The 72,089-nt window shown below is 38.7% G+C and overlaps 1 protein-coding gene across 1 annotated transcript; it reads left to right on the top strand.

Moving 5' to 3' along the window:
* The first annotated feature begins 46,166 nt into the window (after positions 1–46,166).
* Positions 46,167–49,271, top strand: LOC111885985 (cucumber peeling cupredoxin). The gene is made up of 2 exons (XM_023882231.3): positions 46,167–46,506; positions 48,558–49,271. The coding sequence occupies exons 1-2, from the start codon at positions 46,311–46,313 to the stop codon at positions 49,064–49,066; spliced, it is 705 nt and encodes a 234-aa protein (XP_023737999.1). The 5' UTR covers positions 46,167–46,310; the 3' UTR covers positions 49,067–49,271.
* The last annotated feature ends 22,818 nt before the right edge of the window (positions 49,272–72,089 follow it).

Here is a 72,089-nt window from a genome sequence, read left to right as displayed (position 1 = left end):
GTGCCTTGTTTAGGATCGTTCCATGTGAACGGCATCCCAGTTCTGGTATTGTTTGACTCGGGCGCTACCCGAATGTTTGTGTCTCTTACACTTAGCAAGAGATTTTCCGAGTCTTCGGGCATGTTGGGTTGCCCTCTAGAGGTAGAGATTGCAGACGACCGTTCGGTGCGGGCATCGAAGGTATTTCGAGATTGTGTGCTGAGGTTATTTGAGGAGCGCTACTTAGTAGACTTGGTTCCCATTCCATTGCGTGGGAACAAGGTGATTATAGGCATGGATTGGCTCAGCCCTAATGGGGCAGTGATCGACTGCGCGCATCAGTTGGTGCGGGTCAAGACCCTAACTGGGGGAGATTTGGTGATTCAGGGCGAAAGGCCACAGTGAGGACCGGCTTTATGTTCAGCAGTGAGACCTAGACGTTACCTCCAGTAGGGTTGCGCAGGTTATGTCGCGTATGTTATGGATACCCGAGAGACAGGTAGGGCGACGGTGGACGATGTACCTGTGGTGCGAGAGTTTGTGGACGTATTCCCTGAGGAGTTGCCTGGGATACCTCTGGAGGGACAGGTGGAGTTCAGGATCGACCTAGTCTCTGGTGTGGCTCCGATAGCCAAGGCACCATACTGGTTGGCTCCTCTTGAGATGCAGGAGTTGTCTACACAGCTGCAGGAGCTATTAGACAAGGGTTTCATTAGACCGAGCATTTCACCCTGGGGAGCCCCGATTCTGTTTGTGAGGAAGAAGGACGGGTAGCATCGGATGTGCATAGATCATCGGGAGCTGAACAAGGTAACAGTGAAGAACGGCTACCCACTCCCGAGTATTGATGACCTCATTGACCAGCTTCAGGGAGCATCTTGGTTCTCCAAGATTGACTTACGTTCGGGGTATCATCAGGTGAGGGTCAGAGAAGACGATGTGCAGAAAACTGCGTTTCGGACGCGCTATGGCCACTATAAGTTTGTGGTGATGCCATTCGGGCTCACCAATGCTCCTGTCACGTTCATGGACCTCATGAACCGCGTATGTAGACCGATGTTAGACCGGTCTGTGATAGTGTTTATCGACGATATCTTGGTTTACTCCAAGACACGAGAGCAGCATGAGGAGCATCTGCGGGAGGTTTTGGAGACTTTGAGGAGGGAGAACTTGTATGCTAAGTTCTCCAAGTGTGAGTTCTGGTTGCGCGAGGTGCAGTTTCTTGGGCACCTTGTCAACTAGAACGGGATTTCGGTAGATCCAGCCAAAGTGGAAGCCGTGATGAGTTGCGAGATTCCGAGGTCTCCATCTGAGATTTGGAGCTTTCTAGGATTGGCAGGCTACTCTCGGATATTCATTCATGACTTCTCCAAGATAGCAGTTCCGCTCACCCGACTGACTAAGAAGTCGGTGGTGTATCGCTGGGGGCCTGAGCAATAGTCCGCATTCGAGGCATTAAGACAGAGATTGTGCGAGGTACCAATTTTAGCCCTGCCAGAAGGCATGGAGGATTTTGTTGTGTACTGCGATGCATTCATCGTAGGTTTGGGTGCGGTATTGATGCAGAGGGGGCATGTTATCCCCTATGCGTCGAGGCAACTGAAGCCTCATAAGGCGAACTACCCGACACATGATTTGGAGCTAGGGGCAGTTGTTTTTTCCCTCAAGATTTTGCGTCATTACCTCTATGGGGTTCGTTGTACGATTTACACGAACCACAAGAGTTTGAGTTATCTCATGGACCAGCCAAATCTGAATATGAGACAACATCGGTGGCTTGATGTGGTAAAGGATTATGACTATGAGATCCTTTACCATCCGAGGAAAGCCAATGTTGTGGCCGATGCGCTTAGCCGCAAGGCAGCACCGATTAGGGATATCTGTATGAGAATGACAGTGGTGACTCCGCTTCTGGAGCGGATCCGGGAGGCTCAGCAAGAGGCTATGAAGGAGGAACATCGGAAGAGTGAGCGGATTGTTGGGCAAGTTTCCTCTTTCGACTTTGATAACCAAGGGTTATTCACTCTTCACCGAAGGGTGTGGGTCCCTTATCATGGAGGCGTGCGCCAGGTCCTGATGGAGGAGGCGCACAAATCCCGATTCTCCATTCATCCTGGGGCGACGAAAATGTATAGGGATCTTCGTCTGGACTATTGGTGGCCCTGCATGAAGCAGGATGTGGCATGGTACGTGAAGCGGTGCTTGACCTGCAGGAAGGTCAAGGCCGAGCATCAGAGACCACACGGCAAGATGCAGCCGTTGGATATTCCACTGTGGAAATGGGAAGACATCACGATGGATTTTATCACCAAGCTTCCCAGGTCCGCGCGGGGAGTGGATTCGATCTGGGTCATTGTCGATCGATTGACCAAGAGCGCCCACTTTATCCCGATTCAGGAGAGCATCTCGGCCGAGAAATTGGCCGATATCTATATCAGGGAGGTGGCGGCGCGGCACGGAGTGCCAGTTTCGGTGATTTCAGACAGAGATGTCCGGTTTACTTCCAGGTTTTGGAAGAAGTTTCATGACGAGCTGGGTACTCGTCTGCATTTTAGCACCGCTTTTCACACACAGACGGATGGCCAGAGCGAGCGGACCATCCAGACTCTGGAGGATATGCTGCGGGGGTGTGTTTTAGATTTCGGAGGTAGTTGGGATACCTACCTCCCGTTGGCGGAGTTCTCGTATAATAATAGCTATCATGCGAGTATCGACCGTCCTCCCTTCGAGATGTTGTATGGGAGAAGGTGCAGGACCCCGATATGCAGGGGCGAGGTTGGCCAGAGGGTCATGGGGAGCACCGAAGTGGTGATCAAGACGACCGAGAAGATTCAACAAGTTTGGAGCAGGCTTCAGACTGCACAGAGTCGACAGAAAAGTTATGTCGACAAGCGTCGTTCAGACTTGGAGTTCCAAGTAGGGGATATGGTTCTTCTGAAGGTATCGCCATGGAAAGGCGTCATCCGATTCAGAAAACGAGGCAAGTTGGGCCCAAGGTACATCGGGCCATTCAGGGTTGTAGCCCCAGTGGGCAAGGTGGCATATAGGTTGGATCTGTCATCCGAACTCAACCAGATCCACAACACTTTCCACGTGTCTCAGTTGCGTAAGTGTTTGGTGGACGACTCGGCAGTGGTGCCTTTGGAGGATATTCAGGTCGATGACAGCCTGAATTACATCGAGCGGCTTGTGGCAATCCTCGACAGGAAGTCGAAGGATCTGACGAACAAGAGGGTGGTACTCGTAAAGGTGAAATGGCAGCACTGGAAAGGATCGGAGTGGACTTGGGAGCTGGTGGAAGAGCTGATGGAGCACTACCCCGAGCTATTTCAGGATCGAGCAGCAGACTTCAAGGACGAAGTCTAATATAAGCGGGGGAGATTCGTAGCACCTGGTTCCCGGTACGTATTTCTTGTAAATAATAATTCTAAATTCATGCATTTTGCCTTGGACTCGGCGAGTTGAAGGACCGACTCGCCGAGTAGGAGCGGGATGAGACGCGAAGTCTGAGCCTTGGACTCGGCGAGTCGGTTTCCCGACTCGGCGAGTAGGCCCTGTTGGGCGAAAACCCTAACCCGGGTGTTTGCACCCTATTTAAGCACACTAACTCGGCCTCCCTTGTCCCTAACACTTCCAGAGAGCTGTAGTGAGAAACCCTAGCCCCATATTGTTCTTGTGAGTGATTTCTACTTGGTGAAGGATGTTTGGAGCTTAGAGGAAGAAGGAGGAGGTTGAAGAGTGCAAGGAAGGAAGTAGATCTGAAATCTACACTGTAAGAAGCTTCCATTCAGGTAGAAAATTTCATACCTTGATCACTAGTTCATTAGATACCATTTTTGTCCCAAATTGGTGGTTTTCAAGCCCTAAAACACCAAACTCCATGTGTTTGTGCTTAATGATCCGAAAGGACTTCAGATCTAGACCTTGGGGACGTATTAGAAGCATAAAGTTTTTGTGGATGAAGTGATTGAGGTCCCCATTGAGTGTATGACCTCATAAAGAGCTTGGATTTGCCTTTTAGAGCTTATAGGGCCATGCATGCACGTAAAGTATGCAACTTTACGTGATAAGCATGCCCTAGGAACATAGATCTATGGTTTTGAAGCGTTGCATGTCTCAGATTTGGTCTATATGGGAAATGGGTCAAGGGACTCGGCGAGTCCCAAAGAGGAACTCGGCGAGTTCTTTGAAGACGGCCTTAGACTCGGCGAGTTGGATGAACAACTCGGCGAGTCCTATGAAGATTACCTGGAACTCGTTGAGTCATATGAACAGTTACTGAGTTGTGAGGGGTTTAAGTTTAGAAGGTCCAACCCTTCGTCACTGCTCGTGGAATTAGCAACTTAGCGCGTAGCAATAGTCCCAGAAACCCAAATCCTCATAAAGAATGCCCTGGTGAGGATTTGGAATCGAGTAGGAGATCTGCTCATGGGACTCAACGAGTTGCTCTTCAAACTCAGCGAGTCGGATGAGTTTCCTTGTGGCTTTGAATGGAAGAAGAACTCGTCGAGTTGTCGGCCCAACTCAACGAGTAGAGTCGCGGATGGGGACGGGTAGAGAGTGAGGGACTCGGCGAGTTGATGGCCCAACTCGGCGAGTCGGGTCAACTGGAAGTTGACTTTGACTTTGACTTGACTTGGTTGAGGGTAAAATCGTCATTTTACCCTAAGTATAGAGATCCGTTTCTAACTGAGTGTTTGTGGGGTTTGTAGTTGGAGGATTTCTGGGGCAGCAGCGGACGGAGGTTTCCCGCACTGATTATCAGCAGCTACTTGTTTGAGGTGAGTTACCTTCCAGTAGGGGTGGGTCTAAGGCCACAATGTCGGCCCACCAATGAGGAGTATTCAGAAGATAATTGTCTTTGTGATAATTTATCTTGGTCTGGTATGCGTTTGGTTATGAGTTATATATGTATGGTATGTTACGTGATAGGGGTAGTTTCTCTGATAGTGGTCATTAAGACCAAGGGGTAGGTCAGTACCCTGATATGCCTGACTGTGTGCTTATATCTTGCTATTGTATGCTAGTGGTAGGGGTGGAATAGTCCCCAGTTACTGGTTGAAAGATACTGATGACGATTACCCACTGAAAGATACCGATGACGATTACTGGTTGAAAGATACCGATGACGAATACCGGTTGAAAGATACCGATGATGATTACCGGTTGAAAGATACTGATGGTATTGTATGGTATGTGGTATGATGGGGGAACTCACTAAGCTTTGTGCTTAAGTTTTCAGTTTTTGGTTTCAGGTACCTCTTCATCTAAGGGGAAGGAGTCGTCGGCATAGCATGGCATCACACACACACATTTGATTTTCTGCACAATGTTTTCTGGGATTGTACTCTGATATGTTATTTGCTTATGTCGTGGTTTGAAACATGATACTTGATTTTATGGGATGACGTGTTGATTCAATATTTTCTAGTGAATGTTTTATGAACAACTTAATTAAAAATGAAATTTTTGGACTTGAATTTTGGGACGTTTCAACAACTCTTCAAATAGTATTCTTTGGTGAAACCGGGATCACTTCACACACCGGACTTCTCGCGGGCAGAGCTTCGGCTTGGAAACTCTTTTCTTCTCGGGATCTTCGAGGCTTCGGCACTTGATTCGGGTCTCGTGATGATACCGGGGCTTCGGGGGTACTACTTTGCATGAAAATCGAGGTAATATGGGTGAGAGAATGGTGAATTAGCAACCTTGGCCGGCTGCCCCTTCAAATCTATTTATAGGGCTAATTTCTCATTTTCCACGTCGTGGGCACTTTTTCCACGTCGTGGGCTTGGTCGTCACTGCATGAGTCATCGCAAGTTGGGTCTGGCAGACTCCAGGAGGTGTCAGAAAACATGCCACGTCGTGGGCACTGTTTCCACGTCGTGGCCACTGACACAACTTTGGGGTTCGTGCCCCGAACTTCAGAAAGTCATAACATTCGCATACGAACTCCGTTTTCGACGTTCTTTATATGGACGCGTAGGTAAAAACAGGATCTACAACTATCATTTAGACTCCGTTGGCTAATTTTGAATTTATTTTTAATATATTATAAATATATTACTTTTATATTATTTTTAGTAGTTACAAAACACATATACAGTTTGACTCATTAAAACCTATATAGTTCATCCATTCCACCAACATCTCAAATAAACAACAATATATAAACACATAGTACGTATTTCATAGCAAATACTTAATACTTATGTGTTAGAAGAAAGTAACTATACACTCACTAATAACATGGATATAATACGCTCAACCAATACTTGTATTAAAATCATGTTTATGAAAGGGACTATACACTCACTTGATCAGAAGATGTTCAGACAGCACTACGGCTCTTCAAATAGTATTCTTCTGGGAAACCGGGATTACTTCACACACCGAACTTCTCCCCGGCAGAGCTTCGGCTCGGAAACTCTTTTCTTCTCGGTATCTTCGAGGCTTCGGGACTTGCTTCGGGTCTCGGGATGATACCGGGGCTTCGGGGGTATTTCTTTGCATGAAAATCGAGGTAATATGGGTGAGAGAATGGTGAATTAGAAACCTTGGCCGGCTGCCCCTTCAAATCTATTTATATGGCTAATTTCTCATTTTCCATATCGTGGGCACTTTTTCCATGTCGTGGGCTTGGTCGTCACCGCATGCATCATCGCAAGTTAGGTCTAGCGGACTGCAGGAGGTGTCAGAAAACATGCCACATCGTGGGCACTGTTTCCACGTCGTGGCCACTGACACAGCTTTAAGGTTCGCGCCCGAACTTCAGAAAGTCATAACTTTTGCATACGAACTCCGTTTTCGACGTTCTTTATATCGTCGCTTAGGTAAAAACAAGATCTACAACCTTCATTTGGACTCTGTCGGCTATTTTTGACTTTATGTTTAATATATTATAAATATATTACTTTTATATTATTTGTCACACCCCCAAACCAAGGATGGCGGAAACGTCCGGGGGTGGAGGACTTCATGTACAGTATCACAACAACGTGTATAATAGTGCTCAAAGTAAATACAACCATCATAAATATAATTGAAAAAGTTACACCAAAGTATATATTTACATGTTCCAAAATCAATTACATTATGATGACAAAAATAAATTGTTGACGGTTTAACGTCCCATCCTCAAAGCGCTGAAGTTTTCCTGTTTCACTGATTTCCTGAGAATACAAGTAGTTTTGAAAAAGTGTCAACAATTAAGTTGGTGAGTTCATAAGAGTTTTGTTTGAAGTAGAAACCGTTTTCCTTGTAAAATCGATAGAGTTTGATTTCCAGAAAATTCAATATTTTCTTAGTTAAGTGTGAACAGAATATTCCTATATGATGCGTTAATGAACCCTAGAATGACCCGTAGATTTCCCCTATAATCGTCCAACGTATATAAGTTATCTAAGATTTAAGTTAGATAAAACGTTGAATATAGTGGGTCTGCCCTAGGTCCACAACCCAACGAGGAACAGGAGATGAGGTGGGCACCACCAATTCTAAGCCAATCAAGACTAATTTCTTATATGACTCAAGCATATACGCTCAACGATTATAGTTGAAGTCTAACAATTCTAGATGAAATATAGTTTTAAAATCATAATAACTATTTTATGTGAACCTGGTACTTTGTATCTGTACCCCTTTTTGTAATAAAAACCCGGTACTTTGTATCTGTACCCCTTTTTGTATAAAAACCCGGTACTTTGTATCTGTACCCCTTTTTGTATAAAAACCCGGTACTTTGTATCTGTACCCCCTTTTTGTATAAAAACCCGGTACTTTGGAATGTACCCCATTTATATAAAAATCCGGTACTTTGGAATGTACCCCATTTATATGATAACTCGGTACTTTGGAATGTACCCCATTCATGTGAAAACCTTTTGTAATGTAAATGATCATAAACTATACCTATTATAGTTTATCAAAATGTTTGAAATGTATATGCAACCTAACTATACGTATTATAGTTTAGTATGTTTATTTGTGGTGTATAAGAACCCCTTCTATGTAAGTCAAATGTATAGTACAATATAGCAATGTTTATCTTGCTTTGTTGTGTACTAACGGTTATGATGGAGGATTCTTATAAATTCAGTAAGTAATTTCCTATAATATAAATATATCATTACAAGAAATACATGTAATATATGAAGTCATCAAAGATTTAACACTTTGCTCAACATGTTACAAAGTGTTTTGAAAGTTATAAGTTGTTAACTAAATTTAACCTTTCTGCACTGTTTTAGAAAAATCATAGAAAAATCATACGAAGTTCAAAACTAGATCTGTAAATTTTGAGAGTTCCTAAATTGTTTCTAGTTTACTCATAATTTTTATCATGATTTTTGGAAGCCTTTAACTTGTATTAAAATGCTCATATTCACAGACTGGTCCGGACTTGTGTTTGAAAAGACAAGTTGTTTTGTAAAAATCACCATAAATTGTAGAAAAATCTTGTGGAGATGTGCAAGTAGTCATTTTAAAGCTAAGAAGTGGAACTACTTTCACGTAAAACAGTTTTGAAAACTAAAATGTTTAAGTTGTCCAAAAACAGTCCGTGAATGGAGTTGAACTTTTCTGATGAAGGCTGTTAGAAAAGTTTAGTTATGTTCTTGGTGTTTTAACTTGTATTCCCCCCCTAAAAACTTGAGAAAACATGAAAATGTAGGGGTATGAACTCACCTTAAGTAGTTTCAGTAGATGAGTGTTGAACAAGAGAAGTGTCCAACTCAAGAACACTTGAAGAATCACTTGAAGATTCGAAGATCTAACAAGAATGTGATGATGTTTGTGTAAGGAATCATTGATTTGAGAATGAGGAAAAGTGTAATAATCATGGAGATGATGAATTATACTTACCAAGAGTGTGAGAAAGCTTTATAATCAGCCTTGAATCTCGAATTTGATAGAGAAAGTTTGAGAGAAAACTGGAGTTGGATCCTTGGTGAAATGAGAGCAAATGAGAGAAGTGAGGAGAGAGAATGGGTTGTTCTAGCTCTAAGAACGTGGGGAAAGATGATAATTGAGTGGAAAGGACATTGAAGTGACCTAGGAAAGTTGGGGAGGTGTGGTTGGTCATAGAGTGGGTGTGGGGGTGGTTGCTTGTGTCATAAGGTAAAGCAAAGTCAACACTCCACCTTAATTATTCACCCACTAGATTTTATTATTTAAATAATGATTTTCATGAAAATATGATTAAATTATGAATATTTAGGCCTCATTATGTTAAAATATGATTTTGGGTGAAAATCCCGCGCTAAAATCTCGAAAAACGAGCTTAAAATGTTAAAAATATTGAAAATGGGTGAAAAACGTCAAAAATCCGAAGTCTGGCCGGAGGTTCGGCCTCTGATGCTTGAAACCGAGACTAGTGGAGAAGACCGAGAGGAGGAGAGAAGAGACCGAGAGTGCGAGGAGAAGAACAGAAGGCGAGGCTCGGTTGGAAGAGGGGAACCCAGAGCGAGGTTTCGTCCCGAGACTTCGCCCCTTCCAGATTCGGTCCGAGAGGCTTCCAGGTCTCGGTTTCGGTTCCTCTTGGTTTCGGCTTCCAGGTTTCGGTCTCTAAGAGGTTTCAGCCTCTAAGAGGAGTTTCGGCTCCTCAAGGCTGTTTTTCGCGTTTTTACCCCGTTTCAAGCCGTTTTTGACCCAGTTAAGGGTCGGAATGACCCAAATGACTTCAAAAAGTTACAGAAACTTTTGAGAGAGATTTGGGAGAGATTTCACATTCTTGGAGAGATTTCTCATACAAAGAGAGATTTGGGAGAGATTTCACATACTTAGAGAGATTTCTCATACAAAGAGAGATTTGGGAGATTTCACATACTTGGAAAGATTTGGGAGAGATTTGACATTCTTAGAGAGATTTCTCATATAAAGAGAGATTTGGGAGAGATTTTGCATACTTGGAGAGATTTCTCATTCAAAGAGATATTTGGGAGAGATTTTAAATAGAGAGAGATAGAATAAAAGAGATTTGGAGAGGTTTCGTTTGTGGCCTTTTTGAGTGTCCGGCTTCGCAACGCAAGGTCCGTAAACCCCGTTAAGCCATGTTTAAGGGTCTTACATACTCCCGATGAGTATGAAACATTTGTTTATCGGTTTGGTTCATTACTTAACATCGTTTTAGGTTAATGAAATCTACATATACCAAATTTTCAATTGATGATTTCTCCTTAGAATAACGAGTTGTACGGAAATAACATAGCGTAAACCCTAGTACACAAGGGTTAATTGGGTTGACCGGTTTGACTTGTTGACTTTGACTTGACTCGAAATTGACGATTGTCACATCATCCCCCCGTTAGAGGGAATTTCGTCCCGAAATTTGCACTTTGAATGGGGATCCATGAATTCGGAGGAAAGATGGGGGAAACTTTTCGCAATACAAGAAATTGATTATGGTGAGGAATAACCCGCCTGATGTCACATGTCGGCCTTGGAATTTCTTATTGTTTATGCTCTCAGTTTAATCCATGGCATTACTACTATGCATGCTTTAATCGATGCTAGATTTAACATATAAAGAAGTTTAGAATTTAAACGTCGATGTTAGAAACACGTACTGATATTTGCGGGTTCCGGGGTGGTCTCTCCTTCGGTGATCACAAGCACCCTTCCACCACCACTGGCATCTCTTGTTCTTGAGCAGTCCCTTTTAAAGTGTCCCATTTCACCACACCTGTAACAGGCGGGGCTTACTCCAAAGCCAGGGACCTGGTTGATGGGTCGTGCTGGTGCCTTACTGAAACGAACAGTATGCCCCTCTCTGTCGTAGTTTTTGCAATGCATCTTTCGGCAAGCCCCAGTGTGATGGAAGTTACACTTGTTGCATTTCAGAAGGGTTCCAGCGTATTGTTTCATGGGAGTTGGCGTGGTGAGGGTTGTGGCAGCATGAACAGCAAAAATTGGCATGGTTGTCGTAGTGTCATGGCTGGCACGATGGTCGATGAGTTGTTGTGCCAACTCCTTGGCGCTATCGAAGGTAGTTGGTCTTGAGGCCAATACACTATCATGAATCTGGGATGATAGCCCCCAAAGGTATCGTTCTACCTTTTTCTCCTCTGGGGTGACCATTGCAGGACAGAGGAGTGATAGGTCATTGAATCGGGCGGTATAAGCTTCGAGATCCGTCCCCGACATTTTGAGGTTCCAAAGTTCTTCTTCCAGTTTTTGCACTTCGCCTCTTGGGCAATATTCTTTCAGCATTAAAGCTTTTAAATCCTCCTAGCTTATAGAGTTAGCCACTATAGGAGTAAGCAACTTAACTCTGCCGTTCCACCAAGTAAGAGCTTTTCTTGTCAAGGTGAATGGCGCATACTTGACCTTGCTCGCTTCGGGACAAGCATAGATTTCGAAGACTGCTTCGGTCCTTTCGAACCATTGCATCAGCGCGATGACGCCCCCGCTTCCGTCGAAAGGATCGGGTTTGCCATTCGTGAAGTCTTTGTAAGAACACTCCTTAGTACGCCCCGTGTTGTCCCCCTGATTCGAGTTAGTATTCCCGGATCCGGAACCGCCGGAACCATTTGTACCCATTTGCGACATTGCTGCCGCCACGGCTGTTGTTACTGCAGTCTGAAACATCACAGGATCAAACTCCGGAGGTGGTGGCAGAGGGGGCGGTGCTATGCTGCCGGAAGGTCTTGGTCTTTTCCTTGGTGGCATGGTTCTATCATAAAATTTGCAAGAGAATGGTCAGATGGTAAGTTCCTACTAGCAAAGACAAGTCAGTTGTTATTGAATTAGATTTTTCTGCATTGTGCTCCGATTTAAGAATGCCTTATATGTAATTCATAAAGGAAGTCCATATGAATGAATTTCATGAGTTTAGTAGGTTTTGTATCCAAGTGAAACCTTGAAATTTGATCCAACCTTTGAAAGAGAATTGGGAATGATCCCGGAGCTAAGTTACTCTTAGTCCAACAACTTGACTAGAGTGGGTTTCAGATAGACTCATATGGTAGCATGATGGAAGTATTTGGACAAGGGATGACACAGAATTTAGCTGACTGACAATGTCTTTTATGTTTGAGATGTAACAGGATTGGGAAAATTGACCTTGTAGAGGGTCTTACATCACATCCGGAGCAGTAGGGTTTTGGCCGCCTAAAGGCCTAATCAAAGTACCTATAGTGCAAGATAGTTCCATAGAGAATGCCACATAGGACATAGGTAGGAAAAAAATAAACGACTCCTTTTTAACAGGGAAAGAAGGTAAGGCATCTACTACTGGCGACGGTCATCCCTCTGGTGAACCCCCAGTTCAGCTAGTTGCCGCTCCATATTAAGCATGTGCCTTTCGTACACCCTCTGGCGTACTCGGAGTTCTATGACTTCGGTTCGTGTTCCAGCCAGTTCTTGCAGCAGGGTTTCATGGTCTCTCTCAGATTTTTCACGAGTGTGTTCAAGGCGATTGGTGCGAATTGTATGCATTCTTGCATTTGCATCGACCTTTGCGATATGATGGAGAGTTGTTCTGCCCTGAATCTCGTTTCGGGCAACTCTACGGACCAGGATTGGAAGAATTCAATCTGCTGAGCTTCCTTCGCTTATATCGTAGAAGCTTCGGTCTCCACTGAACGGCATAGGTTGGTCTTGCTCTTCGCTCCAGGTTTCCAAGCACTCTACCCAAGTAGGCGTCGGGTCTTGAAAAACCGGACGAGGGTTAGGATTCGAAACAAGAGCCATCGGGGTAGGTTCTCTACTACAGGGTCGGAGTCAGAACCATCAGCAAAGCCTTCAGCTTGATGACCATCCGCAGGGATTGGGTACTCATTCTCTAGCTCCTCTCCGAGCCATTCAGTATTGCTGTGGTTAGGGTAGTACGGGTCGTCGTGGGGATGGAATCCAGCCACGATATCTTCGCAAGAAAAAGGGAATATAAGAAATAACTAAGTAGACGTACTAATTAGATAATTATAAGATGATCTTTATCAAGTACTTCAATACAATGTTTAGTGCGTACTAGTCATATGTATTTGGGACAGGATAGACCTTCGAATAAGCGACCCTAACTCTAAATCCCCAATCCAACGAGAACAAGAAGTAAAGCAAAGATTCACAGATTCTAAGTCTATGACGTCCTGGATACATACAATTTTAATGTATCCACTAAGCAATTATTGACCTATTGATAAAAATCTATTTAGTTCTCAAATAAGTAATTATAATAACACCAAATACCCCTATGGTATTTCATTGTGGTAATGTTGGTAAGTTTTTAGACGTGTTGCCACATCACAACCATTCTTGGGCATATGCTAATCACTCCTCGGACCAGCATAGTTGATCAGGCTATGCCACTCCCAAGACTTACCATACATCCCTGAGCTTACCTATGATATCCAACTATCATTACTTTTGTTTTGTTCTAGAATGATGTTGACCTCAGTATGTATGCATGCATGTATACTTTTAATAAGAAACTATTTATTTCTAAAAGTATAGTTGTTTTGAAAACTTTAAATCGGAGACTTTAGTCCCAATGCATTTATAGTTTGTATATCTTATGTGGTTCGATATACTGAGTTCACTATAAACAATGCTCTGATACCAATCTATCACACCCCCAAACCAAGGATGGCGGAAACGTCCGGGGGTGGAGGACTTCATGTATAGTGTCACAACAACGTGTATAATAGTGCTCAAAGTAAATACAACCATCATAAATATAATTGAAAAAGTTACACCAAAGTATATGTTTACATGTTCCAAAATCAATTACATTATGATGACAAAAATAAATTGTTGACGGTTTAACGTCCCATCCTCAAAGCGCTGAAGTTTTCCTGTTTCACTGATTTCCTGAGAATACAAGTAGTTTTGAAAAAGTGTCAACAATTAAGTTGGTGAGTTCATAAGAGTTTCGTTTGAAGTAGAAACCATTTTCCTTGTAAAATCGATAGAGTTTGATTTCCAGAAAATCCAATATTTTCTAAGTTAAATGTGAACAGAATATTCCTATATGATACGTTAATGAACCCTAGAATGACCCGTAGATTTCCCCTACAATCTTCCAGCGTATATAATTTATATAAGATTTAAGTTAGATAAAACGTTGAATATAGTGGGTCTGCCCTAGGTCCACAACCCAACGAGGAACAGGAGATGAGGCGGGCACCACCAATTCTAAGCCAATCAAGACTAATTTCTTATATGACTCAAGCATATACGCTCAACGATTATAGTTGAAGTCTAATAATTCTAGATGAAATATAGTTTTAAAATTATAATAACTATTTTATGTGAACCTGGTACTTTGTATCTGTACCCCTTTTTGTAATAAAAACCCGGTACTTTGTATATGTACCCCTTTTTGTATAAAAACCCGGTATTTTGTATTTGTACCCCTTTTTGTATAAAAACCCGGTACTTTGTATCTATACCCCCTTTTTGTATAAAAACCCGGTACTTTGGAATGTACCCCATTTATATAAAAATCTGGTACTTTGGAATGTACCCCATTTATATGATAACCCGGTACTTTGGAATGTACCCCATTCATGTGAAAACCTTTTGTAATGTAAATGATCATAAACTATACCTATTATAGTTTATCAAAATGTTTGAAATGTATATGCAACCTAACTATACGTATTATAGTTTAGTATGTTTATTTGTGGTATATAAGAACCCCTTCTATGTAAGTCAAATGTATAGTACAATATAGCTATGTTTATCTTGCTTTGTTTTGTACTAACGGTTATGATGGAAGATTCTTATAAATTCAGTAAGTAATTTCCTATTATATAAATATATCATTACAAGAAATACATGTAATATATGAAGTCATCAAAGATTTAACACTTTGCTCAACATGTTACAAAGTGTTTTGAAAGTTATAAGTTGTTAACTACATTTAACCTTTCTGCATTGTTTTAGAAAAATCATAGAAAAATCATACGAAGTTGAAAACTAGATCCGTAAATTCTGAGAGTTCCTAAATTGTGTCTAGTTTACTCATAAATTTTATCATGATTTTTGGAAGCCTTTAACTTGTATTAAAATGCTCATATTCACAGACTGGTCCGGACTTGTGTTTGAAAAGACGGGCTGTTTTGTAAAAATCACCATAAATTGTAGAGACATCGTGTGGATATGTGCAAGTAGTCATTTTAAAGATAAGAAGTGAACTACTTGCACCTAAAACATTTTTGAAAACTAAAATGTTTAAGTTGTCCAAAACAGTCCGTGAATGGAGTTGAACTTTTCTGATGAAGGCTGTTAGAAAAGTTTAGTTATGTTCTTGGTGTTTTAACTTGTATTCCCCCCCTAAAAACTTGAGAAAACATGAAAATGTAGGGGTATGAACTCACCTTAAGTAGTTTCAGTAGATGAGTGTTGAACAAGAGAAGTGTCCAACTCAAGAACACTTGAAGAATCACTTGAAGATTCGAAGATCTAACAAGAATGTGATGATGTTTGTGTAAGGAATCATTGATTTGAGAATGAGGAAAAGTGTAATAATCATGGAGATGATGAATTATACTTACCAAGAGTGTGAGAAAGCTTTATAATCAGACTTGAATCTCGAATTTGATAGAGAAAGTTTGAGAGAAAACTGGAGTTGGATCCTTGGTGAAATGAGAGCAAATGAGAGAAGTGAGGAGAGAGGATGGGTTGTTCCAGCTCTAAGAACGTGGGGAAAGATGATAATTGAGTGGAAAGGACATTGAAGTGACCTAGTTAAGGTGGGGAGGTGTGGTTGGTCATAGAGTGGGTGTGGGGGTGGTTGCTTGTGTCATAAGGTAAAGCGAAGTCAACACTCCACCTTAATTATTCACCCACTAGATTTTATTATTTAAATAATGATTTTCATGAAAATATGATTAAATTATGAATATTTAGAGTTCATTATGTTAAAATATGATTTTGGGTGAAAATCTCGCGTTAAAATCTCGAAAAACGAGCTTAAAATGTTAAAAATATTGAAAATGGGTGAAAAACGTCAAAAATCTGAAATCTGGCCGGAGGTTCGGCCTCTGATGCTTGGAACCGAGACTAGTGGAGAAGACCGAGAGGAGGAGAGAAGAGACCGAGAGTTCGAGGAGAAGAACAGAAGGCGAGGCTCGGTTGGAAGAGGGGAACCGAGAGCGAGGTTTCGGCCCGAGACTTTGCCCCTTCCAGATTCGGTCTGAGAGGCTTCCAGGTCTCGGTTTCGGTTCTTCTTGGTTTCGGCTTCCAGGTTTCGGTCTCTAAGAGGTTTCGGCCTCTAAGAGGAGTTTCGGCTCCTCAAGGCTGTTTTTTGCGTTTTTACCCCGTTTCAAGCCGTTTTTTACCCAGTTAAGGGTCAGAATGATCCGAATGACTTCTAAAAGTTACTAAAACTTTTGAGAGAGATTTGGGAAAGATTTCACATTCTTGGAGAGATTTCTCATACAAAGAGAGATTTGGGAGAGATTTCACATACTTGGAGAGATTTGTCATACAAAGAGAGATTTGTGAGAGATTTCCATACTTGGAGAGATTTGGGAGAGATCTGACATTCTTAGAGAGATTTCTCATATAAAGAGAGATTTAGGAGAGATTCCGCATACTTGGAGAGATTTCTCATTCAGAGAGATATTTGGGAGAGATTTTAAATAGAGAGAAATAGAATAAAAGAGATTGGGAGAGGTTTCGTTTGTGACCTTTTTGAGTGTCCGGCTTCGCAACGCAAGGTCCGTAAACCCCGTCAAGCCATGTTTAAGGGTCTTACATACTCCCGATGAGTATGAAAAATTTGTTTATCGGTTTGGTTCATTACTTAACATCGTTTTAGGTTAATGAAATCTACATATACCAACTTTTCAATTGATGATTTCTCCTTAGAATAACGAGTTGTACGGAAATAACATAGCGTAAAACCTAGTACACAAGGGTTAATTGGGTTGACCGGTTTGACTTGTTGACTTTGACTTGACTCGAAATTGACGATTGTCACATTATTTTTAGTAGGCCGGGACAGGAAAACTCCATTAGAAATTCATAACTTCTTCATCCGACGTCCGTTTTCGTCTGTCTTTCTTCTGTTGGACTACTATCGATGAGATCTTCAATTCTCGTTTAGATTGTTTCAGCTAAATATCGCTCGATCTCATATTCGAACTTCGGCTTGTACATTGCTAAGCCGAAACTTCGAAAAATCATAACTTCCTCATACAAAGTCAGATTTTGGCGTTCTTTTGATGCACGTTCTCGGTTTAATGAACTCTACAACATTCGTTTAGATCACTAAGGCTAAATATCGCTCTATCGTAAATTAACTTTTTACGTCACACAGCGTTGTGCTGGTTCTGTCGCGAAACTTTGACAGGTCCTAACTTCTTCGTTATAACTCGGATTTCAACATTCTTTATATGTACGGAATCCTTGTAACATATACTACAACTTAGTTAAGACTAATCCTCCTAAATAATCTTCTATCAAAAAGTCTTTTTCAACACTTATTGTGTCTTAATTGACTAGCCCGGATCAGCGGGCGTCACACTCGGCGTGTTTCTTCCATGACAATCACCAAATCGACCTTCTGAGGACAGATCTGCTTCTCTAACCTATAGATCTGACTTCCCCATGTCCAATAATCACGTAAAGGTCAAATCTTGACACTCATGAAATGCATACAATGCTTCTTTTGGTGAAATGGCTTCTAAAATGGCATCCTAGGTTCATTTCCTCCATGGGACAACATAAAGTTGGATAGATAATGCTCTCTGGACCTCTAAAGGTCCAGATCCAGAGTCTAACACTAAGAGGGACAACATATGCATAAATACAAGCCAACAAAGGGGTATAGAAAACCCTAGATTCAAGGATTTGCACAAAACAGAAGAAGGGATCGGTTTTATACCTCAATAATGAAGACCTAAGCTTGAAAACCGCAGAATCACAATCCCCTTAACATCCTCTTGCTGGAAACACCTTCTTCTTTGCAAAACCACAACAAAAAGGGATTAAATAGCTCTCTCTCTCTCTCTCTCTCTCTCTCACACACACACACAACTCACTGAAGCTCTCTAGGGGTTCTCTCTCTGGACTGGTAGCCACAGATGAGGGATATAAGGTCCCTTAGATAGGGCACAGGCCCGAAGATTTAGGGTTTCTAACATCAGCGTGGACTCGTCGAGTCCACCCATCGACTCGTCGAGTCCGTTCATTAATCCAGTCAACAATCGCGACCCTACCCCGCGAGTCTAAGCGTCAACTCACCGAGTCCCTCCTCATAAGTCAAATTAAAAAATTAAAATATGATACTTGGAAATCCAGATTTTAAAATTCTCCCCCACTAGAATTAGACTTCGCCCTCGAAGTCTCATTCTGCAAACAACTCTGGGTGCTGCTCCCGCATCTATGCCTCCGGCTCCCAAGTCAGCTTAGACACTTTCCGATGTTGCCACTGGACCTGAACCAGGGACACCTCCTTGTTCCTCAGAAACTTGATCTTCCGATACACCACTGCGATTGGCCTCTCAACATAAATCAGGCTCGCATCCACCTGAATATCCTCCAATGGTACCACTGCCGACTTGTCGGATATACACTTCCTCAACTGAGGCACGTGGAAGGTATCATGTATCCGGCCCATCTCTGCAGGTAGCTCTAAGCGATATGCTACCCTGCCCACCCTCACGGTCACCCTGAAAGGGCCAATGTACTGGGGCTCTAGCTTGCCCCTATTCCTGAATCGGATCACTCCTTTTCAAGGAGACACCTTCAGGAGTACGAAGTCTCCAACCTAAAACTCAAGCTCGGATTGTCGCCTATCCGCATAACTCTTCTGGAAACTCTGGGCTGTTAGCAATCTCTGCCTGACCTGCTGAATTTGCTCAGTAGTCTAAAATACTATCTCAGTGCTACCCATCACTCGCTGCCCTACCTCTCCCCAGCAGATGGGAGTCCGACACCTCCTTCCATACAACAACTCGAAGGGAGGCATACCAATGATCGAATGGTGGCTGTTGTAATAGGAAAACTCAACCAATTGTAAGTACGTGTCCCAACTTCCTTCGAAGTCCAACACACATGCCCGAAGCATGTCCTCGATCGTTTGAATCGTCCGCTCACTCTGTCCGTCTGTCTGTGGGTGGTATTGATGGGTTTTGAGCATTCTAACACTTCCTAAGTGTACATGCAACCCTAATAACCTTGGATCTATGTTTGTCTAATTATCATGCAAAGTTGAATTCCAAGGTTATATTCCTATCTAGCATACATGGGGAACAATTTTAACTTGAATCATAGATAGAATAACTTACCTTGTTGTTGCTTGTGTTCCTTGAAACCTTGTGAGCCTAGCACCCCAAGTGTGATGCCTCAAATGCTTCACACAACACCAAATGCTCTTGGAAAGACTCTTGAGATAACACACACTTGTCAAAATCGGCCAAGCCCTCTAGTTTCTTTTTCTTCGCCGATTTTGTGGAGAATGGGATCCTTATATAGTGTTGACACATCTAGGGTTACACCATGTAAACCCTAATGTGTCATGACTCTTCATTTCCATGACCCATGGGTTTGTAACTCCCATGGAGCATCCATGGAGCATCCTATGGGTAGACCCAACTTGATAATCCATGGAGCCTCTTAGCCCACTATACAAGATATGGATGATTTACATAATCAACCCATATATTTAATTAGTTATCCTTTGATCACTTAATTAATTCCAAATTAATTCTTGATCAAACTAATCAAATAATATTATTAATATATTAGAACTTATAATATATTAATAATCTCCAAGTGTTATTTCTCTCATTTAGTCTAACCAATTGCATGGTGCCATGCAACCCAAATGGACCATGCCGGGTCGGCTCAAGTACAAGCCCGAAATAGTTATGGACTTAGACACCTTATCCAACAGTCTCCCACTTGGATAAGTCTAATAACTATATCTCTAGTACTTCAGGAACCGACCGGCAATCGTAGCTCTTTCAAGGTCTCTCGGAACTGAGAAGATGATGATATGCCATTTAAGATAAGTGATCATATAATCCTCTCTTCTAGATATCAGCCGGACAAATACATGGAACATTGTCTTGCTTATTGTCCAGCATTTGTTTCCCGATTTCCGATTTGTTTGACATAGAACTTAATTGAACACATCAACTTAGTTCTGACCGGGCCCGGTACATGGGTCAAAACAAAATCATCGAGGGGCCCAGATGCCAGCTTCTAATCCAAGAAGGAACAGATAAACTTCGACTCATATGTTTGTTCTACCACTTATTGAATTACACACAAAAGTACGTTTTATAACATCGAGTTACCAATGCGGTTTCGTACAGTCAATGCATAACCAACTTGTAAGTAACAAATCATATCTCTAGGTTTGAAGACTTATATGATATTACCGTCTCACGATCACTCGAGATAAAATTCCATGAAGTGATTCCAGTGAGCGTGGGTTGTGTCCAATGCTCAGAACTTATGAGCACTCATGATTGTTGTAGCCTTGTCCAAGACCTCTACAACCAAACATGACAGTCTTGATTCATATCTACTTCCAACATATGACCGACTGTGGAGATTTGAATAATATGTTATACCAAACAAAATTATTCTGGAAGTCAAAACATGCAAAAGAAATATAGTAAACGATTGACAAGAGATAGCAACACTTTACTCATAAATAAAACACCTTTTATTCATCATCAAATGTCAATTACACTTTACAAATTTCCGGGTTATCTAACTACTAAAACTTATATCATCCTTCAGCCCTATGCTCCGAGCATGTTGGAGATGCTTAACCCTACTCAGTCCCTTCGTGAGGGGATCTGCTGGGTTCTCATCCGATGATACCCTCTTTGCCACGAGGAGTCCTTCTTCGATCCGATGTCTGATGAAATGGTATTTTCTGTCGATGTGTCTGGATCTCCCGTGATCCCTTGGTTCCTTGGCTAAGGCAACAGCACTTTCACTATCACAGAAAATTTCCATTGGCTCTTTAATAGCTGGTACAACTCCAAGGTCTCCAATGAAGTTCTTCAGCCATATCGCCTCCTTTGCTGCTTCACTAGCTGCAATATACTCTGATTCACAAGTAGAATCTGCCACTGTCTCTTGCTTGGAACTCTTCCAAGAAATTGCTCCTCCGTTTAGGGTAAAGACCCAGCCCGACTGAGAGCGGAAATTATCCCTATCAGTCTGGAAGCTAGCATCACTATACCCAACAACTCTCAAGTCATCACTCCCACCGAGGGTAAGAACCCAGTCCTTAGTCCTCCGCAGGTACTTGAGGATATTCTTTACCGCAGTCCAGTGTGCCTTGCCAGGGTTTGCCTGATACCTGCTAACCATGCTCAAGGCAAAAGCTACATCGGGTCGAGTACACGTCATAGCATACATGATCGATCCTACAGCCGAAGCGTAAGGTGTTCGACTCATTTCTGCTATCTCGGCCTCAGTGCTAGGGCTTTGTGTCTTACTCAATCTGGTGTTACTCTGGATGGGTAACTCTCCTTTCTTGGAATCCTGCATGCTGAATCTCTTCAGCACCTTATCCAAGTAGGTACTCTGACTAAGTCCAATTAGTCTTTTACTCCGATCTCTCAAGATTCTTATCCCTAGAATATAGGCAGCTTCACCAAGGTCCTTCATAGCGAAACACTTCCCAAGCCAGGACTTAACTTCCTGCAGGGTTGGAATGTCGTTTCCTATGAGTAGTATGTCATCCACATACAGTACCAAAAAGCTAACTATACTCCCACTAGCCTTGACATACACACAAGATTCATCTTCACTCCTAGAAAAGCCAAATTCCTTGACCTTTTCATCAAAGCAAAGATTCCATCTGCGAGGTGCTTGCTTCAATCCATAAATGGATTTCTCAAGCTTACACACTCTATTAAGGTACTCGTTACTGACAAAACCCTCTGGCTGACTCATGTAAACATCTTCAGCCAACTTTCCATTAAGGAAAGCGGTTTTGACATCCATCTGCCATATTTCATAGTCATGAAATGCAGCTATGGCTAACAGAACCCGAATAAACTTAATCTTGGCTACCGGAGAAAAGGTCTCATCATAATCCACTCCAGGAATTTGAGAGAAGCCCTTTGCAACCAGTCTAGCCTTATAAGTGTGTACTTTACCATCCATGTCGGTCTTCTTCTTGAAGACCCATTTGCACCCTACTGTCTTACGACCTGGTACATTTTCAACCAAGTTCCAAACTTGATTGTCATACATGGATTGTATCTCGCTATCCATAGCCTCTTTCCATTTAGCAGACTCGGGGCCTGCCATGGCTTCCTCGTAGCTGTTAGGGTCATCTTGACTTACTAGTGTTTCATCACTAATAAGTGTCTCACCTTCTGCAGTAATATGGAATCCATAGTAATGCTCAGGTGCACTCCTAACTCTCGTGGAACGTCTCAGAGGTACAGATTTGTCAATTGGCTCAACAGGAGTTTCCTCCTCAAGTTGAGGGCTAGAGTTTGAAGTTCCTTCACCGCTTGATTCTTGAATTTCTTCAAGATCAATTTGCCTCCTACTGTCTCCTTGGCTTATAAATTCTCTCTCTCGAAAGACTCCTCTTCTTGCTACAAAGACCACATTGTCACTAGGTCTGTAGAAGAGGTAACCAAAGGATCGCTGTGGGTAACCGATGAAAATACACCTCTCGCTTCGAGGTTCGAGCTTATCATGAGTCTCGCGTCTCACGAAAGCCTCGCAACCCCAAATCTTGATGTGGTCTAGTTTAGGTACTTTACCAGTCCACATCTCGTGAGGAGTTTTGGCAACTTTCTTTGTAGGGACTAGATTAAGAATATGGGCAGCAGTCTCTAAGGCATACCCCCAGAATGAGATTGGTAGCGTAGCTCGACTCATCATGGAACGAACCATATCTAACAAGGTTCGATTACGCCTCTCAGCCACACCATTCAACTGTGGTGTCCTGGGAGGTGTCAATTGTGAGACTATCCCACATTCCCTTAGATAGTCGAGGAACTCTGAACTAAGATACTCACCACCACGATCGGATCGAAGCATCTTAATGTTCCTGCCCAATTGATTCTCGACTTCCTGTTTAAATTCCTTAAACCTCTCGAAAGTCTCTGACTTATGCTTGATCAAGTAGACATATCCATATCTACTATAATCATCAGTAAAAGTCAAATAATAACGATTAGCATCCCTTGTGGCATGTTTGAATGGTCCACACACATCCGTGTGTATAAGGTCCAACAAACCTTCACCCCTCTCACACGAACCTGTGAAGGGTGACTTTGTCATTTTTCCAAGTAAGCATGATTCGCAACTATCATCTGACTTTAGGTCAAACGACTCCAAGACTCCATCTTTTTGGAGTTGGCCTATGCGCTTCTTGCTTATATGTCCAAGACGACAATGCCATAATGATGCTTTATCCAAGTTATTATTAGTAGAATCAATTCACAAAACATTATTTCCTAAGTTATCAACAACAGATACAGCTTCATACACACCATCACAAGGTAATGCTTTAAAATAAAGAATATTATTAAAGAAAGCATCAATAGAACCAACTTCATTATTAAATGAAAAGGTAAACCCTTATTTGTACAAAGCATGGAAGGAAATAATATTTCTTGCCATTCCTGGCGAATAACAACACTTATTCAGATCTAAACTAAACCCACTACTTAGCGATAAAGTATAAACTCCAATCTTGGTAACAGGTATAGCTTTCCTATTCCCCATGATCAAGTTTATCCTTCCTTGCTCCACATCCTCACTTCTTCTTAGTCCCTGCAAGTCACAACAAATGTGAATACCACACCCGGTATCAAGGACCCAAGAATTAGAATGGGGTGAGTTATTAGAAATGATAGTGTAAATACCTGCATGGTTGGGTTTAACTTTCCCATCCTTCACATCTTGCTGGTATTTTGGGCAGTTCCGCTTCCAATGAGCTTTTTCATGGCAATAGAAGCATTCAGCCTCTTTTGGGTCAGAAGAAGGAGTAATGAAACCTTTCTTGGTTCCACTTGAAGAAGAGCCATCAAGGGTCCGAGCCTTGCTACCCTTCGAAGATCTCTTTCTCTTCCTCCATCGATTCTTCCCGATTGCCAAAACCGGAGTAGAGTTTTGAGTAGGAGTGATAGCAACCGACTTCCCCTTAAGACCTGATTCTGCAGTCTTGAGAAGTCCCTGAAGTTTGCTGAGGGTGACTTCTTCCTTGTTCATGTGATACGTCATGCGGAATTGATCATAGCACGATGGTAAGGAATGCAAAATAATATCTATTGCAAGATCCTCCGGGAAGTTCACATTAAGCTTCAGCAAACGATCCACATACCTTTGCATTTTCTGCATGTGGCTCGTGACGGATTCCCCGTCCTTCATCATGGTTGTTATCATGGAGCAGATGATCTCATACCTCTCTTGTCTTGCACTTTGATGGTATCTTTCCATCAAATCTTGGTGCATGTCATAAGGGTAGAAATCTTCATAAGACTTTTGGAGTTCCGCTGTCATCGTGGCCGTCATGATGCAAGCCACTTTTGTAGCATCCCTTTCATGTGCCCGAAATTTAGCGATCTCCTGAGGAGTTGCAGTGGACTCATTAATCTCCTTAAGCTCCTTGTCAAGGACATATTCTTTGTCCTCGTAGCGGGTAATCATCCTGATGTTTCTGATCCACTCATTGAAGTTGGATCCATCAAAGGTGACTTTCCCACACAAGTTCATAAGGGTAAAGGAGCCATTAGGATTAGAGCCAGAAGCATTGTTGAAAGACATCTGAAGGAAAGAGGACAAGATTAGTTTAGATATAAAAGAGTCCTTAATAAAACACCCAAATGTAGTATTAAAGCTAGGATCCAATCACAATATAATATAACTTAGAAGAGGTATGCCGTAATCTAAGCTATATCATATTTGAAAGGTAGGTGAATGACGATTCACCAATTTCCACCACGAAAACCGCAATATTTTAGTATTAGGTTTTTGAATGGTTCTTAGAAATTCCTAGATTCTTTGAGATTCAATGAACTTTTCAAAGGCATGTTTCAATCTCGAGTGTGCCCTCCAAGTTTTGTGACTGGGATACCGAGGATCACAAAACGAGGTGTGAAGTAACCATGCAAATCACTTGGTACCCTTAAGGTTTATCACTCAATCGATGTGCCGGTTAACCACACACGCTCCATCGATACTATAATAAACTCTAAGTCGCCTTTACCTACCTTGTTAAGTCCAAGTTAGTGTGCCGGTTAACCACACACGCTCCACCAACGACTTAATCAAAGTGTAAAGTGTAATTTCATGGAATAGCACCTTATTCACATTTTTCCTAAAGTAACTAAGATTGGGAATTTAATAAAACATTTAGTTACTTTATAATATTCATCATACTTTGAATGAGAATTAATAAGTCCTTGTCTTACCCGTTCGGCTAACGACCCTCCACCGATCAAGCAAGCGGTGAGTGAGAGTGGACACCCATTAAGTCACCATTTTATAGGCAACAACCTTATACCCACCTTATAGACCGGCTTCGTGAATGAGGCGTACTAGCGGTAAGACGACTTTGTTCTTATACATATATATATATATATATATATATATAATTATTAAATCATAATAATATAAGTATAAGGGTTGAATTTTAACTTTTAAAATTCTAGGGGTTGGAACTAAAGTTTTAACTTAACTTTACTTGTTCCAAAACTTGAGGGCAAGTTTTGTAAACTTTCAAAACTTTTCATTTCTTGTAACTTATGAGTTTAATAGAGTAATAAAATGAGGACTTTTCATTTTTCCTAACTCTTGTGTTCTTTTAATGGTTTTTAATCCAAGAGACTTTTGGTTTTCCATAACTTGAGGACAAGTTATGGACTCCATTAAAACACATTATGATCATGAATTAATCTACCACATAGGTTACAAATAATTCCTATGATCATCTAAACATCATAAGAACAAGAATATGAATATGAACACTTTCAAGAATCAAAATCACATTTAGTCTTTGTAATTTTGATAACTAGTTGTTGTAAATGAGTTAGAAAAGACATTACACCTTCTAAAATAAGTTTTCAAGTACCAAAACATTTTAGGGTAATGATTCTAATCCATTTCCAACAACTCAAGTCGAAATTCTGCACTTTGTCGACCCTACTCGTCGAGTGCATAAACCTACTCGCCGAGTAGGTTGAAGATACACATGAACTCGACGAGTCCTCCCCATGGACTCGCCGAGTCCATCAGTCAGACAGCAAGATTTTCGACTTTCTTCAACTTTTAAGCACAAATAACAAACAAACAAGCCTAGGCTCTGATACCACTGATGGGTTTTGAGCATTCTAACACTTCCTAAGTGTACATGCAACCCTAATAACCTTGGATCTATGTTTGTCTAATTATCATGCAAAGTTGAATTCCAAGGTTATATTCCTATCTAGCATACATGGGGAACAATTTTAACTTGAATCATAGATAGAATAACTTACCTTGTTGTTGCTTGTGTTCCTTGAAACCTTGTGAGCCTAGCACCCCAAGTGTGATGCCTCAAATGCTTCACACAACACCAAATGCTCTTGGAAAGACTCTTGAGATAACACACACTTGTCAAAATCGGCCAAGCCCTCTAGTTTCTTTTTCTTCGCCGATTTTGTGGAGAATGGGATCCTTATATAGTGTTGACACATCTAGGGTTACACCATGTAAACCCTAATGTGTCATGACTCTTCATTTCCATGACCCATGGGTTTGTAACTCCCATGGAGCATCCATGGAGCATCCTATGGGTAGACCCAACTTGATAATCCATGGAGCCTCTTAGCCCACTATACAAGATATGGATGATTTACATAATCAACCCATATATTTAATTAGTTATCCTTTGATCACTTAATTAATTCCAAATTAATTCTTGATCAAACTAATCAAATAATATTATTAATATATTAGAACTTATAATATATTAATAATCTCCAAGTGTTATTTCTCTCATTTAGTCTAACCAATTGCATGGTGCCATGCAACCCAAATGGACCATGCCGGGTCGGCTCAAGTACAAGCCCGAAATAGTTATGGACTTAGACACCTTATCCAACAGGTATACGGTACTGAAATGCAATCTCGTACCCAACTCCTCATGGAACTTCTTCCAGAAGCTGGAAGTGAAACGTACATCTCAATCTGACAAAATCGAGATCGGTACACCATGTCGCGATACCACCTCTCTCACATACATCTCTGCCAGCCTCTCTACGGAAGATCTCTCACTGATAGCAAGGAAGTGAGCGCTATTCGTCAGCTGATCAACAATCACTCAAATTGCATCAACGCCCATCGTAGTTCTCAGTAATTTGGTGATGAAATCCGTAGAAATCTGTTCCCACTTCCACTGGGGAACATCAAGTGGCTGCAACTTGCCATGCAGATGCTAGTGCTCGGCCTTAACCCTACGACAGGTCAAGCACCTCTCGACGAACCATGTAACATCCCTCTTCATACATGGCCACCAATAGCCTCTCTTCAGGTCCAAATACATCTCAGTGGCCCCCGGATGGATCGAGAACCTCGATCTGTGCGCCTCCTCCATCAAGGTGGTACCTGCCCCACCTGGAAATGGCACCCAAATCGGACCTTGAAAGGTCATAAGCCCTCGGCTATCGGTAACGAACTCCAATACCTGCCCAATCACTCGCTCTCTCTTGTGGTTCTCTGGTCTCACAGCCTCTGCCTGGGCCTCTCGAATGGTATCCAACACTGGATTCATCACCGTCATCCTCATACAAATAATGACGCCATATCTTGAGGGCGAACACCACGATCCCCAACTCCAAATCGCGGGTGGGATACCTCGTCTCATGAGGCTTCAGTTGCCTTGATGCATATGCTATCACGTTCCCTCTCCGCATCAGCACCGCACCCAACCCTGATATCGATGCGTCACCCTACACCACAAAATCTTCCATCCCCTCCGAAAGGGCTAACACCGGGGCTTCGCATAATCTCTGGCGAAGTGTCTTGAATGAGACCTACTGGTCAGGACCCCAACTAAAAGCCACGCCCTTCCGGGTTAACCTGGTGAGAGGAACGACAATCTTGGAGAAATCTCTGATAAATCTCCGATAGTAGCCAGCCAACCCCAGAAAACTTCTGATCTCGATGGGGGATTTCGGCACTTCCCATCTCATAACCGCCTCAATCTTGGCCAGATCGACCAATATCCTGTACTGGTTAACGAGGTGCTCCAGGAACTAGACCTCTCGTAACCAGAAATCGCACTTGGAGAATTTGGCGTAAAGCCTCTCCGATCTCAGAATTCCGAGGATCTCCCTCAAATGCTCATCATATTGCTCTCTGGATCTCGAATACACCAATATATCATCGATGAACATGATCACCGAATGATCCAACATCTGCTGCACACCCTGTTCATGAGATCTATGAACGCTGCCGGTGCATTGGTGAGCCCAAAAGGCATCACCACGAACTCGTAATGCCCATAACGAGTCCTGAACGCCGTCTTCTAGATATCCTCATTACGCACTCCCATCTGATGATATCCAGACCTCAAATCAATCTTAGAGAACCAAGACGCTCCCTGCAACTGATCGAACAGATCATCAATCCTCGGTAAGGGGTAACGGTTCTTGACCATTAACTTGTTCAACTCCCAGTAATCAATGCACATCCAGCGTGAACCATCCTTCTTCTTGACAAAAAGGATTGGTGCTCCCCACGGTGAGCTACTCGGTCTAATAAACCCCTTTCCCAGCAGCTCCTGAAGCTGCGAGGATAACTCCTGCATCTCTGGCGGCGCAAGGCGATAAGGCGCTTTGGCGATAAGCGCCGCTCCCGGGACTAAATCGATACGAAACTCCACGTGCCTCGTGGGAGGCACACCCGGAAACTCCTCGGGGAACACGTCCGGGAACTCTCGCACTACTGGTACGTCACCAACCAAACTCGGCCTCTCCGCGGTCACTCGTGTATCCATCACATAGGCCACAAACCCACTACAGCCCTGCTGTAGACTCTGTCTCGCTCTAGCAGCCGAACAATTTGCTGACCCAGATCAGGTACCCTCTCCGTACACCGTAAGTACTCCCCCATTAGGGTATTGTATGGTCACCAACTGCCGCTCGCCATTGATAACCGCTCTGAATCTGCTCAACCAGTCCATGCCTACGATGACACAGACATCCCCCATCGTAATCGGGACCAGATCTATCGGGAACTCAACACCGAAGATCTCGAGTACACATCCCCGAATCACCTCAGCAGCATATATCGCTCGCTCGTCAGCTATGGAAACCCGAAGAGGCCGACTCAACGCCTCTCGACAGATACTGATGTGCTGATTAAATGCTAAAGACACGAAAGATCGACACGCACCCCGAGTTAAATAACACCAAAGCAGGTACAGAACTCACAAGAAAAGTACCTACGTATACCATAATATAAGCACAATATCACAAACTCAAAATAAATAGATGAAAGAATACATACCAGCCACGATGTCGGGCGCTGCACGGACCTCCTCCGCTATTAACTGGAAAGCTTTCCCGCGAGCCTTCGGTGCCTCAGCCTTTGCTGGCCGGATCTCAATAGCTCGGGCAGCAGGTGCAGATCCCTGTGCCGATTTCTGCAGCAGTTGTGGGCACTCGGCCTTCCGATGGCCGGTCTGGTTGCAATGAAAGAAAACCGAGTATCCCTTGGGACGATCCCTCGCATAATTCCCCTCCTTCCCACACTTGTAACACACCCCAGCTCTGCACACCCCCTCGTGACTCTTGTCGTACTTCCAATAAGTGCGGCCTTTTGGACCTCCAGATCTCGAATCAGAGGGATTTGCCCGCTAAGCGGCCGGCTGAGCCTGTGCCGGTCATCTGTCCCTCCTCTGAGACTCGGCCTCCTCCCTGACATGTGTCTCCATCTCGATCTCCCTCTTCCGGGTATTTGCCTGGAGCTCAGCAAATGTCCGGTATGACGAGTTCGCCACGAACTCACAAATATCCCTCCTCATAATGCTCAAGCACCGGCTCATACGTTCCTGCTTAGAAGACACGTGCTCAAGACAAAACAACGCCATCTCGTGAAAACATCCTTGTAATTGATGTCATAGACTCAGTTACCTGTTTGAGGGACAAGAACTCATTGGATAAATGTTCCCTCTCCACAGGGGGAACATACTCATCTCGAAACATCGCGTTGAACCTCTCCCAGGTCACCGCGGTAACAAACTTCCACCAGTCCTTTGCCCCCGAGCGAAACTAGTTTAGTGCAAACTGAACCCTCAGATGCTCCAGACACGAGCAGGCATAGAAGCATCCCTCGATAGCAGAAATCTACCTCATCGCAGCATTCGGATCCTATGTCCCATCAAACTCCGGTGGCTTCGTGTTACTGAACTCCCGGTACAGCAACGAGTCACCCCCTTGAGGTCTAGCAGCAGCCACAGCCGTAGTAGCTACAGCAGCCGCAACCTCAGTAACTGATGCGTATCTCTCGTCGAACGTCTCAATTAGGGTGGTCTTGATAGACTCAAACATCTCTGGTATCTCTGCGCCGATAGCCGCAACCACCTCATCGCGGATCATCTAGCGAAGCTCCTCGTCACTCATGTGGCTGGTCTCTGGTCTGTGGCGTGTCGCAACCATGATATCTCTGAAATACAACATAAAAATATCAGAGACTCGCTCGAGTATACTCACACTCGATAACTCAACCTTACTTGCTCCTTAGTACCCTAAGGATTCTTACTTCGACTGCGCACTGATCCGGTGTCTTCAGTAGTACAGGCCCTATACTACCGTCACACCGCATCAGTATTCACCCCAAGCCCTCCTCCTAGGATCCCAGATCACAAGTACTCTAATCTTTCTATGCGTAGGTTACTCTCCAACAGACCTCTCGTAAGCTCCTCACTGCTACCTACTCACTCTCAAGCATCTCATAGCAGCAGTAATCTCCTAGGCTAATGCATCACAGATCAGGCCACTCTAGTCCTAATATGAATACCTAGCCTACTCTAGCATGCATAGCATATCATATCATATCTCATAACACATAACGTAAGGGTATTTCGGGAAATCACCGTTCGGGCGCTGGCTGATCGTACACACTTACTCTGTTCTACTTGTTTCAAAACCCTTTACTCTTTTAGAAAATTTGTTTTATTGTGAAATATTTCTCAAATCCTCAGTTTGAGTTTAGATACACCCGAAGGTGCATCCGAATCCCTCAAACCAAGGCTCTGATACCAACTTGTAACAATGTGAATTTTCAAAACAATTTTTCATTTTAAACACATAATTCATTCATAAAGAAATCCCAAAAATTCAATGTTTACATATCATCCAATAAAAACAAATCCCAAGATCTCAATACACAAAATCCCTCAGTGTGTACGACTCATGTTGGCACCTTCCCGCGATCCTCGCTGGTAACTGAAACACATATCACATAACACGGTAAGCATAAATGCTTAGTGAGTTCCCCAAAATGCCACATGTAACACATACGCCACTCGAGGCTACAATATGACCCTTCGGTCGATGTGTCTCAGCGGGACCCTCCAGTCCCGTAGCTCGTTGGACCCTCTAGTCCGATATGTATCGTTGGACCCTTCGGTCCGGTCTATATCGTTGGACCCTCCGGTCCGGTCTATACAAAACATGGCATACATATAGTACAATGCACATAATCTCATACATACACATAACACACAAGACCCTTCGGTCTACATATAGTTACGACTCTAGGTAATGTATACTGAGAAGACTCACATCGTATGCTGTCAAGTAACTCACGTGCTCGGTATCCCTGAACCTCGTAACAATGACCTAGCCCCGCCTAAACATATAAGAAATCATCTCAAATCAATAACGACTCTCCAGGCTAGACTTTTTTGTTCCAATGTTCACTTAGAAATCTAAAAGACCATTTTACCCTTCTAATGGTCCAAAAGTCCAAGTGTTGACCCAACCCTAAAAGTCAACGAAAGTCAATGATCAACTTTGACCAGACTCGTCGAGTGCACATAGGTGACTCGGCGAGTCCAAGCGTGTACTCTGGATCTTTCTAAACCTCACTCGACTCGTCGAGTGAACCTTCCACTCGACGGGCTACATTCGGTCACGAGTCACGGGGCAACCCGACTCGACTCGTCGAGTCCCCTTATGGACTCGGCGAGTTTCTTCCATGACAATCAGCAAATCAACCTTCTGAGGCTAGATCTGCTTCTCTAACCTATAGATCTGACTTCCCCATGTCCAATAATCATGTAAAGGTCAAATCTTGACACTCATGCAACACATACAAAGCTTCTTTTGGTGAAATGGCTTCTAAAATGGCATCCTAGGTTCATTTCCTCCATGGAACAACATAAAGTTGGATAGATAATGCTCTCTGGACCTCTAAAGGTCCAGATCCAGAGTCTAACACTAAGAGGGACAACATATACATCAATACAAGCCAATAAAGGGGTATATAAAACCCTAGATTCAAGGATTTGCACAAAACAAAAGAAGGGATCGGTTTTATACCTCAATAATGAAGACCCAAGATTGAAAACCACAGAATCACAATCCCCTTGACCTCCTCTTGCTGGAAACACCTTCTTCTTTGCAAAACCACAACAAAAATGGATCAAAATAGCTCTCTCTCTCTCTCACACACACAACTCGCTCAAGCTCTCTAGGGGTTCTCTCTCTGGACTGGTAGCCGCAAATGAGGGCTATAAGTTCCCTTAAATAGGGCACAGGCCCAGGGATTTAGGGTTTCTGACATCAACGCGGACTCGTCGAGTCCGTTCATTAATCCAGTAAGCAATCGCGATCCTACTCGACGAGTCTAAGCGTCAACTCGCCAAGTCCCTCCTCATAACTCAAATTAAACAATTAAAATATGATACCTGGAAATCCGGATGTTACAATCCCCCCCCCCCCCCACTTGAATCAGACTTCACCCTCGAAGTCTCATTCTGCAAACAACTCTGGGTGCTGCTCCCGCATCTATGCCTCCGGCTCCGAAGTCAGCTCAGACCCTTTCCGATGTTGCCATTGGACCTGAACCAAGGACACCTCCTTGTTCCTCAGAAACTTGATCTTCCGATACACCACTGCGATTGGCCTCTCAACATAAATCAGGCTCGCATCCACCTGAATATCCTCCAATGGTACCTTTGCCGACTCGTCAGCTATACACTTCCTCAACTGAGACATGTGGAAGGTATCATGTATCTGGCCCAACTGTGTAGGTAGCTCTAAGCAATATGCTGCCCTGCCCACCCTCACGGTCACCCTGAAAGGGCTAATGTACCGAGGCCCCAACTTGCCCCTCGTGGGAAGGCAAAGGCTTGATCGTGCACTTCCTCATGTTTTGTTTGTGATTTTAAGAAACTCTGATAATTGACATGTTTTGGAAAACTATTTTTGTAAACAATTGATGATTTGATATTGTTTTAAAAGTTTAACATTTTTGTGAAAATTTTGGATGTTAAATGGTCCCAAGAAGAGCATCAACTAATATGGGTATTACTTAATCACACATGCATATTCATAGCTATAACAACAATATTTTAACTTAACCTACATTTCATTCCTGGATTTGTGTTACATCTATACATCTATTACACAAGTGAAAACAAGATTTGTACCTGCATCTTACTACATGCATCTTACTACATATGACTACAATCACCTATGATTATCATCAAAAAACTGATAGTCACAACAACATGATCACAAAAATACCAACCACGACCACCAACTACTACCACGAGAAACACAACACAAAGAACAAAATGCCTTACTAATAAGGACAATAAACCAGATGCACATAAAAAGAAAATACAAACCCACGATAGAAATGTTGTAACCTAAAGTTCTTCAGTCATTTTAAGAATTTTTAGGTTAACGCCCCCACAATAGCGACAACAAAAACCTCAACAACCCACTTGACTTTGTTGCACTTGTTTTTACCCAAGACGATGTTGAGATATGATGCTTGTAGTAAACCCAAAAGTTTCTTCAAATCAACAACCATGTTAGACAGATCAAGCTGACCTACCCTAACATCATCGACTTCATGGTTTAGGGCTTCCAAGTCTCTAGTGACACTGTGTCGTAGTTCACGAAGGTCGTTTGCAATCTTTTCCCTCACAAGCAACACCTCCAACTATGTCTAGAGCAGATTGGTTGCCATGTCTTCATTGGTTACTCCGTTGGAGATATTCTCAGCCATATGCCGACTGTAGTTGGGTGACCAACTGTGATTTGGAGATGATTGTGAAGGCATGGTTTTGGAAATTGCTATTGAAGTTAAGGGTGCAATAAGGTAACCACATTTTGAATTGTGCCATTTTAGGGCACAATATTCTAGTTTTATACGGAGGCGCGGGGGGGGGGGGGGGGGGGGGGGAGGGGGGATACTGCGAACGTGCCCTCTACGTTTCACATTCCAAAACGACATCGTTTGGATCATCGGACATAATTACCATTTTGCCATGTCATTGATGATGTGTCAAATAGGGACGATGTGGCAGGGTTACCGGGTATAATAAGTAATAGAGACTAAATTGCTAGGTTTTAACATACTTCGTTCCCTCATAAAACCACTTAAAAAGTTAAGTGACTAAAAAGGTAAACCCTAGAAGGTTTATAGGGCGTATGTGTCATTTTCCCATTAAATTTCAGTGTTGAAAACTTTTAAGTTTTTTAACATACAGAAGTTAAAATAAAAAATTTCTTCTCGAAGCATACAATTCACCTTTTGTTTTGCAGATGTTGCATATATGGTTCTCACACTAGAAAAAATTCTTCTTAAAGCATACAATTCCCCTTTTGTTTTGTAGATGTTGCAGATATGGTTCTCACATTATAGATATTTAACGTCTTAAAAAACAACCGATCACTAAGTAAATGATGTCATACACATGGCTCATTTAGAGGCGAGAAGTATTGATGTGGAATCGTAATTTGCACGCTTTGTAAAGTGGATATTGAAGGTATTTTCCATGTTTTTGTGACTTGTGGAGGTTTTGTGGGAGTTTATAGGGAAGTTGTATGACTTGCTTATTCCTCACTTTAATGAATTGGGAGACGTGTCGGTATTGATCGATTCTATTAGGATTTTCAAAATGAAGCATATAGTCTTTGAAGCTATTATTATGAGGTTGTGGTGGATGGTATGGAATTTTAGAAATAATATTATTTTTCGTTATAAAAAAATATAAAAAGGATGTGCTTGTGGATAGATCGATTGAATCTTCCTATTCCTAGATTGTTCATAGGAATAAAAGATTTAGTCTTAGTTGGTCGGGTGGTCAAAAAACCTGTTGTCATTGTAATTCTTTTTTATTAGCTTTTTGCTAACTTTTCAATATAATCATTCAATTATCTTTAAAAAAAAAAATCCGCTTCTCATGTATTGCCTCTTCCAAACGTGATGTATTTATTAACTGTTCTTTTCTTTTTTATTTGTATTGTATCTAACATTGTTTCCCAACACATTTATAAGTTTCTTTTGACAAAAAGATCAGTATTTACAAACAGACCATTCGGGAACATGGGTATGTTAGTAAGGGACCTTTTTGGGTGGAAGCAAGCACACTCAATGATATAACATCACATTATGTGTGTATTATTGTCGCCTCCTTTCACATGCTTCTAAACGGCATCTCTCTCATCTTCCAACATTACGTGTAAACAATTAAGTAGTTTAAATATTTGTTTATTTAACAAATAAAACCATGGTTATACATTATTACATATAGTAATTGCAAATTGGAAATAAACAGTGCACTTTTATATTTTAGATTTTTACCTCAAAGGTTTTGGATATTGAGATATTTAGTTCCTATAAAATTTTAATTTAACAAAATGTCCTTATAAAGTTTTTATTTTACAAAAATAGTTTATATGTTTAGGATTTTCATATATTGGAACCAAACCGAAACTGGACCGAAATTGGAACCGGAAGTAATAAGGTCCGGTTATTGATTCTCCATTTTTATGAAAACCGGTTCCGATTCTAAAAATCGGAAGCGGTTTGACATTTTTTCCGTCTTTAAAATGTGTATAACTCATTCATATGAAGTCGAAATTACTTGATTTTTTTTCCCAATATGTTATTTGGAGTTTGTAATTCATTTTTGACTGTACAAAAATATATTTTGGTTAGATACTGAATCAAAAACATGCCCCAAAAGAAAGAATATATATGTTGCGTTTTCATATTTCAACATTTTTTTTGTTTTTCTAAATCTGTCCCGCTTTTTTAAATGTGCATTACTCATTTATATGACGTCGGAATTACTTCATTTTTTTCCAGCATGTAATATGGTGTTTGTTCTATCATTTTAGACTGTACAAACACATATTTTGGTTAGATATTGAATCAGTTATAGACCTCAGAAGACAGCATATCAATGCTGCGTATTTTCTGTTTTAGTATTTTGTTTTTATTTTTTTGAATCTATCCCACTTTTAAAATGAGCATAACTCACTCATATGACGTCGAAATTACTTGATTTTTTTTCACCGTGTAATTTAGTGTTTGTACTTCAATTTAGAATGTAAAAAGTCATAATTTGGTTAAATATGGAATCATTTACTGTTTCCGAAATATAACATATCATCTACAATATTTTAACCGGTTTTAGTTTGAAAAATAACCGAAAAACTAGGACCGGTACCGGAACCGGTGCTAGAACCGGTGGTCCGATTCCCGGTTCTTATAATATAGGGAAACCGGCTCCGTTTCCGAACCGGTCCAGATCTAAAGTCCATCTCTAACTCTACCAAATAGAAAATGTCTCCGTAATTTACAAAAAAGGTTCTTGTGCTTTTATTTCATGAAAACTGTATGTGTTTAAAAAATTACAAAAATAGTCCCTACTTAGTACATTTGCAGATTATGCCCCCCACACGCACCACAATATATTGCCATGTTTCGTCCCTATACTTTTTTGGTTTCAAACTTTGCCCACATGGATTTTGTATATTAGCATGTTTGCTCCATATACTTTCATAGTTACGTAAGTTTGGTTCTCCCGTGAAATGGGGGTAGTAACTTACTAGTTTGGTTTCACTGAACATCTTTTAATTTTCCTTATAGAAAAACTACATATTTAAACAAAAAGTTCCATGTTTACTTATTTGTACTTTTATAATTATATCATTTTTATGAGTTTTGTCAATTGTAATAAAATTAATTTGTATAAAAGGTTCAACTAATATAAAATAACAAGTAATATGTCAGCTATTTTAGTGTCAATCGACTATTATATATAACTGTAATTTATATGAGTGTCAAAAGGGATTTAGACTACGTTATAATACAAATAAGTGATGTGGAGTGAATACTTGTATAAGACTAGTTGACCCTAAATGCGACAAATGACAAGGGTCAATAGAGATACGTCCCTTTGCAGGTTCAAGGGATGACCCCTTATGCCTTCATGTTCATAGGTAGCGAGTTAATATTTTTTAAAGCAAATTAATTTTATTAAGAAAGGTCGCAAGAAGCTAAAAAAATTACAACATATAAATAATTTGGATTGGGTTTAATGTTTTTCTAGTAAATTATATTGGCTTAAGTTTTTTTTTTTATTAATCATTTTCCCTAAAACTACTCCTACAACATAATCACTTGCATCACACATTAATTCAAAGAGTAAATTCCAATTTGGAGCAACTATGGTTGGAGCGGTAGTTAATATTTCTTTCAATTTATCAAAAGTTGTTAGACACTCTTTGGAAAATTTGAATTTGGCGTCCTTTAGCAAGAGTTGTGTCAGAGGGCGTGTGATTATTTAAAAGTACTTTATGAATCTTCCATAGAATCATGCATCCCATAAGAAGCTTCATACTCCTTTTATGTTAGTTGTTGGTGGTAACTTAGCGATTGTTACTATCTTTGCCTTATTAACCTCAATTCCTTGACGTGAAACCTTTTGTCCGAGGACAATTCCCTCCGTTGCCATTAGAGGGCATTTCTCCCAAGACTCCCAGTTTAATACTAAAGTGTTCTTTTCACATCTAGCCAACATTTTATCTATATTTAATAGACAATAATCGGAAGAGTTTCCAAATATTAAAAAATCATCCATAAAGACTTTAATGGTATTTTCAACCATGTCATGAAAAATTGTTATCATACATCTTTGGAATGTAGCAAGTGAGTTGCAAAGTCTAAATGTCATTCTTCTGTATGCATACGTTCGAAATGGGTAATTAAAAGTTGTCTTTTCTTGATCTTTTGGGTAAATAAGTATTTGGAAATATCCAGAAAAGTAGGGCCGACTCAAGTTAATTTGAGGCCCCGTGCAAAATAAAAAAACAAGTCCCTTTTTTCCTCTACCTGCAATGACTTAATACCAAAAGCTTTTTTATTTCTAAAATAATATAAGTAAATACATAAAAATGGGCCCCAAAAATTTGGAGGCCCTAGGCCATCTCCCATGCTGCCCTAACCCTCTGATACGACCTGCAGAAAAACCATCTAGGAAATAGCAATATGTATTCCCGGAGAGACATTCTAGAATTTGATCAATAAATTGGAGAAGAAAGTGATATTTTTTAGTTTCTTTGTTTAATTTACGGTAATCTATGCAATATATCTAGCCAGTCACAGTTCTTTTTGGAATTAATTCATTTTTATCATTTGCGATAACTGTCATTCTTCCTTTTTTAGGACAACATGTATTGGACTAACCGATTGACGATCAGAAATCGGGTAGATCATTCTTTCGTTTAATAATTTAACTACTTCCTATCTAACCACCTCTTACATCTTTGGGTTTAATCATCGGTGTGGTTGCACAATTAGCGTAGAATCTTCTTCCATTAGGATGTTATCTGAACGTAATGACAAGTTTATTCCTTTTATATCTCCAAGCTTCCATGCGATTGCTTTTTTTTCTTTTCTTCAAGAGTTTAATCATCGTATTTATCTCCAAATGACATAATAACTTTCTTCCTTTCTATTACCATTTTTATCAAGTGGACAATATTAGATGAGGTGAGATCCACTGCAATTGTTACATCCTACTTTGATAGCATTGATTGTGACAACCCGAAATTTTCATTTGTACAAACCCTACAGTCAAGCACTTCAATTAAAAGTGAAACTCATTTCTGCTAATTTTTAGCCGTTTTAAAGTTCGTTTGAGTGTTTTAATATTAATTCGTCAAGTGAACAAATAAAAGGAAGCATTTTCTCGGATTATGGTGCAACAATAAAACGTTAAACACCTTAACATGGTGTTTACGGCCAAACTTGGAGAGTTTGGGCCGTAAACTCCACTTAGGTCGTGAACTCATGCTTAAGGCATGAGTTTACTCCTCATTTCCTCACTTCTCACTTCCAAGCTCAAGAACACCTACATTTCTCTCTCAAGTATCATAACATCTTCCTTCCAATCTTCCAAAAATGTAAGTGTTTATCCTTTTGATTTGTTGTTATAACACTTCATCTAGTAGTTATACATGATTTCATCCATGAAATCTTCTCTTTTTCATAGATCTTCAAGTGTTCTTCAAAACACCAAGAACACACACTAGTGTTCTTGGACCTTAAACACTCTTACAAGCTCCCTATAAGTAAGTACACTCCTCTTAACTAGTTATATGCGTAGATTACTTGTTAAACCATTGAAAAACACCAAGAATTCCCAAGAATATATGGGTTTACAGCCAAGGCAATCTCCTTGGGCCGTAAACACCATTAAGTGTTGCATATGTGCCACCATTACTTCCTAGGGCTTGGATATTGGACTAGAACCCTTCATACTTGAGCTATAGACCTTAAACTAAGATACGGTAGGAGTTACCATGGGTTTACGGCCGTAAACCCACTAGGGCTGTAAACTCTAAAGCAATGCCTTACACCCCCTTTGATGCAACCCTATGACCCTCTAACACTTAAATCAAAGTGTTTTCCACGTTTTAGGGTGTTTATACTGGCTTAATTGGTGTTTTAATCACTAATTAGATGCATATATATGTCTTTATATGTTAAATAGGATCATTGTGTGTGTTCAAGTCTTCACTTGACACCTAACACATTGTCCAACACTTCCATCCAAACCACTCACTACAGGTGAGTTCATACCCCTTTAATCAACCTTTTAACTATTTTTAAATGCTTTTATGGGGGGATACAAGTTGAATCAAACTAGTTATAATATCAATCACATGTGATTTGTAACTTGCAAACAAATGGATTTACTATGCTTTTAACTGCTTTGTCAACAAAACTACTTCAAAATGATTATCAAACACTTTTACATGTTAAACAATTTATAAAACTTAGTCTTAGTTACCGAATCTTTACTTTCAATTCTTTAAGCTTATATATTGCCAAATCATGTCTAACGCATATATATAGTTATATAAGTAAGGTTTGAAGGACTTAGGACTGATAAATCACTTTAATTCATGTTCCTTGTTTGATTGTGGATTTAGAGTACCCTGTTGTTTGTCCGAGTGTCGTTTGACCCTTAGTTATATATCATGTATATATGTGTAGATATAAAGCTTTTACTTCAGTTCCAACACTTTGGGTAGCAAATGTGTATATACTAAGTCATTTACACAACATTACTAGTAAACTATAATAGGTATAGTTTAGAAGTATATTACTTACTATTTCTAATACTATGAAACATACAAAGAGTCAGTTCGTACATGAGTCAATACATATTGTAAACAATACATACACTACACTAGACAACTGAACATACTATAATGAAAGTCAGAGAGAACATACTACACACTAGAAAGAGAGAACATACACTACTACATACTATTCATACACACTAAATATTATATTAAAGAACATACTATGATGAGGATCAGGGAGGAAAAACACTACACTAATACATACAATTCATACATACTATAATATAAATGTGAACCATTGTTATGGGGCATGGCATCACCTGCCATGGCTCGATTTGTATCCAGAATCTCTTGGAGGGAGAGCGTGAATTTGTGTATAGATCTATACTGGATTGACAATCCTACACCTTACTGCTAGCTACAGTGGGATCTGCAGATCTTCGGGTGACAAATGTCATTATTGTTCGACGTATTACAGCGACGTGATTTCCCTAGTCAATTAGTAAGGTTACAGTTATATCACATTATACCTTAATTAACAATTGGTTTAAGGTAGTTAGTACAACAGTAGTTATTATAACATAATACTACAGCACTTCGTTATTTTCCCATTACATCTACTTTGCGATCTCTTCACATAAACGGTAATGTAAAAACTATATTTTACTAAATGATAGTCACATTTTGGAGAAATACTCACTTTTACAATGAACAAACATACAGCATTTGATGCCTTGGTAGAAGGCTACTTTTAATAGAAAATATAGGATTTTCTAGGAGTTACAAACCATTACTACAAACATTTTACAAACTTACACACTCAAACACTTACAAACATTTTCATGCAATGACACTAAAATACTTATGAACTCACCAGCTTTAATGCTGATAAACTCTTTCAAAATAACTTGTATTCTCAGGTCATCAGTAGACAGGTATAGAGACCAGCTTTTGAGAAGATGGAGAATACTTCAAGACTCAACTTTTATTTTTGATTCATATTTTTGGTGTCTTATAAACTGTACAGAACACACTTGTATTAAAATACACTATTAATGCAATGGATGATGTTGTTTGCTTGTCTACTATATTTTTGTGTTGTGATACTATACATGACGTCCTCCGCCCCAAAACATTTCTGTTGTTCCGTTTTTGGGGTGTGACATTGATTTTTCTATTCATTATTGTTAAATGATATTCAAAATCTTTTAGTTTTGATAAAAATGTTGAAAGTTATTCTGATTTCTTATGTGATCGATCTGGGGGATGTCATTCTTGTGAATGTCGCACCATTTCTTCAATAATCTCATTTGCTTTGTAACATCCATACGTTGGGTACATTCAACTGTAACCCTTGGTATGAAAAAATATTACTTTTTGGTCCCTGAGCATAAGAGAGAGTACAAATTGGCCCATAGTGGTATTGTTGTAATTTTGGGTCGAACATGCGTATGTTGGGCATACTGCAAGGTACGTTAGGTATAATAAACATTAAAGAGAATGGCGTCATTTTAGGAGTACGATGGGCGTACTCTGTCTGGGCGAAAACCCTAATCTTGAGGGTTTGGACCCTATATATTGATCACTAAGTCCCATATCCCTACCCTATTTCTAGCCTTCATCCTTAGAAACGTCTTCTCTTGCAAACCCTATCTCCATTGTTGCATTTTGAAGCTTCAGTGTGTGTTTTGTGTGTTCCAAAGGAAGAAGAAGGTGGTGGTGAAGCTTGGAAGCTAGAAGCAAGCTTGGATTTGGAAGTTTTGCATCATTCTCCTTCTCTAGAAGGTAAAAAGTTCCCACCTCGATGAATAGGTTGCTAGATCTAGCTTGCATGATGAAAATATGAGCTTTGTCCCAAAATATGGCATTTCTTGTGTATGACATGCTAGAAACGTTTGGGTTGTCCTTTTGGACGTGTTTCCATGTCTTGAGTCATAAAAATATGATCTTGGCCCTGAGATTCCTTCATGCAAGCCATTAAGAGGTTTAGAGGTTAAGACAAGTTAGGGTTTTGTTGTTAGGGCTTGATCTAGACATGTAGAACCATAAAGTTGGAAACTTTATGGTTTGGGATGCCACTTGGGGCTAAGACTGAAAATTGGACATAGTGAATTAAAGAATTAAGCCCTCAAAAATGAAGATATTAAGTCATTGTGTACGTTGGGTGTAGCCTGTAGTACGTCACTCATACGCCTAAGGGAGCCCAATCTAGATCGCAATTACGTGGTAATCGGTCTGAGTTGAATTTTGACCATTGACTTCTTGACCGTTGAATTTTTGACCAAGTTTCACTTTAGGTCAAACTTGAGGGTTTTGATTGGTGATTAAGATTTTATATGGTTCTGATGTTAGTGGATCCGCGAGAGCAAGCACTATAGTAGGGAGTGTATTACAGTGTTCTCAGGTTTCTTCTTTTGAGTTTCGCCTTATTGTTCCATGGGTCGAAGGTACCAATGCCAACCCACTATTTTTCGGTTATCTGGTATAGTCATCTAGGATAGACTAAGGACTCTTGATCTAGACACTCTTACCTATTCCTTGTTTGGTTGTGGTTCTAAAAAAGGATCACGTGTGGTGTCTATCTCACCTCTAATTATATACGATCATGCATTTATTGGATTATTGCTTATTAGTATGTCGCTATGTTTTAGTGATATGTTAGATCTGTATTCTGGTATTGAATATGTTGCTACGCTATAGTGATCTGCTAGATCTGTATCCTGGTATCGAGTATGTTGTTATGTTGTAGTGATCTGTTAGATCGGTATCCTGGTATGTATGATGTTGCTATGCTATAGTGCACTGATGGATCTATATGTTATCTGTACTTACTGGTTTTCATCTGGTGGAGTGCCCTAGGGACTGTCTGTGGTCACGTAGGATAGCCTGAGAACTCTTGATTTAAGTTTTCTTGCATCAATCTGATGACTACTGAAATTACAAATAACTGAACTTGAATGGTTTCATGCCCAACACATAAATCCCAACACATACAATCTTCTTTAAATGGTTTCATGCCCAATACATACAAGAAATGATTTCATGCCTAACACATAAATCCCATCACATACAATATGATGAATACATACATAGATTTCAGATAACTACAGATACCATCACCATTTAACTGATCATCCTAGCATTTAACAAAAATTACAGATAACTATGTATATCATCACCAGTATCTTACACATACAATCTGATGTTCAGTTTAGCTGCAACGGTTGGATGTTTTGATGTCTAAGGGAATGAAACCAGGGTCATGGGAAGGATTGAAAAAGTCCTTCAGACCACAAAGCTTATTCAACAAATCAGGTAGAGACTACAGACAGCTCAGAGTCGGCAGAAGAGTTATGCCGATCGGCGTCGATCGGAGTTGGAATTTCAGGTCGGCGATATGGTATTACTAAAGGTCTCACCCAGGAAGGGTGTGATAGGCATCAGGAAGAGGGGGAAATTGGGTCCCCGGTATATTGGACCGTTTCATGTGATAGACAGGGTAGGCAAAGTGGCCTACCGCTTGGAGTTGCCGAGTAAGCTCAGTCAGACCCACAACACTTTCCGTGTTTTGCGGTTGTGAAAATGAGAGTTGGACGATGAGGTCATGGTCCCCTTGGATGATATTCAGGTCGATGAGCATCTGAATTATGTTGAGAGGCTGGTGGCTATATTGGAGAGAAACATGAAGGTTTTGTGCAATAAGGAGATACCTTTGGTAAAGATTCAGTGGCAACATAGGAAAGGCTCCGAGTGGACCTGGAAGGCAGAGGTGGAGATGCGGAAGCATTATCCTGAGTTGTTCGAGACGACCTACTTCGAGAACGAAGTCTAGTTTAAGTGGGGGAGAGTTATAACATCCTGATGTTGGGGTACATTTAATTGTAACCCTTTGTATTATTGAATATTTCTTTTTGGTCTATGAGCATAAGAGAGAGTACAAATTGGCCCATAGTGGGATTGTTGTAATTTTCGGCCGAACATCCATACGTTGGGCTTACTGCATAGTTCTCCTCTCCAATTTATATCTTTAGAATGGGTATTCCAGCCTGATGGCTGAGTGGACCCAATGCATGCTTGTATGTTTATCGTAAGAGGTATTTTGGGGGAAACTCACTAAGCTTTATGCTTACCCAGTTGTTTATGGTTTTAGGTATCATTGGTGATTGCGGGAAGGCGAAGGCGGGAGTGTACAAACTCATCAGCAACATTGAGGATTCCGCGGTTCTATGATACTCTGATTTTTAATAAATGTAATTTGGAATAAATGGTTTTTTTAATAATTGATTTATAGATTGGAAAGTTTTACCTTAATAAAAATGAAAAATTTTGGTTGTGAAAAATGAGACGTTGCATGCTTCTTCAGGTGTTTCCATAGGAATTGGTCCTCTGTTATCTATTATTTTTCTAGTATTCATTTCTTAATGTTGGTTCGAATCATTTTGGGGACATGCTATCAACATGCCCTTAAACCTATGCCAAACTTCAAAAAGTGAGTCTTCATCTTCTTGTTGAAAGTTGTAAATCTTTTTCTTCGTTCTCTCGATCCTTGGAAGTAGGCTATTTTTTTATGAATTCACCTTTTAGCATTTTCCATGTTGTGATGGTACCAGATGTTAAAGATTTTGGAGCATTATCGGCGACGGTGTTACAACCACTAACATCGTCGTTAATACGTTGAGTGAACTTTGTTTTCGGTTTCTTTCGATTAGGTCCAGATCAACGGATAATCTTAACCAATTTATTTTGACGCGGATCGTGGTTTTCCATATTTAGCGACGACATGTAACCCACAAATTACATGTTGCCGCTAATAACCAGTGGCGAGCTTAGGTATAAGGAAGGTGGGTCCTAAGACCCATTTATTTATTATTTTTAATTTATCTAAAATTTTCATAGAAAACTTTTAAGGATCCACCTTAAAAAAATTTATGACCTACCTTACATGTAAAAATCTTCGAATTTGTATAGAAAAAATGTATATAGAAAGATTTATAAACTATATGTTGTTCTATTCTAGACTCACCGCTGCTAATAACTTACGTCGCCGCTAATGTCGTTGCCGCTATTGGCTTTGTTTCTTGTAGTGCAACTCATGGAATGATTTCCCTCTACCTCTCACCTCTTATGCCATTTCCTAACCCAACAATTATCAACCCATCATCTGCTTATTAACGGATTTTTACCTCGATCGACATAAAAAAGAAGTCTAGGAAATCTTTATGTATGCAATGAGGTTCCAACCTAAGTATCAATCCAAAATATAGTAGACACTCAAACAATCAAGTTATCAATTTAGAAACATGAACAATATATTACGCGATCCATAAATAAGATTTCTAAGAGTTGTGGTATCACTTTGCCCATTTTCGTCGCCCTATTTTCTAAGAAGCAGTGCAATTTTTTATGAATATATAAACATAAAATTGGTAAACCAGGACAAAACCATAACAAAGATACTTAAACCGACAAATTTAAATTACCATAAAAAATAAGAGAAAATATATTATATATTATTGAAAAATAAAAGAGAAAACTCTCTCTCTCTCTCTCTCTCTCTCTCTCTCTCTCTCTCTCTCTCTCTCTCTCTCTCTCTCTCTCTCTCTCATATGTATATATAGATAGTAAATTTAATGAAGAGCAAAGTGGTTTGGTTGTGTATAGGCAAAGAAAGCGACCCTGAAAGCACCATCTTCTTGCACTTCTTTCACTCCATAATCAGATCCGATCAAATCAAATCATATAGAGAGAGAGAGAGAGAGAGAGAGAGAGAGAGAGAGAGTGATGGATCAATCAAAGGTATTGATGGTGGTGCTGTTTTTCATGGTAAGTTTAAACATCAATGGAAGAGGAGGTGTTGCAGGTTACAAGAACTACACTGTAGGAGACGATCTGGGTTGGTTTGATAAGCTTGAGAAGACGACTGTCAACTATCAGAAATGGGCTTCTTCTAAAACCTTCTCTCTTGGTGATTTCCTCGGTATGTGTCCTCACTCTCTTAAAATTTTGGATTTTTCTTTAACTTTGTGGGAATTATCTTTATAATTTGGGTGAAGATGATAAAAAGGCATGTGATCTGTAACATGGTATAAACGGAAACTTGTATATGAATCTAATGTAAAGTAAAAAATTACTATAAGCATATAGTGGTTGCCGACAAATTCAACATATTGCTTGTTTCTTAGTAACTAAAAGTACCTCCTACCCAAAGCCATTTATGAGTTCAACACTATTTTTGAAGTTAAAGTGTTCTAATCCAACTCCATTTCCATAACCAAATATAGATTACTTATCAGATTACTCTTAAAATAAAGTGATACTATTCAACTAATCCATTTTTTACATCGATTTTTTTTATTATAGTTGGTAATTGTATTTTTTTTTTTTTTCTAAAGTAGAGTTAAGTCGTGTCATGATCGTATATATAAATTGTTCTTTGAAATAAAGATCACATGCAGTGGGGAAAATAGGCAGGTTCGATTCAAGAACCGGTTTGACCCTTTCACCATTGCGAAATGACACATGGCATGTACCACTCCTAGAGGATCAGGTTCCCTTTTCATGACTTGACAAAAAAATAATAAAATAAAATTGATCCAAACACCTGTAATTTAGATAACATATTTATGTTATATATATCCTTCTTTTTTTTTTCTTTTTTTTTCTAGCTGAACGTATGAACTTGATTTAATAAAACGGTTTAATTAAACAAGAAGTATTATGTAGTTAAGAAAATCTTGATGATATTGTTAAAATGATCTTAATTAATTTTTAATATTATTGATTTTGATATTAATTTTAGTTTTATTGCGAAAAAAGTTATTATAATTTATTTTTAAACATACGTGCTTTAATCTACTAAATTTACATATTTGTAAGCGGTGGACTTAAACTCTCAACCATATAGAAAACACATTTTCCAATATTACTTGATGCCCCGGACCAAACGGCCGTTGGTTGAAACTTTTTGTATTAAAAAGTAGATTTCAGAAGGTACTTATTTGACAATTTTTTGTTACCTTCTTAAATTTATATATATAATTTTTGTAAACTGTGAAAAAAAAAATTTAATATTTTTGAAAAAGTTTCATTTTAATCTAAAAAAAGTTTTAAACATAAAATCTCAATTATTTCATTTTGGCTCAAATTAACAAAAAATCATTTTATTCTTTTAACAGAAAATGACACATTGTCGTCTAAAATCAAATAATCATAATCTTTTTGTTCAAAATTTTTTTTTGGACTAAATGGAATTTTTTTCAAAAATATTAAGATTTTTTTTTTACCAATCTCTATTATTTTTAACAATGGATTTTTACTGGTTGTTGGGCCAGAAGCCCATTAATAGAAGCTACTTTTGGTAGCTTTTGATGTAATAATATTATTATTAAGCACTCGTCCACAACTTACAAAGAATCAAAAAAAATATCAAACAAAGATGATTCATGATATTGTTGATTATTCATATATGTTTTCTTATGTTTTGTCAGCTAAATGTGACGGTTTTGGTTTTTAAAACAGTTTATCCCACGTTAAAACCCAACTCATTTAGCCCATAAGAAGGAAAACAAATGTTAAATCCACACAAACTTATTTCTCTCATATCCATCGAAATCATATTTCATACTGATGTGATACAGTCATTCATAAATCTCTAGAAATTACGAAAAGTCTAAACAATTTTCTGGTCTCAAAAAGATATTATGCATTATTAACATAACATATATTTTAAATATATATATATATATATATATATATATATATATATATATATATATATATATATATATATATATATATATATATATATATATATATATATATATATATATATATATATATATATATATATATATATATATGGCTGGTTAATGTCTTGCATGATTGACACAACTATTAAAAAAAATAATAGGTTGTACTGCAAGAAGTAATATTTGTACAGATTCTAATCATTAACAATGCATCAAAGTCGCTTCAATAGATTTGTTTTTACTAAAATAAATGTGTTTTCTCTGTGTCATATATTCACAGTTTTCAACACCGACAATAATCATACAGTCGTACAAACATACAATTCCACTATCTACAACCTCTGTGATGACAGCAATGCTCTTGATAACGACACTTTCCAGTACGCATCACCAGACCCATCGGCGTCCATCGTCCACCCTGTCTCCGTCGCCGTCCCCCTCCTCAAAGTCGGACCCACCTATTTCTTCTCAAGTGATTACGACGGTGAGCAGTGTGAGAATGGCCAGAGGTTCAGCATCAATGTCACATACGGCCAAGGTTTGCCACCAAGTTTGAGGACTCCGCCACCAGGAGCTCCAGGGCCGGTAGGCCAACAGTCCGGCGATGATACAGTGCCGGAGACAACGGTGCCAGCTAACTTTGATCACCCGAAAGACATTAGTGACGATGGTGATGATGAGAGTGATGATGGGAAGAAGAAGAAATCAATGGCGACGGTTATAGGAAGCTCGAGATGGGTGTTTAGTTGGAGTTTGATACTGGTAGGGTTACTTTATACTTGTTTGTAGATTAATGTTTTTCATATTTTGTTTAAATTATTATTTTATTGTTTGTGAGTTGTATGGGAGGGTTAACGATTAGATAGGGATTGTGTTACATTGTGTTCTTGTTGTTTTGGGAATAAGTCATCATAGAAAGGGTTGCTAAAGATTTCATAAGAATAATGATCCCATATGTTCATGAGTTATAGAATTCTTACGATATTGTTTTATATTTTTGACTTTCTTTCTTTGAAAAGTTATGAAAAATTTGGAGTTATTTGACATGTTTTTATGAATTTGATAAAAGATCCAGTCTAACTCGTTTATTTGTTACATGACGCAAGTCTTTGAAAATCAAATTTGGATAAGATGTGAGGAAGACCAAATTGAGAAATTAAGAAATTGAAATCTCTAATTGAATCGATATGAAAGTAATTGAATCGATATATAAATACACTAGACGCATGTAAAAATATTTTATATTTAGGTAAAATAGAAAAAAAAATATATGTTATATTAAATATAAAACATTGTTATTAACAATTACATAATAATTTTATAAAATAATTTTTAATATTATCATTATAAACTTTTTCGTAATAAAATATAAGGTTAGAACTTGGGTTGTGGATATACAAAGTTACATAGTTAATATATATAAATACAATCAACAAAACCAATATAAATAAAACAAACGAAATTCATATATATATATATATATATATATATATATATATATATATATATATATATATATATATATATATATATATATATATATATAAAATATAGAAGAATCAATTTACAAAAAACATACTTGTATGATGATTACACAGGAAATATAATCACGGAATTGTACAAATTGAGGTTTGATTTGCAGTGTCCTAAGACAGAAATTTCTCTGGTAGGGATCTGTCAAGAGGATACAACAATCAATCTAAGAAGTAATCTTGAATCTGACGAAATTTCTATGTTCCCTTCATCTTCAGGAAGAACAAATTTGAAAGAAATTTTGAGGTGTAAAAATGTTTTATGTAACCCCTCACAGATGAATGAAAGCATGTATTTATAGGTACTAGTTATGACAGTTGGAAACTGTGAAAACCGAAAATAAATGTCAAAACTTGTCATTTAGTAATTAAGAATTTAATAAAAATAAAGAATAAAAATTAATTTCGTAATTAAAAATTATTTAATTAATCAGAAAGACCCCAAGAGCCCAAGGCCCATCTTTTGACCATTAAATATTCTTTTGATATTAGCCTATTTTGAGTCTAATTAGGCTAGTCCGACACCACAACCCAAACCCAATATGCTTAACCCATTACTTGATCCATTTGATTAAATGAGTGGGACAAAACATATAAGGTGGGAGAAGGTTTTCTCTTGTAAAGCAAAGTTTCAACAATACCCCATATTTTCTATTCAAACTCCAACAATACCCCACATTTGAATAGAAAATAAGTGAACTTTGATATTCAAATAAGGGAAGTAAGATATGACACGCATCTGAATAGGTGTTGTAAAACTTGAACCTTTCTTAGTGAATACTACTTGGATCTACTTTGTGGGTAGTGAACTAGAGTCTTGAACTAACCACTTATTATAGTAGAATAAAAAACAAGAAGTATCACACATATCATATCTAAGCATAAATCATTTCTTACCATTGTGTTCATTTTGGTTGTGAAGAATCCTTTCTTCATGAGACTTTCAAAGAGCTTAGCCATATCAGCTCCCAAAGATGCGACCTCACATCCATCTCACATAGGTAATGCTAATCTGGAACAATCCATACTATTCCAATATAAAAGCTATCAACATTATTAAGAATAAAGAATTCATCCTTATATCATCAACGGAAAAACACAAAATAAATATCATAGGAGTGAGCATACCTTTGTGTTATTGCTTCTTTGAGTCTTCCCTAATTAGTTGTCCTATTGAACCTAGACCATGGGATCTCTAATGTTGCTAGGTTAGGTTTTCATCAGGTGGTGACTCATTCTGTTGGCTTTAAGCCCATTCCCCTTGATATGAAGAAAACTTGCTCTCTACTAAGGCCTTTTGTCAAGGGATCAGCTATATTTTCCTTTGACTTTATGTAACTAATGGAAATGATTCCATTCTTTAGCAAGTCTCTTATTGTAATATGTTTGCGCCTAATGTGTCTCGACTTGCCATTGTATATATGACTTTGTGCTATAGTAAGGGCAACCATACTATCACAATGTATGCCAATGGCAGTAACAGGTTGAGGCCATAGAGAAATACCTTCTAGGAAGCTTTTAAGCCATTCAACTTCTTCAACAGCTTTGTCTAAAGCAACAAACTATGCTTTCATTGGAGAACGGGTATTCACAGTTTGTTTATATGATTTCCAAGAGATAGCATCTCCACTAAGAGTGAACACATATCCACTTGTGGATTTTGCCTCTGAAGTATTGGAAATCCAATTTGCATCACAATACCCTTCAAGAACAGGAGGATGTCTCGTGTAATGCAATCCATAATTCATTGTATGCTTTAAATATCTAAGCACTCTCACTAATGCATACCAATGATCTTTCCCAGGATTGTAGGAGTAGCGGCTCAATCTACTTACACTATATGCTAAGTCCAGTCTTGTACAATTCATAATATACATTAAGCTACCAAGAACTTGAGTATATTCTAACTGAGCTATAATATCACCTTTATTCTTCTTTAGATGACTATAAGCATCAAATGGGGTGACAACCGGCTTGTCATCAAAGAGTCTAAACTTCTTGAGTACACTTTCAATATAATGGGACTGAGTAAGAGTATAACCATCTGGTCTTCTTTGAACTCTTACACCAAGGATCACATCTACTACTCCCAAGTCCTTCATGGAAAAGGAGGAGTGTAGCATTTTCTTGGTTTGATTGATCACATTCAAATTAGTACCCATTATAAGCATATCATCCACATATAAGCATATGATGACACAAGCATTCTTGTATTGTTTGACATAAACACATTTATCACATTCATTAATTCTAAATCCATTAAAGAGTAATGTGTTTTCAAACTTCTCATGCCATTGCTTTGGAGCCTGTTTTAGTCCATAAAGTGATCTAACTAACTTACAGACTTTGTTTTCTTGACCTTTTACCACAAACCCTTCAGGTTGATTCATATATATCTCTTCATCTAATTCAACATACAAGAAGGCAGTTTTCACATCCATTTGGTGTATTTCCAAATTGTGAATGGCTGCAATTGCTACTAATGTGTGAATTCATGTAATTCTTGTAACAAGTGAATATGTGTCAAAGAATTCTTGACCCTCTTTTTGACGATAAACTTTAGCTACTAAACGAGCTTTGTACTTCTCAATGGTACCATCAGGTCTAAACTTCTTCTTGAATATCCATTTGTGTCCAATTGGTTTTTGCCCAGGTGGAAAATCTACCAGTTTCCAAGTGTTATTTTGCACAATGGAGTCAATCTCACTTTTGATTACCTCTTTCTAATAAGGAGCTTCAAAAAAGTCCACAGCTTCCTTATATGTTTAGGGTTCATTATTCACTACAAAGGTCATGTAATCAGGTCCAAAATCTTTGGCAATTTTGCCCGTTTGCTTCTTCTGGGTTCTAAGTTCTCTTCTTGAACCTTAGAAGAACTCTCTTCATTTGATTGTAAACTTTTGTATGGAATGGTATCATTCAGTCCATCATCTAGAGCTCTTTTCCTAGAGCAGGTAACCTCTTTCCCTTTATTCTTAGAAGGAAAAATATTTTCAAAGAATTTAGCCTCTGCTGATTCCATGATAGTTTGGTTATGGATATCATCAACATGTGATTTATACACAACAAACCTATAGGTTGCACTATTCATGGCATGTCTAAGATAGATGCAATCTATGGTTTTTGGTCCAAGTTTAGTCCTCTTAGGAAGATGTACTTATACCTTAGCAAGGCAACCCCACACTTTCATCCTTTTATAAGAGCGTAACCTCCATTTCCACAGATGATAGGGTGATTTATCACTCTTTTTATGATGAATTCTATTAAGTATTGAATTTGCTACAAGACATGCTTCTCCCCACAGATTATGTGGTGCCCCAGAAGTAATTAACATTGAATTAATCATGTTTTTCAATGTTATATTCTTTCTTTTAGCCACTCCATTTTGTTGAGGAGTATATGGAACAATTGTTTGATGTATAATACCATTTAAAGAACAAAATTCAGCAAAGTCTTTGAATTCATATTCTCCTCCTCGATCAGACCTTAGAATTTTGATCTTTTTGTCAAGTTGATTTTCAACTTCAGCCTTGTAATTCTTAAAAGAATTCAAGGCTTCATCCTTGGTATTTAACAAATAAATATAACAATACTTGATGCAATCATCAATAAAAGAAATATAATAACTTTTTCCTCCTCTTGTAGGTGTTGCTCTAAAATCACATAAATCAGAGTGGATTAAGCCAAATGTTTCATTAGATTTTTCAACTGATTTATGAGGGTGTTGTGAAAATTTTGATTCTACACAAACCTCACATTTTATGTTTTTATCTAATGAACATTTTGGTAACATGCCAAGTTTTTTCATTCTTTGAATAGAGTGAAAATTGACATGTCCCAAACGAGAATGCCACAAAAATGAAGGATCATACATATACATAGAAGAGGGGCTAGTAGTGCCCATTATTGCATTAACATTAACATTGGTTACATCATTGTTTGGTGTTTCAACACCATAGTACAAAGGTAAGACATTGAATTTGAAGAGACCCTCACTAAGGTATCCCTTTCCAATATACATCCCACCCTTGGTGAGAACAAACTTATCAGACTCAAATACAAGTTTAAATCCCTTGTTACTAAGAATAGGACCAGAAATCAAATTCTTAGTAATTTCAGGAACATGCAAGACATTACTTAAAACAAGTTCTTTTTCAGAAGTCAGTTGTAGCTTCACTTTTCCCTTTCCTTCAACTTTTGCAGTAGAGTCATTCCTTGTCACACCCCCAAACCAAGGATGGTGGAAACGTCCGGGTGTGGAGGACTTCATGTATAGTATCATAACTACAATTGCAGTAGTAATTTAAGCAAACACAACCAACATATATATAATTGAAAGAGTTACATCATTGTATGAATTACATGTTTCAAAATCAATTACAATATGTTGACAAAATGCAAAATGTTTGACGCCTTAACGTCCCATCCTCAAAATGCACTTGATTACCTGTTTAGTGATTTCTTGAGAATACAAGTTGTTTAAAAAAATGTCAACACAAAGGTTGGTGAGTTCATAAGCTTTTGTTTTAACTTGATAAAAGCATTTCTCTTGTAAATGTAATGTTTGTTCCAGAAAAATCCGATATTTTCCTTAAAATGTGTAATGTAGTCTTATATCCAAAGACCGAAATGTATAAGTAACCTTTCTTACTTATAGAAAATAATGTAAGTTTAAATCAGCATAAACGCGATTGATTTCAATGAAATTCCCATAAATTCCTATATTTGTTAATACTTTCTGTGAGTTATTATAACCATGTTATGACCTAGTTGGCCTGAAATGACGTTCTTCAGGCGTTGGAAATGTTATGACATTTGTCACCCCAGACCTGCCGGTCTAACTGTTGTATGCAGTTGAGGTGTGAGTTTGTCAAACCCAATATATATCTATATACAACTATCACGCTCTCCTTCCAGGAGACTCTGCTTACAATATAGGACTTATTGGTAAATGTGAAGCGAATGTCTCACAAAGTCATTAACGAATTTACGTGTAATGTAATGAAAATCCCTTTTTGTATAAATGTACCCTTTTGTATGAGTGTGTTATGCAATGTATCATAAACCATACCTATTATAGTTTATCAAAACAAGGGTAGTAGTGGTAATATACGTAAACTATACTTAACATAGTTTATTCGAATGTTTGTATGTAATGGATGTACTTTGATTATAACAATTTGTTATCTTCTATATTCTATATATATCAAAATCCATTTATTAACTGATACATGTCTATATACTAAGACAAAATGTCATTTATTTGTAATAACATATGTTCACATAAAGATATACACCTTGCTCGACATGTTACAAGGTGAAATGAAATTGGTAGCATTTTTCTGTTATTAACATTTTCTGTCACTGTCCTTAGAAAATTTATAGAAAATTCATAACAGGTCCAAATAAGAATCCGTAAATTCTGGGTGTTTGGAAAATGAGTCTAGTTTGTTCATAAATTTTCCCATGATTTGTAGTGACCTCCAACTTAGGTGAAAACGTCCATAAACACAGACTGGTCCAGATTTGCTCTTGAAATGATAGGCAGTTTTGTAAAAATCACCATAAATTGTAGAAAAATCGTATGGAAATGTGCAAGTAGCCATTTTAAAGCTAAGATCTTGAACTACTAGCACCTTGTACAGTTTTGAAAACAAAAATGTTGTAGTTGACCAAAACAGTCCGTGAATGGAGTTCAACTTGTCTGATGAATGTTGTTAGAAACATTTAGTTGTGTTCTTGGTGATTTAACTTGTATTCCCCTCCTTAAAACTTAAGAAAATATGAAAATATAGGGGTATGAACTCACATTGTGTGATTTTTGGTGGATGGATGTTTGAAAAGGGAAGTGTTCAACTCAAGAACACTTAGAAGATTGCTTGAAGATTCGAAGATCTAACACAAATATGATGAAGTTTGTGTAAGTAACCTTTGATTTGAGTAGAAGGAGGTGAGGTAATCATATAAATTATAATATTACTTACCAAAAGTGGAAGAACACTTGATGATCAGCCTTGAAATCTCGAATTTTAGAGAGAGAAAGTGAGAGGAAAGTTGTGTTTGATCTTTGGTGAAATGAGAGAAAATGAGTGAAGTGAGGAGTGAGGAGTGATGTTTCAGCTCTAAAAACGTGGGAAAAGGTTGGAAATGATGAAAAAGTACATTAACATGACCTAGGCATGGTAGAAGGAGTGTGGCTGTCAAGGAATGGATGTGAGTAGTTGCTTGTGTCATAAGCTAAAGGAAAGTTAACACTCCACCTTAATTACTCCAACCACTAAATCTTGGATAAGATTTTGCATTAAAAACGTGATTAATTAAGACATATGGGTCTTAATATGTTAAAATAAAGTTTTGGGTGAAAATCTCGCTTTAAAATGATGAAAAACGGGCTTAAAATGCTAAAAATATTGAAAATCGGGCAAAAGTTGTAAATTTCTGAAATTCTGGCCGAGGATGCGAAGGTTCGGCTCCTTAGGAGCTTAGAACCGAAGGCGAGGCTCGGTTGTACATGGGGACCGAGAGTAGAAGAGGAACCGAGAGTATAGTCTCGGCTGCGCGGTTCGCCTCTTGGACCGAAAGTGGGAAGGAGAGAGCCGAAAGCAAGGTTCGGTCTCAGGCGGGTTTCGGTTCTCGGCTGCTTCTCGGTTCCAGAAGGGAGGTTTCGGTCCTAGGGGTTTCGGCTCCTAAGAGGTTCGGTTCCTAAGAGGAGTTTTGGCTCCTTAAAGCTGTTTTACTCATTTTTACTCCGTTTTAAGTGGTTTTTGACCCGGTTAAGCGGGATGACCCGAGTGATTATAAAAAGTTACGGGAACTTTTGAGAGAGATTTGGGAGAGATTTAAAATAGAGAGAGATAGAGCGAATATGATTGAGAGAGGTTTCGTTTGTGACATTTTTGAGTGTCCGGCTTCGCAATGCAAGGTCCGTAAACCCCACTAAGCCATATTTTAGTGTCCTACACACTCCCGATGAGTGTGTAATAGTGTTTTATAGCTTTGGTTCATTGTTTAGCATTATCACGGCTATGGAAATTTAAACACCCGAATTTTCCAAATGATGTTTTCTCATTAAAATAGCAAGTTGTTTAGTAATTACACAATGTAAACCCTAATATACAAGGGCTAATTGAGTCGTCCGGTTTGACTTGTTGACTTTGTTTGACTTTGACTTGACCCAAAATTGACTATTGTCACATTCCCCATAAACATTGGTTCAGAATCCGAGACTTTCTGGTATGTAGAAAACATGGTTCGGGAGTTGCAAATGTGCCTTGTGGCTCCAGTATCAATCCACCAATCCACACAATTGCTAACCATGTTGGTTTGAATCACAGCAACAAACTTATTTGGTGATTCAACCATGTTGGCTTGACCAAAATTTCCTCCACCTAAATGACCACCATTGTTTCCTCTTTGACCCCTCCTGAATCTGCAATCTTTGGCCTTGTGTCCAATTTTGCCACAAACATAACATGGACTAGAATTCTTCTTGAAATTCTTTTTGTTAGGGCCATGATTTTTGCCATCTTTGGAAGAGTTTTTAGAGCCTTGCTTCCCTTTCTTGTTGTTGTGCTTTGTCCATGAAGTATTTGCTTCTCCAACAAATTTTGCACTTGGTTCCAAGGAATTTGCATCTGCCTTCTCATTCAATCTATTATCTTCTTCCACACGAATTCTCAACACAAGTTGCTCAAAATTCATGTCATCAGTTAAGTGCTTAAGATATAGTTTGAAATTCTTCCAAGAAGGAGTAGGTTTTTCAATGATTGAACCAACAAGAAAGTTAGAGTTTATACCCATACCTTCAACTTCAAGATCATGTGCAATAACTTGAATTTCCTCCACTTGTTTGAGGACAGATTTTGTATCCACCATCTTGAAATTCATGAACTTTCCAATCACGAATTTCTTGGAACATGCCACTTCTATTTTGTATTTCTTTTCCAGTGATTCTCATATCTCTCTTGCAGTAGTTATAGTAGAGTAGATATCAAAGAGAGAATCATCCAAGGCATTTAAAATATAATTTCTGCAATTATATTCATTTGTGTTCCAAGTTTCCACAGCCCTTTGATGTTCTGCCAATTGGGCTTCAGTGGGTGGTGATGTTCCTTCTGCAGTGGTTACACCAATAGGAGGAGAGAGAGAATCATCAGTGAGAACATTAGAAACATGAAGAGTTATTAGATAGAACAGCATCTTCTGTTGCCATCTCCAAACATCTGAGCCTTTGAATTTCTCAAGCTTTTCCACATTTGTTTTGATGATGGAATTTTGATCCATTCTTCACTCTTTGATTTCTATCTTAGATTGTTATGACAGAAGTATACAATCAACAAAACCAATATAAATAAAACAAACGAAATTCAAATATATATAATATACACGAATCAATTTACAGAAAACATACTTGTATGATGATTACACAGGAAATATAATCATGAAATTGTACAGATTGAGGCCTGCTTTGCAGTGTCCTAAGACAGAAAATTTCCTGGTAGGGATCTGTCAAGAGGATACAACAATCAACCCAAGAAGTGATATTGAATCTGATGAAATTTCTATGTTTTATTCATCTTCAGGAATAACGAATTTGAAGGAGAATTTTGTGGTGTAAAAATGATTTCTGTAACCCCTCACAGATGAATGAAAACAAGTATTTATGGATATTAGTTATGACAGTTGGAAACTATCAAAACCGAAAATAACTGTCAGAACTTGTCATTCAGTAATTACGAATTTCATAAAAATAAAGAATAAAAATTAATTTCGTAATTAAAAATTATTTAATTAATCAGGAAGACCACAAGAGTCGAAGGCCATCTTTTGACCATTAAATATTCTCTTGATATTAGTCTATTTTGAGTCCAATTAGGCTAGTCCAACACCACAACCCAAACCCAATATGCTTAACCCATTACTTGATCCATTTGATTAAATGAGTGGGACAAAACATATAAGGTGGGAGAAAGTTTTCTCTTCCACCAATGTGGAATAAGTCCCACGTTATAAAGCAAAGTTCCAACAGCTAAAGATTTCATAAGAATAATGATCCCATATGTTCATGAGTTATAGAATTCTTACAATATTGTTTTATATTTTCACTTTCTTTCAATATGAAAAGTTATGAAAAGTTAGGAGTTGTTTGACATGTTTTTATGAATTTGATAAAAGATCGAGTGTAAATCGTTTATTTTTTACATGACACAAGTCTTTGAAAATCAAATTTGGATAAGATGTGAGGAAGACCAAATTGAGAAATTTAGAAATTGAAATCTCTAATTGAATCGATATAAAAGTATTACACGCTACCTATATATAAATACACTAGACGCATGTAAAAATATTTTACACTTAGTTAAAATAGAACAAAAAAATATGTTATATTAAATACAAAACAATGTTATTAACAATTACATAATAATTTTATAAAATATTTTTTAATATTATCATTAGAAACTTTTTCATAATAAAATAATAAAATATAACGTTAGAACTTGGGTTGTGCATATACAAAGTTATACAGTTAATATATATATATATATATATATATATATATATATATATATATATATATATATATATTGCTAAAACTAATTAAGTTGTTATTGTTATCTATTAGATAATAATTTCATTCAAATTAAAAAGTTTATCTTAAGTATTGTCATTACGTAGAACATACGATACTAGAGACATATTTTATAATGTTGGAACTTTAAATTGTATCAGTTATAGGATTGTAAAACTTTGCTAACTCAGCCAAATACTCAACAAGTTACTTGGACTCAGCTTCCAACCAATGCGAGTGTAACACCCGGAATCTAGAATACTAATTAAGGAAAGATAATATGCAAATTTAAGGTCAACTCGTCGAGTCCAAGGGGGATAACTCGACGAGTAGGATTAGATTGGACGCGGGTTGAGAAACCTACTCGACGAGTTGGGAAGGACCAACTCGGCGAGTTGGTCTGGGTTTGGGAAACCCTAAATTCAGGGCTTTGCACCCTATTTAATCATCTTAATCCCCACCTATCAGCCTCATTTCTAGCCTCCAAGTGCATCGACTGAAGATTTATCCATCACGGTAATAGGAAAGGCTCTTGCTGATTATGATTAGTTGCCTTTGGAAGGCCATCGGCTGCGAAGGGTAATGGTTGTACTCTTTGGAGGTCAAGTATAGCTACTTATTGATTACAGGATAGGTCATCGGCTGTTGATAGGAGTAGTGAGCTCAGGGTCTATAATAATTGAAGTGATCTCAAGATTTTACCTCCAAGGAGTGGCATTTCACTCCGGGAGCAAAATGGTAGGCCGACTATAGTGCTCCTTTCAAGGATTGGACCAAGAAGAAAAGGTTATGCATTATATAGGATTGTTGTGAGAATTCAGACTAATTCATAGTGTTTTATGTGTCCCAAGAGGAGCACCAGTTGATTCGAGGCAGATGGTAGGAGTCATAGACGAGGCGCATAAGAAGTATCTGGGGTAGGGAGTTGCAGAAAACTTCGAGGATGAAGTATAATTTAAGTGAGGGAGAGTTGTAACACCCGGAATCTGGAGTACTAATTAAGGAAAGATAATATGCAAATTTAAGGTCAACTCGTCGAGTCCAAGAGGGATAACTCGACGTGTAGGAATAAGATTAGACGCAGGTTGAGAAACCTACTCGACGAGTTGGGGAGGACTAACTCGACGAGTTGGTCTGGGTTTGGGAAACCCTAAATTCGGGGCTTTGCACCCTATTTAAGCATCTTAATCCCCACCTATCAGCCTCATTTCTAGCCTCCAAGTGCATCGACTGAAGATTTGTCCATCACGGTAATAGGAAAGGCTCTTGCTGATTATGATTATTTGCCTTTGGAAGGCCATCGGCTGCGAAGGGTAATGGTTGAACTCTTTGGAGGTCAAGTATAACTACTTACTACAAGACAGGGCGTCGGCTATCGATAAGAGCAGTAAGCTCAGGGTTTATGATAATTGAAGTGATCTCAAGATTTTACCTCCAAGGAGTGGAATTTCACTCCGGAATCAAGACGGTAGGTCGAGTATAGTGGTCCTTTCAAGGATTGGACCAAGCAGACAAGGTTATGCATTTTATAGGATTGCTGCGAGAATTCAGACTAATTCATAGTGTCTTCTGTGTTCCATGGGGAGCACCAATTGATTCGAGGCAGATGGCATGAACCGTAGACGAGGCGCGTAAGAAGTATATGGGGTAGGGAATTGCAGAAAACTTCGAGGATGAAGTCTAATTTAATTGGGGAAGATTTGTAACACCTGGAATCTAGAATACTAATTAAGGAAAGATAATATGCAAATTGAAGGTCAACTCATCGAGTCCAAAAGGGATAACTCGACGAGTAGGAATAAGATTAGGTGCGGATTGAGAAGCCTACTCGGCGAGTTGGGGAGGACCAAATCGACAAGTTGTTATGGGATTGGGAAACCCTAAATTTGTGGCTTTGTACCCTATTTAAGCATCTTAATCCCCACCTACAGCCTCATTTCCAGCCTCCAAGTTCCAAACCCTAATCCACGAAACCCTAATGCTTTGGATGAGCGTATGAGTTATTTTTGAGTGAATCTTGTGTATTTTGAAGATTGTGGAAGAAGAAGATTTGGAGATTCAAGAAGAAGCATTAGATCTGGGATCTTGTCCATCTTTGGCAGCTTTCTGAGGTAAGAAGTCCTTAACTTGGTGATTCATAGCTTATATCTCTTCTAGTTTTGATTTATGGGTCTTTTTGACCCCATTGTGGGAAAAATGATACCCTCCATGGATTGTATGTAAAGGATTCCCACTTTCCAGTAATATTTGGCCCTTAGAATCATAAAAAGGGTCTCAAACCCATTTTTGTCTAAGAAAAGGCCATGCTCATGGAAGTAGATTGCTATATCTCGAGTTTGGGTCCATTTGAGGTGTGCAAAGCTATCAAGTTGTCAACTTTATAGAAATAGGTTATGGAAACAATATGGATCTGTATTCTGGAACCTTAGATCTGAGGAAAAAGTTGTATAGTCTAGAAATGCAAGGGACTCAGCGAGTTCATAGAGGAACTCGACGAGTTCGGTTGAATATTCCCGATTTTGTTCATGGAACTCGGCTGTCACACCCCAAAACCAAGAACGACATAAACGTTTTGAGGCGGAGGACGTCATGTAAAGTATCACAACAGTGCAAAGTAGTAAACAAGCAACAACATCATCCATTGCATTAATAGTAAAATTTTAATACATGTGTGTTCTTTTATAGAATAAGACATGAAAATAAGTAATCAAAATAAAAGACGAGTCTTGACTGCTCTGTCTTCTCAAAACCTGGTCATCGTACCTGTCTACTGGTGACCTGAGAATACAAGTTATTTTGAAAGTGTAGATCAGCATTTAAGCTGGTGAATTCATAAGTATTTTAGTGTCATTGATTTGTAAAACTGTAAAGAAAAGACTTGTAAATGTTTGATGAAAAAGTTTGTATAAGTATGAAAACCCTAGAAAATCCCATATTTCCTACTAGTATAAAAAGTAGTCTTCTAACAAGACCCGACTGTTTTGAAGGTTTGCTTCTCTGTAAAATGAAGGTTTTTCCCATGTACAACTATTATTATCAAAATATAGTCTACCTCATTGTTTATGTGAATGTGTCACAAAATAAAGATAATGAGGAAAATTATATAGTCATGGAAATCGTATCCTTTTTGCCTAGTTTAAACACGACGCGGTAAATGGCTGAACAGTACAACCGAGAACATCCGTCGATAAAGAGGTCCCACTGTAGCTAGCAGCCATGTGTAGGATGGTCAGTCCCGTATAGTATATAGTAATTCTCCTTGTATAGTATATAGTATTTCTCTTCGTATAGTATGTAGTACTTCTCCTTGTTTAGTATATAATATTTCTCTTCGTATAGTATGTAGTAATTCTCTTTGTATAGTATGTTTGTATAGACTCATGAATGAACTGACTCTTGTGTGATTCCTTGTACTAGGAATAGTAAATAGTATCTCCTAAACTATACCTATTATAGTTACTAGTAACGTATGTATATGACTGAATGAAAGTATGCCTTTGCTACCCAAAGGTACTGAACTGACTGATAGAACTTTTATGTCTACATATGTATAAATAATATATAACTAATATTTAGACGAAATTCTGATAATTAACCAATACCCTAAGGCCACATCCAAACAAGGAAAAGGAATTAAAGCGAATTAGCAGTCCTAAGTCCTTTAAACATTACTTACATAACTATACATATATAGGCATGCATTTGACAATATAAAAGTTTAAAAGAAGTTTTGTAAAACATTTGAAGAGTTTAATAATAAAAATCGATGACTTGATGTCAATTTATAAAACGATTTAAAGGTAGTTTGTTTAATATAAACAGTTTAAAGTATAAGAAATCCTTTGTTTGAAACACAGTTGTAACATAATTTTAAAGGAAATATTTAGTATATAAAACAAGTTTGATAAAGAGTTTAACATGTAAAAACATTTGAGAAAATATTTTGAAGTAGTTTGCTTGGTAAAACAACTAAAAGTGTAGTAAATCCACAGTTTGATAGTTATTAATCACATGTGATTGATATAATAACTATAATGATTCAACTTGTATTCCCCCATAAAAGCATTTAAAAACATTTAAAATGTTGATTAAGGGGTATGAACTCACCTGTAGTGAGTGGATTGGATGGAAGCAATGTTTTAAAACCCGATTTTTTAGTTGACTCGGTGTGATGGCCGGTTCACGGGTCAACCGGTCCAATCGGTCCAACCGCCGGGTCAACCGGTTTAGGGTATTTTAATACATAAAAAAAATTATGCATATATATAGAAAAATCATGACTTTGATTTCCTAATTTCAAATACTAAAAAACATACCAACATGTCTACATTACGTCAATCCAAATACATTTAAAAGTCGCAAAGTATAATATCAAAACAAAAGATAATTTTAGACGAATCCAAATGTGTTTCAATCAAACCAAATCATTGATCTTGAGACATTGGAGCGTTAAAAGCATCGATCTCATGATCACTTAGTAGTTGAAATTCAGTGTCAACTTCATCATCACTAACACCAACACTTGTACCATCTGTTTTTACAATATAAAAATGTTATATACAATATTACATAACAGAGTAATAATATATATATATATATATATATATATATATATATAGAAATGAAAATGTCACCTTCTGTTTGAGAAGCTGGTTCATGCTCTAGCATATTTTCTAACTCATTGTAATCAAGTTCTCCTTCCGGCTCTTCTTCAACCACCCAAAAATCCGTCTTGTCAATATTTTCATAGTCAAGAGGATCGTAAACCCTCTTATCAATCTTGAATCTACAAATACATTCAAAAAATCCAAAATATAACTTGTAAAATGATAAACTAAAATATAACTTGTAAAATCTAAAATATACCGTACCTATTTTCCAAACGCAAGTTGTAATGCACAAATACAAGATCGTTTAGTCTTTGATGTTCCAACCTATTCCTTCTTTTCGTGTGAATCCTTTCAAAAACACTCCAATTACGTTCAGAACCGCAAGAAGATGTTGTTTCACTTAAGATTCTAATAGCAAATTTTTGCAATACTGGAAGATCTCCTCCAAACAACTTCCACCACTCATCTACAAAAGAAATTGTTAGAATATTTTTTAATATTTAATAACACATAATGCTGCTTTTAACTTAATAATAAACTGAATATTATGTTGTGAAGTTGTTAAATCTTACCTGGACGTGAAATGGAACGAGAAGCAACAGCACTAGGTCTACCGAATGTACCAGCAGCTTCACGAAAGTGACCTAAACTCATTGTAAGATCTACAAGTTCATCACCATTAAAATTCTTCTTAGCCATATCAAGAACTCCTTGAAACACCTCATTCATTTTACAAAGATTTTCACAATCATATTGAATTGCTGGATTCAACCAATAAGTCACACAATGAATGCTTTTTCTTAATATCCTATCCCACCGACTATCAATGATGTTAGTTTACGGTTTGTACAATTCCTTCTTCTTTTTAAACAATTCCTTAACCCCTTTCCTTGCTCGACGCATTCCCTCATAAACATAACTTATTGTCGGTTTTTCATCTGAATCACATAACCGTAAAAGCTTCAACAAAGGAGTCATCACTTTCACAATAATCAAACAGTTCTTCCAAAACTCTTTATTCATCACAATGTCTCTACAATCAGCTGCATTTCCCACATTTAGCATCTTCTTAAACTCGTTAGATGTAACCATTGCTTGTAAATCTGATTTATGGTCAAATAAACTTTGCAATGCAATGAACGCAATACCAAACCGAATAGCACCTGGACGGATGATCTCTTTCTAGCCGGGTCTTTTTCTCAACCAATTCAAGGGCCACTTATGATTATAAATGAAAACAGTAACTCTAGATGCAAGAGTGACCAAACTTTTCACATTATCTAATTCTGAAACATCTTTCAAGATAAGATTGAGGCAATGTGTTGCACATGGCGACCAAGTAATAGTGGGATACCTTTCGCTTAACTTAGTACCGACAAGTTTGTAATTGGCAACATTGTCAGTAACCACCAATTGAACCACATTATTTTTTCCCACCATTTCAACTATTTCAGCAAATAGATTACACAGATTTGTAGCATTGCTTTGTATATCAGACGCACCCGCAGATTTAAGAAATGATATACCTTTTGGACAATAAACCAAGAAATTGATCAAGTGGCGTTGCCTAATGTCCCTCCACCCGTCACTCATTATTGTGCATCCGGTATCAACCCATTGTTCTCTAAAAGAATCAATTAACAAGGAAACCGACTTCTTTGCATCTTTCAATAAGTTGACCCTCAAAGCATGATAATTAGGTGCTTTGTACTCATGACCAATACTTGCTATCTTATCTACCATATGTTGAAAATATGGCGAGTTGCACGCATTCATAGGTACACACGCATCATAAAACCACATCGCAATAGCTAAATCAACATCGTGTAACTTTGCCTTGCTTTGCATAGCGGATTTGATAGTTGTCACACCCCCAAACCAGAACGGCGGAAACGTTCGGGGGCGGATGACTTCATGTGGTAGCATAACAAATGAATACATAGTAAGGAAAGCAATACAACCATCATATATATAATTGAAAGTTTACATTGTTTAAAAAGTACATGTTCAAAACCAATTACAATATGATGCCAAAATATGAAGTTAAACTGACGACGCAGCGTCCCTTCTTCAAAGTTGTTTGATACCTGTAATTACTGAATCCCTGGGACATACAAGTAGTTTTGAAAGAGTAGATCAGCATTTAAGCTGGTGAGTTTCATAAGTATTAAATGACATTGTTTGTATGAAATGAAATGTTTTGTTTTTGTTTGTTTGTTCCTAGAAAATCCCATATTTTCTACTAGCATAAATGTAGCCTTCTCGTAAAACTATACCTATTATAGCTTTCTAAAAGTGTGTCTCGTTTCTTTAGAAATCCCTAGAAAATGAATCCCTTGTTATGAAAGTATAGATTTTTATAGTGTCTAAGTTGGAAACATATACATGCAATCTAAAACAGAGTGTTTAATTTATACCTATATAACAACATTTTTCGTTTCAAAAGATATAATGTTATCGTGATATATTTTACATACGAAAGTTCCCTATAAAGTTTATAAATCACATATGATTCTGTTGAATAAAAGTGTATAATAAAACTTTATATAACACACGATAATAATCGGGTGTTTTACTTGTACCCCCCCCCCCCCCCCCCTGAAAGCATATAAAAGCATTTATAGAATATTTAAAAGGGTTAATTAAGGGGTATGAACTCACTTGAAAGATCGAAGAAAGGCGAGATGAAAACCGGGCAGAATTTCTTCTCGAGAAAACGGATTTTCTCGGGATTCTCGGGAGTACAAACGACCTTCGGGACTTGAGCAAAGTGACCGGGGCTTCGGGTTAGCACGGGCACGGAAAACGAGGCAACAATGCAAGAGAAATGAGAGAGATTGGCCCTTTTCTTCGGAACCCTCGCATCCCTTTTATAGGGGGTGGGAACCGCCTCGGTACGCTGGGCGTACGCATGCGTCATGCATGACCGGATCCTCGACTGCCTCGGAGTTCGGATGGGACGGGCGTAGCTTCGCATAGGGCGAGACGTGGACGATCCAAGGCCTACTCCTTGAGTACGCTGGGCGTACGAGCTTACGCTGGGCGTAACTCGGCCCTATCTGATGACTCGCCTTCGAATAATATCAAGGTTAAATAATAAAATTTATATTTTATTTATTTAATAAACTTCTAAAATTCATATCTTCTTCATACGAACTCCGTTTTCGATGTTCTTTATATCCACGCGTAGGTGAGACTTGCTCTACAACTTTCGTTTAGATTCCGTCGGCAAATTTTGAAATTATTTTTTATTATTTATTTTTAAAATGTCGCGTTAAGAAAATTTCGTTAGAAATTCATAACTTCTTTATCTGACATCTGTTTTTGCCAGACTTTTTACCGTTGAAATACCATTGTCGAGACCTTCGATTCTCGTTTAGGTCATTCCGGTCAAAAGTCGCTCGATCTCCGATTCGAGTTTTTAGCTGTCTGTCGCTAAGCCGAACTTGTAAAAATCCTAACTTCAATATACGAAGTCGGATTTGGGCGTTCTTTTTACGTACGATCATGGTTTAATGACATCAAACATAGTAGGTAATTAAATAGAAACTTTTTGGACATTTTATTTTCGAAGCTAATTTCATTATCACAAAAGTGGTTACAATACTTGACTTTTTAAGTCATTACATAGAGTTGAAATATCGGGTTGTCACAATAGTGGGTTGGGAAGAATCATTTATATTTTTTGAAAAGAAAGGATGAACAGGTGGCGTAGCTTTCCTTTTTCCCTATTTAGTAGATCGTGCCTTGACATTCTGTATTTGTGCTTCTTCCATCTCTTCATCATCATCATCTGATATAGTATGAGTATTTGTGTGTTTATCTTTTTGGGCATGTTCTATCAAGTTCCCTTTAATCGTAAAACGCACTTCAGGAGGCACTTTTAGACTTGATACTACTTCACCCTTAATACCAGCAAGATGCTTCTTGAATCTATTTATTCCACCACCACCGATCAGTTTTTGACAAACGTTACATATGCATTCTTTTTTCCCCTCTCATCAATTACCATTGTTGCATAATCCCACCCTATATATGTCTTTGTCCGTACATTTGTATTAGCCGAAGAATTGGATGGAGTTTGTGATTGTTGTTGTGATCCAGAAGCCATATTTAACTGTTTGAAAATGAAAAAAGTCTGATGTCAATTTTTCCAATACTCAATTTCAAACATAATCAAGTTCAACTTCAAACAGAAGTTACAGATAGTCTGATGTCAAAAGTTTTCTAATGTCAACATTCATTTTTTCCAATATTCAAGTTCAAACATAATCAAGTTCAAACTTCAAACATAATTTCTTACCTTAAATTGAAATCAAGTTCAAAGTGGAAACTGTTTTTTTTTTTTTTAAAACAGAGCACAAACTATCAAATTTCTAGAGTTCAAAAAGAATTGAAATCAAAACATCTTAAAATTGGTGGTAATTTGTTTCAACTGTATTGGAATATACAAAAGGAATTGTAATATGTAAAATCCCTGTTTTTACATAATTTCTTACGTTAAATTGAAATCAAGTTCAAACATAATCAAGTTCAAACTTCAAACATAATTTCTTACCTTAAATTGAAATCAAGTTCAAACATCACTGGAAACCTTAAATTGTACAGTGAAAATTTCGAAATAAGCAAAGTCTAAATTTGTATTGTGAAGATTTCTTACCTTAAATTGAAACCAACAAAGTCGACTTCCACATGATACCGTCACTGGAAACCCATCAAGTCGGACAGGGACATTGGCGTCGGTTTATGAGAAAATGGTGGATGTTGGGAGCGTCTCTGCAACAGGGCAACCAGCACAAGTTCCGGTACAACGAAATTGGAGAAAGGGATGGAAGCCGATAAGGGGGTGTCGAATATTTGGTAGAGATTAGAAAATAGAGACTGTGAAGGAAAGAATTAGGTTTCTCGTCAATATGCTAAAAGAAAAGAAAGTATTTGGGCTAAAATAAAAGAAACATTTGGGCTTACCGGTTCAACAACGTTTTTTCCGTTTTATTATGACCGGTTCGACCGCGTATTAGTGAAAACCGGCCGGTTTGCTCCGGGTCAAAAAGTGGCAAAAACCCGGTGTATATTGACCCGCTCTAGTGTCCGGTTCCCGGTTTAACCGGTTGGACCGGTCGGGTTGACCCGGGTTTTAAAACGCTGGATGGAAGTGTTGGAAAAGGTGCTAGGTGTCAAGTGAAGACTTGAACACACACAATGATCCTATTAACATATAAAGACATATATATGTAACTAATTAGTGATTATAATACTAATTAAGCAAGTATAAACACCCTAGAACATGGAAAAACACTTGGATTTAAGTGTTATAAGAACTTAGGGTTGCATCTAAGGGTAGTAAGGCATTGCTATTGAGTTTACGGCCCAAGGACCACTCTCCATGGAGTTTGCGCCCAAGGGTTTACGGCTCTAGTGAGTTTACGGCCGTAAACCCATGGCAAACTCTCCAAATTCGTGTGTTAAGGTCCTTAGCTCAATTGTGAAGGGTTCTAGTTCAAGTCCCAAACCTTAGGAAGGAATTTAGGGCATCTATGCACCCTCTAATAGAGTTTATAGCCTTGGGAGATGCCCTGGCCGTAAACTCCTTCCATTCCAGATTTCTTGATGTTTCTAAAGATTAAACAAGTTCGTTCTAGTACACAACAAGCTAGGACAAGAGTACTTACAATATAGAAGCTTGTTTGGGTGTTTAAGGTCCAAGAACACTAGTGTGTGTTCTTGGTGCTTTGAAGAACACTTGAAGATCTATGTAAAAGTGAATATTTTATGGATGAAATGGTGTATAACAACTAGATGAAAGGTTATAACAACAAATCAAGTGAAGAAACACTTACATTTTTGGAAGATTGGAAGAAAGGGGTTATGATACTTGAGAGAGAATGGTGGGAGTTCTTGAGCTTGAAAGTTGGGAAATGAGGAAATGAAGGGTAAACTCATGCTATATGCATGAGTTTACGGCCATAAGGAGTTCACGGCCCAAACTCCAAATGTTTGGTCGTGAACACCAATCCAAGGGGTTGTTTGATTCATTGGTGCCCCATAATCCTAGAATATACCTCCTTTTATTCGTTCGTTTGAAGAATAAATATTAAAAACACCCAAACGGACTTTAATCCGAGCTAAAAGTTAGAAGAAATGAGCTTGAATTTTAATGAAGTGCTTGACTGTATAGGATAGAAAAATTCGGGTAGTCACATCATCCCCCCATTAGAGGGAATTTCGTCCCGAAATTAGAGTTTAAGCAATGAAGTAGTTACAAATAACCAAGTAAGGAGATGAGGATATTTCAGATTCATCTGATCCTCGCGCTCCCGAGTGAATTCAGGTCCTCGCTTGGCGTTCCAGTGAACCTTCACTACTGGGAAGCGGCTTTGCTTCGTCCGCTTGACCTCTCGGTCCATGGTCACTATGGTTCTTCCACGAAGTTGAGGCTCTCGTTGATCTCGATCTCGTCGAGTGGGATTACAAGAGTCCTGACGGAAAGGCACTTTTCCTAGTTCGAGGGGTGGGAAGTAGGATGTACGCTGTTAAGTTCGCTGGGTAGGTTGAGTATGTAAGTTACAGGGTTGATTCTAGCAAGAATCCCGAAAGGCCCTATGTACCTTGGATTTAGCTTTCCATGCTTTCCGAAGCGTATCAAGCCTTTCCAGGGTGAGACTTTCAAAAGAATATGGTCTCACACCTGGAATTCCAAAGGTTTCTTTCTCTTCCCTCTCTTCCTAGTTAAGGGCCACTCCCTTCTGGGTCAGAGTCGTAAGAGGCTTCGTAATTCGAGAGAAATTATGAATGAACCTACGATAGTAGTTAGCGAGACCTAGAAATTTGCAAATTTCCGTAGGCGTCTTTGGTGCTGACTAGCTCTCAATGGCCTTGATTTTTGGAAGGGTCTACATAAATTTCCTCCTCACTAACAATGTGGCCCAGGAATTCGAATCTTCGAATCCAAAACTCGCATTTAGAGAACTTCGCGTAGAGCTTCTCTAATCGAAATGTTTTCAAGGTCTGACATGGATGCTTACTATGATCTTCCTTACTACGAGGGTAGATAAGTATGTCATTGATGGACAACAATGACGAACTGATCCAAGTAAGGACGGCATACCCTATTCATTAAGTCCATGAATACTGCGGGCGCATTGGTCTTATCCGCGAGGTATCACTACGGACTCGTAGCGTCCGTATCAAGTTCGGAAGGCCGTCCTCGGGACATCCTCCTCTGGCACTTGTAACTGGCGATACTCGGATCTCAGATCCATCTTCGAAAGGTAATTCGTTCCTTACGGTTGGTCAAACAATCCATCCATGCGAGGCAGAGGGTAATGATCCCTAATGGAAATCTTGTCGGGGTCTCCACTAGTCAATGCACATACTAACTAATCAGTCTTTCTTCTTGACGAACCAGACTGGAGTTCCCCAGGGTAAGAAGCTCAGTCTTATAAAGCCATTGCTGAGCAGTTTGCTAAGTTGACCGGACAGTTCTTGCATCTCTGTAGGTGCTAGACTATAGGGCGATTTGGTTACAGGGGTAGCCCCTGCAACTAACTTGATTTCGAAGTTGACCTTGACGTTTTGGAGGTAATCTAGGGAGTTCTTCTGGAAAGATATCGGGAATATCCATAAGAAAGTATGATTACTCATGAAGTAGGGAATAGGGTAGGTATTTCTATTCTACCTGTATCTCTTCACCCCGCTCAGCGAGAATGCATTTGATTGGATTCTAAGTTTATTCTCATGGCAGCACGATGACTTGTAGTCTTGAGCAGTCTCCATCCTGAAGTACATATCAGAAGTCATATTTGTGAGCTTTGTGTATATGAGTCGTATATAATTAAGATTGAAAAGGCAGTCGAATAAATGATTCTTCTTTAAGATCACATCCAAACAAGGAAAAGAAGTTAAAGCAGAATCATCAATTCTAAGCCTATAAAACCTTGATTATATACCACCCTTACGCATACATTCTTCAACGATAGATTAACCGTATGGGTCTTTGGGTTGAACTTGACATACTGTACGAGTGGTATTCCGGGGAGGTTTGCTGAGGTTTCTTCGGAACAGACACGAAACATAAGGTACTCTATGCATGAGTACCTCGG

Source organism: Lactuca sativa, chromosome 2 (genome assembly GCF_002870075.4).
Source record: "Lactuca sativa cultivar Salinas chromosome 2, Lsat_Salinas_v11, whole genome shotgun sequence".
NCBI classification, from domain to species: Eukaryota; Viridiplantae; Streptophyta; class Magnoliopsida; order Asterales; family Asteraceae; genus Lactuca; species Lactuca sativa.
Note: the sequence above shows the minus strand (reverse complement) of the source record. Positions and strands in the feature narration are given on the sequence as shown.

Excerpts from the sequence above, each read along its gene's own strand:
- LOC111885985 (XM_023882231.3), top strand. The coding sequence starts at position 46,311 with ATGGATCAATCAAAGGTATTGATGGTGGTGCTGTTTTTCATGGTAAGT. Across the intron at positions 46,507-48,557 it reads CTCTCTTGGTGATTTCCTCG|TTTTCAACACCGACAATAAT; the intron begins GTATGTGTCCTC and ends ATATATTCACAG.